This window comes from Panicum hallii, chromosome 4 (assembly GCF_002211085.1).
Source record: "Panicum hallii strain FIL2 chromosome 4, PHallii_v3.1, whole genome shotgun sequence".
Classification (NCBI taxonomy): Eukaryota; Viridiplantae; Streptophyta; class Magnoliopsida; order Poales; family Poaceae; genus Panicum; species Panicum hallii.
The window spans coordinates 21224596-21296407 of NC_038045.1; the positions used below are offsets into that span (position 1 = coordinate 21224596).

The following is a 71812-nucleotide window of genomic DNA, read 5'->3' on the forward strand; positions in this document are numbered from 1 at the left end:
CAAAAGCACATACCAAAATTGTGGTGTTCGTATAGATGTTGTTGACAACAATTTGCAGAAGGCTTCATACTATGGAAAAAATAGAGGAGATATGGGAGCTCACCTATCCGGGCTTTAAGGTGCCAAATTTTAGATGTCGTTGGGTTCAGGGCACAAAGGGTGTCACGAAAGACATGTATGGGTTCACCACAGTAGATCTAGAACAAGTTGGATACAAGGAAGAGCCATTTATACTTGCTGATCAAGTTTCCAAGTCTTCTATGTGATCGACACGAGGAATGAGAAACGACACATGGTTCTTTCAGGAAAAAGATGAGTTGTCAGAGTCGAAAATGTCATGATTGAGGAGGGGTTGAATCCGATGAAATCCCTCCTTTTGGTCCCTGCATCATTCCCATGATCCTGGAAAGTGAGAAAACTCCCTATACTTACGATCCGACCATAAAGAAGGGTCACTGTGGCAAAAGGTCAGAAAAAAGGGCCAAAACAACAAGACAAGTAAAGATGAGGCATGTGTAAGATAAATTTTGTAGAATATGTGAAATTTGTAAGATGGTGTAAGATAAATTTTGTAGAATATGTGAGATTCGTAAGATGGTGTAAGATAAATTTTGTAGAATATGTGAGATTTGTAAGATGGTGTAAGGTAAATTTTGTTGAATATGTGAAATCTGTAAGATGGTCATGCCTTTAGATTTGATTTGTTTTTTCCTTTTTTTCTCCTTAGTTTCAGGAACCTCATGGATTTTGTTCAGTTGTAGATTAAATTTTGTGTAGAATTGTAATTAAATTTTCAGATGCAGTTCAATTGCTGTGAAAATCTGTAGGAGAGATTCAGTTTTAGGAACTTTATTTAGATTTTCAGTTTCAGTTTCACACAAAGCTGTGAAAAGCTGGGATCAGATGTCATTTGCTTGAGAGATTGCAGTTTAGATTCAGAAACAGATTTCATGACCACAGATTTCAGAAACAGATTCATGACCAGATTTCACAAACAGATTCATGGCAGCTTGACACACCCAGTACATCATTCAGATCATCACACAACATAAACCTACTTATTTACAAAAAGAAAGGTCTTCATCCTCATTTCTTCATCGTCCTTGCATTAATTCTTCTTTTCTTCAAGTGAAGCCACCTTTGGTTCTAATTTTGCAAGTGCATCAGTTATGGCATTCCATTTCTGTTTGGAAGTTCCAATCTCAGAGGCAAGGGCACACCTTGACTTTTCAACTGCAGACACCTTGACTTCTAATTTTGCCATTGCATCTTACAAGGCACACACCCTCTATCCTACTTTGGCCAGGTCCTTCTTGTCTTGTGCTTCTCAAGTGCACCCACCTTTATTTCCAATTCTTGAAGTCCAACTTCTAGGGCACTCATAGTATGTTCTGCATGGGCAAACCTAGCCACCATCTGCTTCTTCCTCTTCTTTTGTACTTGTTCACTTTTTTATCAAGCTTTGCCATTTCTCCCCAAATTTTCTCAATGTCCTTGTGTGATACAACATTTCCTTGGAACAAAAGTTAAATAGATGAGTAAAATTCGATATGAGGAAATGAGCAAATGCAGTTTTGAACATTAACTGTTGATACATATGAGGAAATGAACTTTCTGTATGGACACAGTATGGCTGGTTGTTCATATGGCTAATTTGATTAACAGAGCAATTGTTCATATTGCTAATTTGATTAATAGAGCAATTGTTCATATGGCTAATTTGATTAATAGAGCAATTGTTCATATGGCTAATTTGATTAACAGATCAATTTTTAGCTAGGTTAGAGGCTAAAATTGAGTAGCTAGGTTAGTTCGTGTTGGGCAAGGTTTCAATAGCAATTGAGTAGCAAGTCATGGTGTCCGGAAATTCAGTAGCAAATTTAGTAGCAATTCAGTATCAAATTCGCCACAAAAAAGGGGAACACTTGCCTTAGAGTCGTCTCCGGAGTCGTCGCCGCCATGGTCTCTGGAGTCCTCACCACCATGCTGTACGGAGTTGATGCCACCGTGTTGTCCTGAGTCGACACCGTCGTTGCCTCCGGATTCATCGCCGGAGTCGACGAGGTCGATGAACACGCCCGGAGGTGGAGGGGCCTCGATCGGCAAGCGTGGCGTCGCGGAGTTCGCCGGACTATGGCGAGGCTACGCCGATGAGGAAGCAAAGAACAACCTCCCGCTGGAGTCCTGCTTGTAGGACGTCTGGTCAAGCTTCTTGTCGCCGCGCCTCTTGACAACGGGCTACTTGTCCCCATGGCAGCACTTCATCTCCCCGGCAATGGCTTCGTCCCCCCGGCACTGTGGCTCGCTGGCGCAGAACCTCCCATTTTGCTCGCGCATGTAGCACCTCCCACAGGCCATATTCCCCAGCCTGCTGTTTCGCCTCCTGATTCGCTTCCCTCTCCAGTGGCGCAACAGCTCGATCTAATTTGGTAGGTGAGGAGAGGAGAGGAGAGGTGAGACTCCCTCAGGCGGTGCTGCTGTTTAATGATGAGCGCATGTAGTAGAAGATAGATAGAAACATAGATAGAGTTCATGCTGAAAATCTATAGCAGCTCAATTGTTTGGCGAGAGAGATTGAAGTGTGACGTCGCGAGTTCAAAGTGCGAGGTCGCACTATTTTTGTTGTTTTTTGGGGTCGGAGAAAGAGGCCCAAAAGGACCAAGAGGACCTCCCACTAGGGTTCCTCACCCACCTCTCACCCTCACTTCATTGTGCCCCTACTCCCCACAGTTGCCGCCGCCCCTCCTCCCTGCCGCGGCTACTTCTACCACTTGACGACTTCGCCGTGTTCTCTCCCGCCTCTCCGTCAGCGGCCCCTGCAGCTTGCCGTGCGTGTGCACCGTCATCTCTGCCCACCATCAAGAACCGCGAATCCCACTTGGTAAGCCCCACGCTGATCCCTCGTGCAGGATTAGTTAGGGTTGATGCTGAAATGCTTAGTGTTCATGCTGGATTAGTTAGGGTTGATGCTAAAATAGTTAGGATTCATCTTGATTAGTAAGGGTTCATGCTGGATTACTCCAATTTGATGCTCGAATAGTTAGTGCTAACACTTTGGAACCTACTGCACTATCATATTGGATTCATTAGCAACTTTTCGATTGGGCATATTAGATGTATGTATCCTTATTGATAATGCTAACACGCTTGTTGCAATTGATAATACTACATTCTAGGCATGTATTGTATTGGCCATATTAGATGTGTTTTCTACAATATTTTTATTTCTTTCCTTTTCCCACCCTTCATTTCTCGATTCTCTATGTGCAGGAAAAGAAGATCCCTTTATATAACCATTGCTTCGCTTCATCAAAATGGTTAGAGTACTATTGCTATGCATGATTTGAATTTTTATGCATCTGCAAGTCAATAATATTACTTTTCTGCATGATTTGAATTTTTATGCAACTCTCTCATCATCCCATGATTGCTAGGTGACTTTCGATGGTGAGGAGAGTTGGGAATTTGAAGCTGAGGTTAGGGTGCCTAGTGTTGACGGCCAGTAAATCACACATTGTCCATCAACTTCTCGAAAATAAAGGCTGAGCTCAGGGCTGAGGTGGCAGCGGATGTAATTAACATGCTTGCTGCATAGGGATTGCAGATGCAACCATTTTCCAGGAATGCAAGCCCTGCACCCGAAAGGAGGAGCATCTGTGCGTCCGTTTCTGAAACTGTAAATCAGGGTGTAGAGCACGAAGATGCTTCTGCTGATGATATGGATTTGATGCTAGATCCGGACCCTGATTCTATATCTAATCTGACTAAGCCCACACTTTGTTCGCTTCTAATCTACCTTGGAGGTTATCAAATTGAGGTTGCAAAGGGTATGGTTTATTCACAACAAATAGAACAACACACAGTCCCAATTCTCGATGGGTATGCAGTGGTGAAGGTTGAGTATGTACACCCTAACTTTGGAGATCATGTGCTTGAACCTGCTCCAAATGATGAGATCAGAACTCTTGGACAAGTTCTTTTGCAGAGGATACAGTGGAGGAGGCATCATATTTTAGTGAACCCTAGATCAATGGATGCTTCTTCTCAAAGTGTGCCAAGAGGACTTTTAGCCCAACAACCCCATCCTACGCAAAATGACAGTCCAAATAGTGCATCTGGTGCTAAGAGTGCAGCCTTAATTCCTTCAAATGACCCAAGCAAGGACAATGAAAAGAGTGTGCAGAAGAAGGAAAAGATCAATTCTAAAAAAGCTTAGCAGCACCACCTGTCAGACCCGGGGCCACGGGGCTGCGTACATTAGGGAGTCCGTATTGGACTAGGGGATAGGATATATCCTACACCTTATCTATAATGTATTCTACCCGCATGTGGAGTAGAACTAGTCGATACAGAAGGAAGTTACTCGAGTTGTATCCGAGTACAATTCCTAAGCTAGTATCAGGCTAGGATTCATGTAACCCTGTCCTCCCGGATATATAAGGGCGGGCAGGGACCCCCTCAAAACAGAGGAACACCAAGGCAATACAAACCATCATACAGGATGTAGGGCATCACGCATATTGCGGCTCGAACCTGACTAAATCTTGTGTTGCTTGCACCTTCGAGTTCCTGATTTCGGCGCATCCCAACCTAAAATCTACCACCTTGGGGATACCCCTCGGTGGGCAGCCGGATAAACCCCGACAGCTGGCGCGCCAGATAGGGGAGCGCATCGAAGATCCACTGGAGAACTCGATGGCTCTTTTCAAGTTCCCCAACCCTGTGCTCCTTGAGGGCACAACTTTCGTCTTTGGCTCATGGGCCTGCGTCACTGATGGCGCAGGAAATTTTCGTCAGCACATCATTGACAACGCCATCAAGCTGAAGGCATCTACCGCAAGGCTCGACAACTTCGTGGATAATCTCGACGAGTTGCCATTTTTTTATTCTGCCAGGGAAACCGAGGCAGAGTCTGTCACTACTGTCTCTCTCTCCACATTGGAGAAGGACTTGGACTCTTTGCTCCAGGCTAGGAGCTCCGATGCCACCGTATGTCGAGCGGCTGAGGACCACCTGGCCACTTGTGGGCTGATGATCACCACCACCTCCGTGGGACGAATTGTTCATTGGCGGGGGATGGATTTGTCCGATCTACTCGGGCACGAAGACCGCTTGGTAGCCCATCTTGACCCTTTACCTGTTCAGGAAGGCAGGCGTTGGCTACCATCACCGAAGGCTCAACTGAACTAGTCAAAGCCTCCTCTGAAGAACTTGCAACTCGCCAGGTGCTGATGGCGGAGGAGGGGGACGACGATGCACTCATCCCCATCGGTGCACTTGACGGAATTTCCGAAGATGAAGACACAGCCGATGCTGTCGACGAGAACGACGCCGAACGCAACGCGCGACGTGCCAGGAACAGAGCTCGTGCAGTCCACAGGAGAAGGGCCGACGAGCGCATACGTTCTGCACAACGCGAACTCGACGCCGAATTCGCCGCCGCAAGTGAACGAGGTTTCAGGACTCCTGTGGCCAATATTGCTCAGGTAACGGCACTACTCGAGCGAAGCAACGACCCCAATGTTCGACAGGCGCTCCGCTACGCTCAACGAGCATGGATCCAGTTGGACCAGCAGGCCCCGGCATCACTCGTCAGGGACGAGCGCGTAGGCGAAAGCCGAAGCCAAGCCCCTAGTCGAACAACAGGTGGTCATCTACGACCCCAACGGAGCCATGATGACGGTGCTGGTGGGAGCCAGGCCACCAAAGGGAGGCAGCAGCCACCTCTGGGGCACAATCCGAGGCAATCCAGCCGCCCACATCAACAACCGGACCTCCGCCAGAAGATCAATAAGGGGCGTGATGTCCGGGCCCGCTCCTGCATTAGCTCGTCAATTCGCTTGGCGGACTCTTCCAGCTTCACGGCCTGCTCATCGGTGTTCTGGCTCATATCCTGCACGTTTTCGGACGTTAGAGACAGACAACTCGAGCATACAGCTACCAGCGATTTAGTCAAGATTTACCAGGGCAAACTTATCGATCGCCTTGATCATTTGCCGCACGCGGCTTAGGTCATCCCTTGGGAAGTGCATCACTTGGAGTGCGTTGCTGATCTCTCCTCCAGGGGTTGGCAGCACGGTTGCTTTGCCAGAAGTACCCACATCCTCCTAGTCTGACAGCTGCGTGGTCTCTGCAAAGGACAAGTGTTTAACACAGCGACGACTACGGCAGAAGGCAGCTGGATCATCTACCTGCAACCTCGGCGGGCATGGTAACGGCGGCCTCGATTTGCTCATCGCCACCAGCTTCGAGCTCCGCGTGCTGGAGCTCGGGCAGCAGTGAGTTAGGCAAGGCCACATCTGCCTCCTCTGCTGGTACCGGTGCGTCGGCTTGCTCGGGCGAGGGCTCGGGAGCTGGAGGAGCCAACTCGAGTTCTGGCTCGTCCAGCATCACCGCTGCTGCTGATCTGTTAAAGACAACAGTAAAGCATCATTACTGTGATTACCATACATGGCTAAGGGCAGGATCCAAAGCATTACTTACACTTGGGATCGGATTATCGCTGGTTTCCTCAACAACAGTTTCAATGGCCTCTTCACCACGACGCTTGCGGCCGGAGGTGCAGGCGTACCAGTCGAGGGCGCTAGTGGCCCGGGCGTGGCGCTCGCTGCGGCGATGGCCACGGCACTCATCGCCGGTAGCAGGGCTGTCCTAGCCGAGGGTGCGAGCTGCCCCGGTGCGGCACCCGCCACGGCGATGGTTACGTCGTTCGCAGGGGAGGACGATGGGTCCACCCCAGCAGCTCCCGCAGACACAGCCGCTGGTGCATCATCCCCGGTTGAGGGTGTTTCGACTACCTTCCGTCTCTGGGGGCTGGGCAAAGAAGACGAAGGACTACAAAACAGAGTTGTTATCAGTATTTAGCAGAACAACTCGATAACTTCACAGCTTGACAGGTACTTACCCGGCGAGGTCAGCGGCGCTGTCTTTGCATTTCTGCATCTCCCGACGCCGCCTGGGGATCAGAGGTGCGTCGTCGGACAACTCCATGGATGATCCGGAGGAGTTGTTTGCTTGCGCCCTCTTCCCGTTCGGTCTGCTGCTCTCGGTCGACTCTTTGCTAGCGGTTTTCACTTTTTCTGCTGAGGCCGCGGCGCTGGGCAACAAGTGATAAGGTCGGGGCAGATCGGGTTGCATCGGGTAATTCCGGTATAACGCCGTTCGATCCTGTGGCAAGTTTATCAGTCAGTTATACTTCACAATATCAAAGAAGAAGTCGAGAAGTTGACTACTTACTGATGGTGGCCGGTTCTGGGTTGAAAATCCTGCTGGAATGTATGGGACGGTTTCCATGTCCAGTAGAATTCGCTTGACGCGAACAAGCACTGCGTTGTCTCCGAGTTCCTCTGCGCACATACGAGATGGGTCTTCAGTACCCATGTACTCGAATCCTAATGTGTGGCGCTGTTGGATGGGTTGGATTCGGCGTTTGAAGAATGACATCATTACGGATGCCCCAGTTACCCCCGCCTCCTTGTGCGCGGTGATCAACTCTAGCAGCTCCTTCACCTGGTCCATCTCTGCCTCAGCAGGCTCCAGGGTCCATTCGGGGCGCTGAACGGGAGATCTGCCTGAACGCGCAGGGAGTTGGGGGGTGTGGTTCGCAATGTAGAACCATTACTGTTTCCATCCGGGGACATTGAACGGGAATTTGTAAGATATATATTTATCACTAGCATGTTGCCTAAGCTGGATGCCAGCGCCCCCTATCACAGATGGATTTTTTGAGGTGGGCTGGGGCTTCATGCGGAAAAGATAGCGGAAAAGGGCCCAGTGGGGCTCAATTCCGAGGAAGGCTTCACATAGGTGGATGAAAATAGAGATGTGGCAGATTGAGTTCGGGTTGAGGTGTTGAAGCTCAATCCCGTAATAATATAGAAGACCACGCAAGAAAGAACAAGTGGGGAGGGCCAATCCCCATTTAGAAAAAGAGCAAAAAGAGACGATCTCGTCGACATTTTCCATGGGGAAAGGGTCGCGAAGGGAAAGGCGCCAATTGACGAGATCCCTTTCCTGAAGCAGGCCTCCCAACACCAAATTTGCGAGATTGTGGCGAGAACACTTACTAATTGACCACTCGCTGGTTGCCGTTTGCGCTTCTTTCAAGTCCTTCTGGTTGGTTTTCTTCGGCGCCATTTCGAATCTGTTAAGCCACAAGTTGTTCGCACAATGCTCGGGGGCTACGGTCGCAGGCTCGAAGGATTTTGACTACGCAGGGCGGTGGAGGGGTGACGACAGGGTGAGATCTAGTTGGGGTTTTGTTTTTTTTCTCTGGCGGCGGTGTAAGATCTGAAGGCACGGAAAGAATCCTAACTGACTGCGGTGTTAAATAACCGGCGGTCAGGCAGCGGTTCACTATGCAAAAGGCGAAGCGTCGCCAAGGGGAATATTTGGAATACGAGCGGTTTTTTCAGCGGATTATTGGGCAGTTATTTGATTAACCATTTTTTCAGGGTTAATTGTTGAAGCGTCCCCCCATCAGGGAAGACTTAAAAGTGTTACTTTATCAGTCCCAGGAGGCTGATAACACTTTTATTACATCAGATGGTACATCACCGTACAACTCTTCGCGGTAATGGGCAGTGAAGCGCCACTATCGCGAGGATTACAACAAAAACCCATACTACTACACTAACTACGAACAGGGGATCATCAGAGTCTTGCGCCATGCGAAGCTCCAACGGTGACCTCACCCACAGGCAAGACTGGGTGCAGGACGGGACCCTACTCGTCGTTCTCGGGGATGTAGTCGGGATCCTCCACTGTAAAGTAAGAACGGGGTGAGTACAAACGTACTCAGCAAGTCCAATCACACCGCGAGGGGGGTTATAACAGAATTTAAATGCACAGGATAATCCAAGGATAAAGTTACGGTTCTTTTGCGGAGACACAATTATATGCAAGGGTTCGTTTCAAAAGCACTTTTCAAAATAAGTTTTCAAGTATCAAAGAACACACGATGTTGATCCACACGGATCCAAGTTTCAAACCGCTACCGGACTCCCCGTCCGCCGTAGCGCACGGCACAACCGTCGGGTACTTTCCAAACAACTCACACCAGCTCAACCATTCCCAGAGAGAAACACTAGTTATGTGACCACACCGTAACTTGCCCAATACCGTGGGCACGGCTATTCGAATAGATTTTAACTCTGCAGAGGTGTGCAACTTTACCCACAGGTGGGGTACCACAGCACGAACACCTTAGTGCCGGTGCAGATCCCATCGAAGCCCTTACCCACCTTAGCTAGACCTGACTAGCCACCACGGGATCTATCAAGGGGTCATTCGACCTAACACCGAGGTTTGACCGGGGCATAAGTCACACAGGGCTTATCCCGTTTCCTTGATCACCCGTTGCTCCCAGCTCTCCTGATGGCTATCAGACTAACTAGTGGGGTTAGGCCAAGCCGTTGCCCATACAACGGTCAAGTGGTTTGCACGTCAGGAAGCTAGGTGAGACGACACATCAACTCGGTCCTTAGGGGTGACAAGATGGATATCTCCCTTCCACGCTCAACCACTCAGGTACGAGCACACCAACGGCATTTCACACAGAAATGCCATCCATCCCGTCTGACTCACTTTTCAAAACCATATTTTATCCCTTCCCACACACACGCGTTTTCTTTATAAAATCAGGTGGTCAAGGTATGGTTATCATGACAGGGGTGGCTATCCTACCATGTTTACGGCACGCAAAACCATGCAATTTTATAAAACAGGCCACTGGGTTGTATTTATAAAAACTAGGACAAAAATATGCATCAAAGGGCGGAATTGAACTTGCCATCGTCAAGTCCTTGCGGGAAGTCCTGATCGAAGCACTGTCCTTCGGGTTCGGGGTCGCAGAACTGGTCCTCAGTTGCTCGGTCGCAGTCGGAAACCTCGTCGTTGACTCCGTGTCCTACGACGCAAACAAACAGACACACGATCAAGCGAAAGAACTAAAAGCTTTTATCGTTGAGCTTGAATCGGAAATAATTTAGTTACGGAGTTAGGGATGATATTTTTGGGTGGTTTCTTAATGGCATGACTAAAACTATACTAGAAAGGGCGTGGTAAAGTTTCGGGTCGATCGGAGGTCGTTTCGCACATAAAATGACGCGCTAAAGGAGGGGTTTAGGATTTAAACAGGGTCCAGGGGCTCATTTGTAAGTTTCTCTAAAAAGGAGAGGGCTTATTTGTAAATCCTAGAAATATTAGGGGCAGTGAAAAGTGTGGGGGACCTATTTGAAAATAAGTTTACATGGTGGAGGGGTTTGGTTTGAAAGGGAATAGCAACCATGGGCTTTTCTGCAAAATTTACAAAGGTGGGAGGGTTCTTAACCGAATGGGGAAAAGAGGAGGGGGCTAAGGGCAAACTGCCCTTCTTCTTCCTCCCCTCACCACGTGAAACAGAGGAGGGATGGGGAGGGCTCGGCCGGCCCCCAAATCCGGCGGCCCTAGGGCCTAATCGGCTCGGGCGTGTGGGGGAAAAGGGAGAGGAGGAAGAGGGGGTTCCATTTTGGGGCTCACCTCGGGCGGGGGCTGCGCGAGGCGGCGGGCCGGCGTGGGGCAGGCGGCGGCGGCCGTGCGGCTCGGGTGGCGGTGGTCTGGGCGCGGGAGAGGAGGTAGGCAGGGGCGGCACGGCTTGTGGGGAGCGAGGGGCTGCGGCCGGGCCTATTTATAGGCGGCCGGCGGTGGGGGAAAGGGGTGGCCGGCGGAGCGGCTCCACGGGCGGCCATTAATGGCGCCCGTGGCTTGCGGCGGGGGCGCGGCGAGGCCGGGCGTGCACGTGGGGGGGGGGCCGGGCTGGCACTGCGCAGCACAGGGGGCGGCGCGGGCGGCAAGGCGGGGCGCGGCAGCGGCACAGCGGCGGGGGCGCGGCGAGGCCGGGGCGCCAGCGGCGGTGGCGTGCGCGAGTGCGTCGCGGCCGTGCGCGTGCGCGTGGAGCGCGTGCGCGCGCGGTCTGGCGGCGCGGCCGTGTACGGCGGCGTGCGCGCACAGGGGGCGGGTGGCGTGCGTGCACAGGAGGGAGGTGGCGTGCGGGTGGCCGGGCGGTGGTGGGGCTCGGGAGCAGGGGAACAGGGAGGAAGAAAGGAGAAGGGAGGAGGAAAAAGGAAAAGAATAGAGGAAAAGGAAAAAGGAAAAAAAAAGAAAAAGAATAGGAAAAGGAGAGAAAGAGGGAGAGAAAAACAATGGGGAGAAAAGAAAGGAAAAAGGGAAAGAAAAGACGCGCGCGCCGGCGGAATTCACGGCGGCGACCGCGCGGCGAAACTCGCGGCGGTGACCGCGGCCGGTCGGCCACGCGCGCGCGGCGCTCGCGCGCGGAACGAGGGAAAAGATGGCGTGACTACGGTTGGATTCGGTTGCCGGTTTCGGGTCTCGGAAAGGTTAGGGTTTCGGGGAGTTAAGGGTTTCGGCGAAACGAAGAATTTAGCGCGAAATTTTCGGGCGAAAATTTTCAGGGTGTTACAAACCTACCCCACTTAAAATGAATCTCGTCCTCGAGATTCGGCTGGCTTCTAAACAGGTGGGGAAACTCCTTCTTCAGAGCATCTTCGAGTTCCCAAGTTGCTTCTTCCACTCCATGCCTGCTCCACTGAACTCTGCAAATCCGCACTTCGGAGTTCCTTGTCCTTCTGGTGACAGTGTCCAAAATTTTTACCAGTATTTCCTGGTATCGCAGATCCGGCTGTAGGTCTATTGCTTCTATTGGCACGTGTTCCTCCTCGGGTACTCTCAAACACCTTCTTAATTGCGAGACATGAAATACCGGGTGCACGTCCGACATCTCTTCCGGCAGTTGCAACCGATATGCTACGGCTCCGACTTTCTTTAGGACTTGGTACGGCCCGATGTATCGAGGGGCTAATTTTCCTTGCACTTGAAATCTTCGCGTCCCTCGAATAGGCGAGACCTTGAGATAAACAAACTCGCCTGGGTTAAAACTTATTTCTTGCCTTTTCTTGTCCGCGTAGTTCCTTTGCCGGGACTGAGCTGCTTTCAGTTTCTCGCGGATCTCCGCTACTTTTTCTTCTGCCTCTTTTATAAAGTCGGGTCCTTCTAGGGCACGCTCTCCTACCTCCGACCACATTAGGGGAGTTTTGCACTTCCTACCATAGAGGGCTTCGAACGGGGACATGCCTAGGCTGGCTTGGTAACCGTTGTTATACGAGAATTCCGCATACGACAGACTTTGTTCCCAATCTTTCCCGTAGGTTAGGACACACGCTCTCAGCATATCTTCCAGAATCTGATTCACCCTTTCGGTTTGACCATCCGTCTGTGGGTGGTATGCGGAGCTAAAATCTAACTTCGTGCCCATGGCTTTATGCAGGCTTTTCCAAAACCTAGATGTAAATTAGGTCCCTCTATCCGAGACGATTCTGCTAGGCACTCCATGTAACTTCACTATATTTTCCACGTAAAGTTTTGCCAGCTTTTCTCCGCCATAAGTGGTCCTCACGGGTATGAAATGTGCCGATTTAGTGAGTCGATCCACAATTACCCATATGGAATCGTGTCCCTTCTGTGTTCGGGGTAATCCCACTACAAAGTCCATCCCTATCTCATCCCACTTCCATACCGGAATAGGCAAGGGTTGCAATAATCCTGCCGGCTTTTGATGCTCGGCCTTTATCCTTTGACAAATGTCACAATGAGCCACGAATCTTGCAATATCCGCCTTCATTCCGTTCCACCAATATTTTTGCTTTATGTCCATATACATTTTGGTGGATCCTGGGTGGATAGAGTAGGCCGAGTTATGGGCTTCGTCCATGATCAATTGCCGGAAATCTCCATTCTGGGGTACACAAATTCTATCCTCGTACCATAATGTTCCCTTATCGTCTACTCGGAAGCCCGGCGCTTTGTTTTCTCCAGTTTGCTTACGGACCTTCATTAACTCCTGATCCGAGCTTTGGGCTTCTCTAATCTTATCCTCTAATGTCGATTGGACGTTTAGCACCTGGCTGGAACCTCGAGGAACGATGTGCACATTTAATCGTGCTATTTCCTCGCATAGGTGGTCATCCTTGGGTCCATAGGTTTTTCGGCTTAAGGCATCGGCTACCACGTTCGCCTTTCCGGGGTGATACTGAATTTCCAAATTATAGTCCTTGACCAACTCCAACCATCTTCTCTGCCTTAAATTTAAATCCGGCTGGGTAAAGATATACTTCAGACTCTTGTGGTCGGTGTAAACCTCACACTTATTTACGATCAGGTAATGTCTCCAAATCTTAAGGGCATGCACTACGGCTGCTAGTTCCAAATCATGGGTCGGATAATTCTGCTCATGAGTCCTGAGTTGGCGGGACGCATATGCAACAACCTTTCCATCTTGCATCAGTACACACCCTAATCCTTGTCGGGATGCATCACAATAAATGACAAAGTCCCGATGAATGTCCGGTAGGGTCAGCACTGGGGCGGTTGTCAGTCTTCGCTTCAATTCTTGAAAACTTCTTTCACAGGATTCTGTCCAAGCGAACTTTTTCTCCTTCTTAAGAAGTTCCGTCATGGGTCGGGCTATCTTAGAGAATCCCTCGATAAATCTCTGATAGTACCCGGCTAACCCTAGGAAGCTCCTGATTTCACTGACGTTAGTTGGTCGCTGCCAGTTGGAGACTGCTTCGACCTTTTCTGGGTCCACAGCTACGCCTTCCGTGGTCAGGATGTGACCAAGGAAAGCTACTCTTTCCAGCCAGAATTCGCACTTGCTAAACTTAGCATAGAGCCTATGTGTCCTCAGCTTCTCCAATACTACCCGCAGATGTTGCTCATGTTCCTGAATACTCTTGGAGTAGATAAGTATGTCGTCGATAAAGACTACGACAAACTTATCCAGCTCGTCCATAAATACCTTGTTCATGAGATTCATAAAATAGGCAGGGGCATTGGTTAGTCCGAAGGACATTACGGTGAACTCAAACTGCCCGTAGCGGGTGACGAAAGCTGTCTTAGGGATGTCACTTTTCTTAATCTTAAGCTGAAAATATCCTGACCTTAGATCGATCTTGGAAAAGTACTTGGCTCCTTTTAGCTGATTGAAAAGGTCATCAATCCTGGGGAGGGGGTACTTGTTCTTAATGGTAACCTCGTTCAGTGCCCGGTAATCTACGCACAACCTCATACTCCCATCCTTCTTTTTGACAAACAGAACTGGGGCTCCCCACGGCGACGAGCTTGGTCTAATGAAGCCAATTCGTTGCAGTTCTTCTAGTTGTTTCTTTAATTCTGTCAACTCGGATGCCGCCATCCTATAGGGTCTTTTGGCTATAGGGGAGGTTCCAGGGATAAGGTCAATGACGAACTCTATATCCCTATCCGGTGGCATACCGGGTAGTTCTTCGGGGAAGACATCGGGGTATTCGTTTACTACCGGGACTCCTTCTAAGGGCTTGGCTTCCATGCTAAACACCATTGGGTCAAACTTACTGTCCCGGGTATGGCAGATCACTTGTACTCCTTCAGGGTTTGTTAGGTGTACCACTTTGTCAGTACAGCCTATGAGACCATTGTGTCGGCTTAACCAATCCATCCCAAGGATCACGTCTATTCCCCCATGCTTAAGTACTACCAAATCTGCTAGAAAGTCTACCCCACTTAAATTGATCCTTGCCCGTGGACAACCCAACTGACAATTAATGTCGCCTCCAGGCGTCCGGGTTAATAGGGGTGTTTTTAGTAATACTGTAGGTATTTTGTGTTTCTCCACATAGCTCGAGGATATAAACGAGTGCGATGCTCCAGAATCAAATAGTATCGTTGCCAGAGCTGAGTTGACTAGGTACTCACCGAGCACTACGCCCTGAGCTTCTTGAGCCTCCTGCGCGTCGATGTGGTTGACGCGGGCTCGTCCAAATGATTGCTGCTTCACCTGCTGGCTGCCGTCGTTGTTGCGGACGGGCACTCGGTTGGCACCGGTCAGGGCCGGTCTGGGCCCATTCACCGTGTTGGAGAAGGCCGACGTGGCCGGCTTATTCTTGGCGTAGGGGCAATTGGCGATGAAGTGCCCCGTCTCACGGCAGTTGAAACAGGCCCTAACATTGTTGTTGTCGGAGGCGGCCAGACTTGTGTTGCTCTGCGGGGCCCTCATGGTATTCTGACTCTTGGGCTGTGCTTCAGAGGCTCGTGATCCAGTCACTTGGGACTGAGTCCTATACTGCATTGGGGCCTGGGATCTTGGTGTAGTGTAGTTGGAGTTCCTCGACTTTTGGAAGCGGTCCTGCTGGCGAGCCTTATTTTCCAAGAATTTGCGTTTATTGTCCTTTCTTTCTTCGGCCTTGGCCCTTTCTGTGAGGATGGCCTTGTTCATCAGGGTGTTGAAGTCCGGATAGATCTGGGGAGTAAGCAAGGTCCGGAGCTCTGGGCTTAACCCTTTCTTGAACATGTCTTGCTTTTTATCGTCGTCGTTCACCTCTTCCGGCGCATATCGGGCCAATTCTATGAACCGGTGGGTGTATTCTTCCACCGTCATATTCCCTTGTTGTAGTGCGCGGAATTCATCCGCCTTGCGCTTCATAGTGGCCGAAGGGATGTGGTAGCGGCGGAACTCCCTTACAAATTCTCCCCAGGTGATGGTAGAGGCATCTTCGGCTGCAGCACAATAGTTTTCCCACCAGGATAATGCCGTTCCGGTGAGCTGGTGGGCTGCCAGAAGGACTTTATCCCGGTCCTGGCATTCGAATGGTTCGAGCTTCCTCTGAATTACTCGCAACCAGTCGTCAGCATCCAACGGGTTGCAGGATCCGGCGAAGGTTGGTGGCTTGGTCCTTAGAAAGGCCGTCAGCTTGTCGTTCATATTCTGCCCTCGCGGCTGCCGGTTAATGAGGGCATTCGCCAGAGTTTCCAGTATGAGGGTTTGGTTATGGATGATCTGCGCCAGGTCTCCGAGGGGTGGGGGTGGCGGTAGTTGTTCTCCTTCTTGACTTCCCCCTCGGTTCTGGCTTACTTCTTGCTCTTCTTGGGGAAGATCTTGTTCAACGGGCTGTGCTCCGACACTAGCGGCTACGGGGTTCCGGCCACGGGAGGCCCTCGCGACGTTCCGGGGGGTCACCTGTTGATTGGGTAAATCGAGGTTACGATTTTGTGATGTTTAGGTTGTTTAATTCGTATATATAAGGCAGAATCTACCTTCTGCCGGCACCCATATATACAAGCAGCACACAACAAACCAGCACACAATCACCACAAACAGCAAGCACAAACCCTTTTTATTATTGCAAAGGGGGTACAACTTGGGGGTACGACTAGGTCTCGAGCTATTCGGCCAGGGTCTTGCAAAAGGGCACGTCTTAAACAGAAAGGCTGGGAAGGGCATCACTGGGATGGCGTCGGTCACTCTACTTGCGTGGTGTGTCTTCTTCCGGGGCGGACAGGGTGAGAGGTTCTCGCTCGCCGTCTTCTGGGTTCCCATCGGTCAGGGGTTGCTTTGCAGCATCCCCTTCGTTGGCGGCGGCAGAACTTTCAGGATTCTCGGGTGGGGCTCGTGTGCTCCCTTAGAAGGTTGGCTTGCTCATCAAAGAGTTGGTCCAGGGCGGCTAGGTAAGTAGCCACTTGGTACAGGGGGCCTTCTTCGTGGCGACGTCGTTCCAGGTTCCTCATGCGTGCTTCCCAGACTGGGGTTTTGATGGCCGGCGGAAAGAACTTTGCTGGTGTAGGGGCGAGGTGTTCTTCAAAAATCCGGCACAAATAACGGAGTGCTTTTCTGATGGCCAAGGGGTAGGTGTCTTGGTGTCTATACCCTGTGGCGGTCGCCCACCAGGGCTGGATGTCGGGGTAGCGATTGCTCCTGACGATGACCAGGATCACCCTGCAGCGGAGGGTACCATGGTGCTCGTACTCTCGGCTGTAGTACCTTGGGCGCTCTGTAACGCCAAGGCCTTCCAGGGTGTCGATCAAGAGGCTGGGGAATCCAGGTGCAGCTTGGCAATCGCCCTGGGTCCATCCTTCCTCAGCCATCTGAAACAGAAACAGGGTAAACAATCTGGTACAGGTGCAACGGAATGATATTTATTATTACAACAAGGGTGGTACAGTTTTTATGGATGCGTAGTCATTAGGTAGGGTTTTAGCTAGGGGTGCTAATCCTATCATGGGGATTCTTCCTCGGTCTTGATAGAGTGCTTCTTTATTGGAAGGAACCGATCCATCTCGTTTTCGGTCTGAGTACCCTTGTCCCAATGGGTTTCCATGGGTTCTTCTTCTTCTCGTCCAAGTCCCCTCATTCGGGCAATCCAAGTGCGCCCTCTTCCCTCAGCGGGTGGGAAAAATCCCATAGGAGTCCGCTGAAGGTGGTGCCTGTAGAGCACACGCAGTCGTCGCAAGGCTTTACGAGCGGCCTTTCGATAGGTGTCGGGGAAGCGGAAACCAGTGGTGGAGATGAACCAAGGGTCCACATCAGGGTAGCGGGTGCTTTTCTCCACAAAAACCATTACGTCGCACCGAAGGGTGCCTCCGGCGATGTACTCACGGTAGGCATACTCCGGTGGTTCCATAATCCCGACGCGTTCCAGGCTGAGCAATAGCAACTTGGGGAGGCCGGGCTCTGCGTGGCAGATTCCGCTAAATCATCCATTGCCAGCCATCTGGAACAAGGCAAAGACCAGTGGTGAGTGTTTGTGCAGAAAATTTCTGAATCGGGACAAGTTCTAGGGCCTAAAAAGGGGTCTCGCTCCTAGGGTCACGTCCTACGGCCAACCTACGGCTCTGATACCACCTGAAGCGTCCCCCCATCAGGGAAGACTTAAAAGTGTTACTTTATCAGTCCCAGGAGGCTGATAACACTTTTATTACATCAGATGGTACATCACCGTAAAACTCTTCGCGGTAATGGGCAGTGAAGCGCCACTATCGCGAGGATTACAACAAAAACCCATACTACTACACTAACTACGAACAGGGGATCATCAGAGTCTTGCGCCATGCGGAGCTCCAACGGTGACCTCACCCACAGGCAAGACTGGGTGCAGGACGGGACCCTACTCGTCGTTCTCGGGGATGTAGTTGGGATCCTCCACTGTAAAGTAAGAACGGGGTGAGTACAAACGTACTCAGCAAGTCCAATCACACCGCGAGGGGGGTTATAACAGAATTTAAATGCACAGGATAATCCAAGGATAAAGTTACGGTTCTTTTGCGGAGACACAATTATATGCAAGGGTTCGTTTCAAAAGCACTTTTCAAAATAAGTTTTCAAGTATCAAAGAACACACGATGTTGATCCACACGGATCCAAGTTTCAAACCGCTACCGGACTCCCCGTCCGCCGTAGCGCACGGCACAACCGCCGGGTACTTTCCAAACAACTCACACCAGCTCAACCATTCCCAGAGAGAAACACTAGTTATGTGACCACACCGTAACTTGCCCAATACCGTGGGCACGGCTATTCGAATAGATTTTAACTCTGCAGAGGTGTGCAACTTTACCCACAGGTGGGGTACCACAGCACGAACACCTTAGTGCCGGTGCAGATCCCATCGAAGCCCTTACCCACCTTAGCTAGACCTGACTAGCCACCACGGGATCTATCAAGGGGTCATTCGACCTAACACCGAGGTTTGACCGGGGCATAAGTCACACAGGGCTTATCCCATTTCCTTGATCACCCGTTGCTCCCAGCTCTCCTGATGGCTATCAGACTAACTAGTGGGGTTAGGCCAAGCCGTTGCCCATACAACGGTCAAGTGGTTTGCACGTCAGGAAGCTAGGTGAGACGACACATCAACTCGGTCCTTAGGGGTGACAAGATGGATATCTCCCTTCCACGCTCAACCACTCAGGTACGAGCACACCAACGGCATTTCACACAGAAATGCCATCCATCCCGTCTGACTCACTTTTCAAAACCATATTTTATCCCTTCCCACACACACGCGTTTTCTTTATAAAATCAGGTGGTCAAGGTATGGTTATCACGACAGGGGTGGCTATCCTACCATGTTTACGGCACGCAAAACCATGCAATTTTATAAAACAGGCCACTGGGTTGTATTTATAAAAACTAGGACAAAAATATGCATCAAAGGGCGGAATTGAACTTGCCATCGTCAAGTCCTTGCGGGAAGTCCTGATCGAAGCACTGTCCTTCGGGTTCGGGGTCGCAGAACTGGTCCTCAGTTGCTCGGTCGCAGTCGGAAACCTCGTCGTTGACTCCGTGTCCTACGACGCAAACAAACAGACACACGATCAAGCGAAAGAACTAAAAGCTTTTATCGTTGAGCTTGAATCGGAAATAATTTAGTTACGGAGTTAGGGATGATATTTTTGGGTGGTTTCTTAATGGCATGACTAAAACTATACTAGAAAGGGCGTGGTAAAGTTTCGGGTCGATCGGAGGTCGTTTCGCACATAAAATGACGCGCTAAAGGAGGGGTTTAGGATTTAAACAGGGTCCAGGGGCTCATTTGTAAGTTTCTCTAAAAAGGAGAGGGCTTATTTGTAAATCCTAGAAATATTAGGGGCAGTGAAAAGTGTGGGGGACCTATTTGAAAATAAGTTTACATGGTGGAGGGGTTTGGTTTGAAAGGGAATAGCAACCATGGGCTTTTCTGCAAAATTTACAAAGGTGGGAGGGTTCTTAACCGAATGGGGAAAAGAGGAGGGGGCTAAGGGCAAACTGCCCTTCTTCTTCCTCCCCTCACCACGTGAAACAGAGGAGGGATGGGGAGGGCTCGGCCGGCCCCCAAATCCGGCGGCCCTAGGGCCTAATCGGCTCGGGCGTGTGGGGGAAAAGGGAGAGGAGGAAGAGGGGGTTCCATTTTGGGGCTCACCTCGGGCGGGGGCTGCGCGAGGCGGCGGGCCGGCGTGGGGCAGGCGGCGGCGGCCGTGCGGCTCGGGTGGCGGTGGTCTGGGCGCGGGAGAGGAGGTAGGCAGGGGCGGCACGGCTTGTGGGGAGCGAGGGGCTGCGGCCGGGCCTATTTATAGGCGGCCGGCGGTGGGGGAAAGGGGTGGCCGGCGGAGCGGCTCCACGGGCGGCCATTAATGGCGCCCGTGGCTTGCGGCGGGGGCGCGGCGAGGCCGGGCGTGCACGTGGGGGGGGGGCCGGGCTGGCACTGCGCAGCACAGGGGGCGGCGCGGGCGGCAAGGCGGGGCGCGGCAGCGGCACAGCGGCGGGGGCGCGGTGAGGCCGGGGCGCCAGCGGCGGTGGCGTGCGCGAGCGCGTCGCGGCCGTGCGCGTGCGCGTGGAGCGCGTGCGCGCGCGGTCCGGCGGCGCGGCCGTGTACGGCGGCGTGCGCGCACAGGGGGCGGGTGGCGTGCGTGCACAGGAGGGAGGTGGCGTGCGGGTGGCCGGGCGGTGGTGGGGCTCGGGAGCAGGGGAACAGGGAGGAAGAAAGGAGAAGGGAGGAGGAAAAAGGAAAAGAATAGAGGAAAAGGAAAAAGGAAAAAAAAGAAAAAGAATAGGAAAAGGAGAGAAAGAGGGAGAGAAAAACAATGGGGAGAAAAGAAAGGAAAAAGGGAAAGAAAAGACGCGCGCGCCGGCGGAATTCACGGCGGCGACCGCGCGGCGAAACTCGCGGCGGTGACCGCGGCCGGTCGGCCACGCGCGCGCGGCGCTCGCGCGCGGAACGAGGGAAAAGATGGCGTGACTACGGTTGGATTCGGTTGCCGGTTTCGGGTCTCGGAAAGGTTAGGGTTTCGGGGAGTTAAGGGTTTCGGCGAAACGAAGAATTTAGCGCGAAATTTTCGGGCGAAAATTTTCAGGGTGTTACAATTGTCCCGAAAAAAGGGGGTTTTCGAATTTTGAGTTCAATTTCTACTGATTATACCATCACACCATATATTTTCCATGGGAACATTTTTTCACTGCATGCCACGATTCTTGGATCTTTTTTTCCAAAGTTTGAGAGATTTGGATTCAAGGCTCGGGGGCTGCGGGATACGTGGCATCGACTACTTATTTTTTTGAAAGTACTCGAAAGATAAGAAAAGAAGACTCAAGACTAATTTGACCCTCAGCCTGATTCTTCAATTCAACCTAAGGCTCGGGGGCTACTCCATATGGAGTGCGATTATTCATCGCACCCCATGTAAAAGAAGGAATTCGGGGCATGAGCACCTCATAGCTTCGATGCAGCCAAAGGAGTACTCGAAGAAGGATTTCAACATAGAGCCTCGAAAGAAGTCGAAGATTACTTCAGAAGTACTCGAAGAGCCTGCAGTACTCAGCTACGAAGAGCTCGGGGGCTTGTCAGACCCGGGGCCACGGGGCTGCGTACATTAGGGAGTTCGTACTGGACTAGGGGATAGGATATGTCCTACACCTTATCTATAATGTATTCTACCCGCATGTGGAGTAGAACTAGTCGATACAGAAGGAAGTTACTCGAGTTGTATTCGAGTACGATTCCTAAGCTAGTATCAGGCTAGGATTCATGTAACCCTGTCCTCCCGGATATATAAGGGCGGGCAGGGACCCCCTCAAAACAGAGGAACACCAAGGCAATACAAACCATCATACAGGATGTAGGGCATCACGCATATTGCGGCCCGAACCTGACTAAATCTTGTGTTGCTTGCACCTTCGAGTTCCTGATTTCGGCGCATCCCAACCCAAAATCTACCACCTTGGGGATACCCCTCGGTGGGCAGCTGGATAAACCCCGACACCACCCATCAAAAAACTCTCAGAAGGCTACTGCTAAGAATTCTCAGCAGCACCAGCCAGCCAAAAACTCTCATAAGGCTGATGCTGAGAACTCACAAAAGCATCAGCCAACCAAAAGCTCCCAGAAGTCATCTGCTGCTGAGAAGCCAGCCAAAAGCAGCCAGCGTAAGCAAAAAGATGTTGTTGGTGTTGGTGCTGCTGACAAGAAGGCTGCTGTTGAGAAGAATGCTGCTGCTAAGAAGAAGGCTGGTGGTGTTGCTGCAGAGAAGAAGGCTTCTGCTGCCCTTGCTGAGAAGGCTGTTGCTAGTGCTGTGAAGAAGGCTGCTGCTGGTGCTGTGAAGAAGGCTGCTGCTGCCATGGCATCCAAGAAACAACATAAGAAAGGTGCATAAAAAATGACATGGACTGAGGCACGCCGTAAATTCAAATATGGACAACCTATGTTCACAGAAACAGAACTGGACCTGCAACAGTTAGTCTTCATACTCACTACTTGAAAGGTTGTGTGGGAAATCAGAAAAAATAGCATTGTGGTCAAGTACAAGCGTAGCCATTTTTTGTGTTCGCTGGACACGGAGTGTTTCCTTGTTGGATTCAATGATTTATATGACCTCTTCAAACTTGATGGATTGGATGTGTCACTTCTGCGCTACTTCACATTGTAAGTTGCAATTCCTCGTCCATGTGTGCCACCAACATGTAGCACTAGTTAGGTAATGTAGTTTACTTCATTCCATAAGTTTGCTTGACATTGTTTTTTTTTATTCTTAGATGGATAATTGTTGAAACTAAGACAAAGGCCTTGCCAATGGGCTTCCTTGATCCTGAGCTAATGTCCTTGTCCACCATACAATCTGACAAATCTTATAGGGTGAATTATGTGATAAAGGCCTTCCGTCACTTTGCTAAGAAGGAGTTAATCATGTTTGCACATAATCCAGGTGACCACTGGATTTTAGTGGTAATTATTCCAAAGTGGAGCAAGGTTTTGTGCTTCGATTCTCTTAGGTCCAAGCCACGTGATCATAGCTTGTTGAAAGAAGTCATTGATGAGTAAGTATACTTTCCTATACTTCACCTTATTTCATAAATAAACTATGAATAGTGAATAACTGAGCATAAACAATGTTCAATTTCCATACTTGTAAGGCTTTTCATGCATACCCAGTCAAGGAGAAGGCAAATAAGAGCTTGGTACATGTCTCCAAGTTCCCGGTAAGTGCATGTTAAGTACAAACATCTATAAGGGATTAAGTATCTTGGTGATTTCTGCATTGACCTATTCATTCTCCACTAAATTATATTTAAATTTCTCAGTCTAATTTTATGGCAGTGCCACCAGCAATCTTCTAGTAATACCTATGGTTTCTACACAGCACATCACATGATGGTAGCTATGGAAATACTAAAAGTGGAGAATCCTTTGGTACAGATCTATTCTCACTGATTTTTTTCCTGCATGTAGATAGTTTGGATTGAGTCTTATTTGTTCCATGGTGTTAGTGATCTGCATGTTGCTGACTCTAATTTGTTATATTTTACTAAACAACTACATAGGAATTTGAAGTGATTACACATCCGATCGACCAAGATGCATTAGACAACATTTGAGAATTGATTGCCTCCTTCATAGTGTCCTAGGTGATCAATAAGAAAGGAGAGTTTCATTGCAACAGCCTAGGGGTTTCCTTTTGAACCAATAATGTTACAATGCAAGATGAACCTATGTTGCTGTGATGTGATGTTGTGCCTGATTAACCCTGCCTGTGTTATTATGAAAGATGAACCTATGCATGTCTACCTGTGCCAGATACCGTGAAAAAAAAAGAAAAGACACATATCACACACGCGTCTCAAGATCACCCGCCTGTGCTTTTATCAGCTATAGGAGACGTGGTTTAAGTACCCCATCTCTGATACTCACATTAAAGGAGACGCGTTTTAAGAACCCCATCTCTAATGTTAAGTTATCGGAGACGCGTGTATAAAGAAACGCGTCTCCGATATAGTTCTTCACAGTCGCGGTTCAGTTAAACCGCGTCTCCATTGATGGTTATTTGAGACTTATAAAACCACGTCTCGAATATGCGTCACATCAGTGACACAAATTTGGAGATGAAAAAATTTTCAGCACTGCTAGTGCTCGAACGTCCGATATCAAATTTCATATCGGACGGTCCGTTGCAACAAGAAGAAACACAGTCTGCAACATTCAACCATACCTTTTGCAACATCAAATACTTATTGGCATCTGATTTTCCCATATTAAGAGAATCAAATTCCCGCCGCAACAAAGGCATGCAACATCAGATCCGGATCTTTCATTTTTCCTCTAAGAAGTACAACTTTGCAAAATCAGTTGTTGAAACATCGGAAAACATCTTATGCAACATGAAAAAATGACTACAGCAAAAAATAATATCTATTGTTTGTTGGTGTTTTACCGCCACGCCCACCAAGAGATACCCCGAGGTGGTGAGTTTGTAGGTAGGGTGTCGCCGAGATTAGGAACTTAAAGGTGTAAGGAACATAAAGTTTAGACAGGTTCGGGCCGCCGAGAGCGTATTACCCTACGTCCTGCATGGTTTGTGTTGCCTTAGGAGGTGATCGGGTGATCCGTTGTTTGGAGGGGGTCCCTGCCCCACCCTTATATAGTTTGGGGGAACAGGGTTATATGGAAGTTTTAGTCGGATACAAGCCTAGGAGTCCTACCCGAGTACTTTTCGGGTAGTTTCCTTCTATTCCGACTAGTTCTACTACCGTTCGAGTGGTCCTGCTACGGTATGAGTAGTTACAATAGATGTAGGGCGTGGACCATGTACCATCCCTTATCCTAGGATACGTACGCTATATGCACAGTCCCGTGGATCTTGGTTTGACATTGCTGCAACGTCAAGAAAACTTTATAGCATCTTAATTTGCTTTTGCTGCAACATGCAAAATCACCAATCGTGACATGCGAGATGATATACTGCAAGAAAAAAATGATCAGAACATCATCTCTACATACCAGACACACCGTCATTGCGGCCTGCTCCTCTAATCATCAATGACTCTGTTCTCCAGTCCCACCGAGGCCGATATCTTTTGATGAGAAGCAGTCCCTCCTTTGTTGCTATGCATCTAGGCGAGAGAAAGAAGATCGCCAGTGGAATAGCTCGCCACCAACATCCTCTCGTCGCTTCCCTAGCGCCAGCTCCATCCCAACCAGTACATCGACCAAACTGGCAGCCTCATCCTTGATTTGGGATGGGGACAGGTTGGGGCGCCACCGCTGTCTGCGATGAGGGCAACGCGGCATAGGGGAAGGCACGACCCTGCAGCCTAGGGAGGTGATCCAATGTGCAGGGAGCCGGGGAGCTAAAGGGGACGCAGAGCGGTGGAGCTACCATCCGAGAAAAGAAAATGAATGGACATGTGATGAGCAGGCCGTCCGACCGTCCGATATTTTAATTCCGTCGGACATCTTACTACTAGCATTTCTGAAATTTTTTTGTCTCCAATGAGTAAGGACTGCAATGGGGTGGGTTCGGATCAGGTGGAATGTTTGGGCATCCAAAACCGAAACACGAACACAGATTCGGGTGAAAATCCATCCCCAAAACCAAAACCCGTGGATACCCAAAACCCGATTGGATACCCAAAACCCGCTACGTATGGCAATGTAGTAAGAGCAATAAGTACTTTCTATAAATATATACACAATATATATAACATTCACATGTATAAACAAGAGGTAGTAAATAGTAAATAATTTCTTGAGTCAACTTAGAATAAAACTAATAGTCTAAGTAAACAAAGTTATTATTAGTATACTATAAAATATGAGTTTTTATTCCAAAAGGATATCCATTGGGTATCCACGGGTAAAAAACCAAACCCGATAGATTTCGGGGCCCAAACCCTAAAACCGTGGGTGAGAAATCATCCCCAAACCAAACCTGCTAGACCCAAAATCCACGGATATCCGATCCGAAACCAAACCATTGCCATCCTTACCAATGAGCTTTGAGCTACGTCTCCAAAAGAATTTATGACATAGTGGGTGTGAAGTAAACGCCCCACAATTGAAGATATGGAGCATTTGCTCCAAGTTGGAGAGTCCTCTCCAACGGATTTCCTGGAATGTTAGGTAGCATTAATTGCATGCATTGGTGGTGGGAAAATTATCGAACTACATGGAAGGGGCAGTATAGCAGCCGCTATGGATTTCCAACAGTCATCCTTGAAGTAGTGGCATCATATGACCTCCATATTTGGCATGCATTCTTTGGTGTAGCTGGGTTTGCATTCTTTGGTGTAGCTGGGTCGAACAACGATATAAATATGCTGAATCAGTCCCCTTTGTTTATTGAAGTGATAAAGGGTGAAGCTCCCCGTGTTCAGTTTTCTATCAGTGGCAGTCAATATAACACTAGATATTATGTTGCTGATGAAATTTACCCTGAATATGGGCAGCGTTTGTGAAGTCTATAAATTCACCTCAACTAGAGAAACACAAGGTGTATGCATAGGCAACAAGAAGCTAAAAGGAAAGATGTGGAGCGTGCTTTTGGGGTGCTGCAAGCTTGTTTCAACATCGTGCGTGGTCCAGCACGATCTTGGAGCAGGACTATTCTTCAAAAAATTATGAAAGCTTGTGTTATTCTCCATCACATGATAGTGGAAGATGAGGGAGAAATAGCTAAGGAGCCTTTAGAATTGAATGTTGTCCCAAGAGCATCAATTGTTCTTCCACCTGAAGTGCAAAAGGCCAATAATAGTAACCCATGCTTTGATGACATTCTGCGTAGAAATTCTGTTATATATGCTCACTCAGTCTATAGCCAACTTAAAAATGATCTAATTGAGCATATTTGGCAACGTTATGGAAGTAGGGGAAATAACTAATGATTTTTTATGTAAGCTCTTGTAGTTATTTATTGTTCTTGTTACAGTACAGATGGTTATATTGAGTACATTAACTTACAACTCTATTCTTTGTTTTAACAGGTTTTGAAGGAGATTGCTGTCAGATAGCTTTGGACGTTGCTTTTGTTCGAACTCCCTCCAGAAAAGCATCTTCTATCTATTTTGTGGTCTGGATGAAGCTAGTACTCTTGAATGTAGTGATATGAAGATCATTTTACTTATCGGTTAGTTGCTATGGTTGTACTGTATTTGCACAGCACCTGTTAAATGTTGAGATGTTTCAATTATCTATTTTCAATTTGCCCATTAATTGGTATTGTGGCATTTGCAAAGTTTCTTCTTTCAAAGTGTTTAGCTTTGGTTTCTTGTGTTTATTTTTCTGAAGCCACATATAAAGCTACAGTGATGGTGTTCATAATAGATTGTTGTCATTCATGTGGATGTGCATATATTAAAAGCAGTTATAGACATATTTGTAGATACCCATTGAGGTGGTTTACTATAATATATATAATATAGTCTATAGATAACATGAAATTTGATATAGAGAGGTGCTCTCTGTAAACTTTTCGGGTGCCCTTAGGGTTAGGGGTGCCCTTATCGGCCAGCCACGCCTCCCACCCCGTATTTTTTTTTTAAGTCCCGGAGCCGGACCGCACCGGATGGAGCTCGCAGCGGCAGAGCAGACAGGCGGACAACATACCTACGACCTAACAAAATCCCAGAGCCGGCGCCGCTGACGCGGCGGCGCCCACAGGAGCCGTCGCTTTCCCGGTCGTGCACGTCAACCGGTCCGGCGCGTATCTCTGGGGGCCGGGGGCGGCACCGCACGCCGGCCCTCGAGGCGCGTTTTCCTGCAGCTCCCGTCGCCGTCCCGCCCTCCACGGACGCCGGTGCATGTCGCGCGCGCCGCCCGTCCTGTTCTCCTCCAGCCACCTGCCCTGCCCTCTTGACGGGTTCTCAACAGCAGCAGTCACCAGCAAGTAACCCTTGGGGAGCGACGCCTGTTCTGGCGGGTGACGTCGATCCCGGAAAACCTCTGGTTCCCTTTTTCTTCCCCCCGTCGACTTCTGGTACGCCCAGGAAGTTACCGGGAATGTTACCGTGGTGACTTTTTATTAGTTTTTACAGACCGATGATTTCGGTCTCCGGTCTCCCACCTTCCCTTTCCAGAAACTCAGATCACATTCCGGTTGGAAAACCAACCATCCAGAAAGCAAGTGTTTGGAAGAAAGGCAGCTTATCTTTTGGCGGTGATAGTCACAGCCGGAGATCCATCCCCCACGGCGGCAGAGGCATAAAAGGTGGAACCGCAGATCAGCCTGGCTCCCTGATACGGCCATACCTGAATGAGAACCTGCTGGTTTGCTGGCTGATAACTCACCCACTTCCCCGGCAAACTTTTTCCATGTCCATGGGCACCCATCCTTGTCTCCACCTTCTGACCTCTGCGCCTATAAGTAGTAGCGGCGCAGGCCACAAACAATTGTAAAAAAAAAAAGATTGAGAAGGGAACCGGGCATGGAGTAGGATTGTTGTTGCAGTAGAAGCCAGTTTTTGCCTTTCCAATCCCTGTTCTGTTCTTGCTTGTCGTCCTTCTCCCTAAGTCATCGTCCTTGCCTGCTTCTTGGATTTGGATTCCCACTGCAAATTCTTTGCTTGCTTCGGTGGCGTTGCGTTCGGCTGCGACGGCGAGGGCGGAATTGAAGATAGCGAGGGCGAGATCTGCTGGTAGTTGTGGTGCAGTTGGTGCGGGAAGCCGCTGCCTGTCCTGCTCGTCCTCTCACAAGGCAAGTCCAAGCAAGGAGAAATCTTCGCCCGAGTACTCGCCTTTCTCCGCTCTCGATTCGGCAGCGCCGCGGCGAGCCTCCGTGCATGGGCGCGGCACGGTGAGACGCGCGCGCGAGAGGGGGTCCCATGGATGCGGAGGGCGGCCGCGGCGCCGCGGGTGCGCTCAAGAAGGTGCGTGAGCCCGGCTTCCTTTTTTTTTTCTCTCTCTCCCCCTCGGATTGCGCCTCAGAGATTTGATTTCCTTTTGTTTTCGTGGTGACGGAGGTTTCTTGGTGTTGGTGGGGTTGCAGTCATGGCGGTCGGAGCTGGTGCTGGCCTACCAGAGCCTCGGCGTCGTGTACGGCGAGGTGGTCACGTCGCCGCTCTACGTGTACAAGAGCGCCTTCGCCGGCGGCGACATCGAGCACTCGGAGGGCAACGAGGAGATCTACGGCGTGCTCTCGCTCGTCTTCTGGACGGTCACCCTCATCACGCTCCTCAAGTACGTGCTCGTCGTTCTGCCCGCCGACGACGACGGCGAGGGCGGCACCTTCGCGCTCTACTCCCTCATATGCCGCCGGGTCGGCGCGGGGCTCCTCCCTGGCGCCGGCGCCGGCGACGACCTCAAGGAGCAGCGCGACGGACGCGTGCGCACGGCGCTGCAGCAGCGCAGGGAGCTGCAGTGGCTGCTGCGGCTGTTCGCTCTGCTCGGGACGTCCATGGTCATCGGCGACGGCGTGCTCACCCCAGCTGTCTCCGGTCGCACATCCCCTCCTAGCATGAACTGAAACCGTTCATTGTTCAACGGTTCCCGTCAAGTCTGACCTGCTCCTCTTGCTCCCTTTTCAGTGCTCTCGGCTGTTTCAGGGCTCAAGCTGTCAATGGTCGATGAACATCACCAATGTAGGTCGATTTGTTGTTCAAATTTAGTTTATATGGTTGCTCGATGGGGATGTGCCAGCTGCTTATGCTAATTTTGCAGATTCTAGTTGCTGCATGGATTGATTATGATGTATGTTTCTGAATAGTGTTTTCTGTTGTGCCTTGTTGATTTGCAGATGTTCTGCTTCCAGTAACATGTGCGATACTGGTAGGCTTGTTCGCCTTGCAACACTATGGCACACACAGGGTCGGGTTTCTCTTTGCGCCTATTATTTGCCTGTGGCTCCTCTGCATCAGCATCATAGGGGTCTACAACATCATCTATTGGAATCCCCATGTCTATAAAGCCCTTTCACCGTACTACATGTACAGATTTCTGCAGAAGACGCAATTTGGAGGCTGGATGTCACTGGGTGGGATCCTGTTATGTGTAACTGGTAAGAAAAGAAGATGATCCATCGCACGCGCTGTTCGACTCTGCCACTTTGCATAAACGATGACGATAAGTTGATCCTTGCAAAACTGTTGAAATTCATAGGTTCTGAAGCTATGTGTGCAGACCTTGGACATTTCTCACAGTCGTCAATCAAGGTATGCCATGTGTCCTATAACAGGATAACATCAATCATACTACAAGAGTATCTCTGCACATTTGAATTAGCGTCTTTCAATTTCTATGCTGTATTACATTTTTGAACCAGATATAGAGTTAATGCATTGTAGACTCAGAGTTCCCAACTTTTCCTGTCCACATTTCGTAATAAATGGAAAATAGTCAGTAAGCCCATGGAACTTGTGTTGGACAAAGTAGATGAATTCAGAGCAGGAACAAAAGAATATGTATACTGGATAATGTATTGTGTCCAGGACTCCTTGGCATATTTAGGTAGCCTTTGACTCGAAACTTACAAGAAACGATGTTAGAGTTCACTACTTCACTGGAATTAATTACATGACTTATATTCAAAGGAGATAGAGAGTGTTGCATCTGATCTGTCTCAGGCTCTCAGCTGAACAGCTTTTATGCTTATATTATGAGTCACAATTCTTTGTATTCCCAATCTAAAATCCTGGAAACTGCATTATCAACTTAGGCTGCTTTAAACAGGTTTAAACCAAAGCATGGCATGTAGGTTCTAATCCAAAACTTCTATATGAAGACAACCAACTTTGTGGAGGGAGAATGTGCTGGATGCAACCCTACAGGATATGCTACAGTTTCTTGGCATGTTGGATTAGGAATAGTGCACTGCTCAACTAAGAGATTAGAATATTAGATGGAACCGCACTGATGTTAACCACTGGTTTAAATTGTTTCAAACTCACATATAGTGCCTTACTTGTACCTAGATGGTTACATATACATACAGTAAATATAGGGATTTGTTTGTGCTGTGCACATATTCTTCAAAATATATTCTGCCTGATTATTCTACAATGCTAGACAATAATACAGCTACTTAGGTGTTGCTTTTTAAGAAACCAAATAGCATTGCAAAAAAAAAATGTATGAAATGGTACTTAACTGGAAGAGTCTGTGAAACCAAGATTCAACACAAGTGATTACTCAGCTGTACCAAAAAGTTTGATTTAACACCTCTTAATAGAAAAGAAAAAAAAAACTTTGCTTCAACCATGTTCAACCTGATTTTCTTTGTCAATTATTTTATGATGTTCACCTGTTACCATCATGTAGGTGTCAGAATATTGGAGGTTCTCTGGCATTTATATTTTATATATTTGCACAGTCATCTTTACACTGAGATTTGCTACAACTTGCATGATCTTCCAGTTTGGAATTATTCGGTGCATGACATTATAATTGTTTGTTTTGTTCATTGTTATAGTATCAGTGCATGTGACATGCCACCTACCATTTCTGGCCACCACTCGCCCAAGTTTTATTAAGTCTAAATTCCATAACACTCTCTTTCTTTCAACAGTTAGCTTTCACAATGGTGGTTTATCCATCACTCATACTAGCCTATATGGGACAAGCTGCTTACATTTCACGGCATCACAGTTTTGAGAAGAACCATCATATTGGATTTTATGTATCAGTTCCGGGTATACTATCGTTTTGCCTTGTTACCTCATGGATCAATATTTGGTGGAAGAGTTCTCCCCTTCCTTAGTTTTTACTGATGCAATAATTACTTTCTTTCTAGAAAAAATCAGATGGCCTGTTCTGGGGATTGCAATACTTGCAGCTGTAGTTGGGAGCCAAGCAGTTATTACTGGCACATTCTCAGTTATCAAGCAATGTTGTTCCTTAAATTGCTTTCCAAGGGTGAAGATTGTGCATACATCCTCCACAGTACATGGCCAAATATATATTCCAGAGATCAATTGGATCTTAATGCTACTGTGCTTGGCTCTTACTATAGGCTTCAGAGATACAAAGCACATGGCAAACGCACAAGGTAAGAGTACAAAATTTCGTTAGCAAATATGAAATAACGAAGTCATGATACATGAGCACCAACAGTTATTTATTTAACTTCAAATGTATTGAATATTAACTCCATTACAAATCTTTTTTTTCAGGGTTGGCTGTTATAACAGTTATGATCGTCACAACTTGCTTGATGTCACTCGTCATTATCCTTTGCTGGAATAAGAATATTGTATTTGCTCTTGCTTTCCTTCTTTTTTTCGGTGCAATTGAAGCCATCTACTTCTCAGCATCCCTTGTGAAGTTCCATGAAGGAGCTTGGGTACCTATAATTCTTTCCTTCATTTTCTTGATGGTGATGTGCGTGTGGCATTACGGCACTGCAAAGAAGTACGAGTTTGATGTAGACAATAAGGTGTCAATAAGTTGGCTCTTGAATCTAGGTCCTTCATTGGGTATTGTTCGTGTCCGAGGCATTGGCCTGATACATACAGAGCTTATATCTGGGATTCCTGCTATTTTCTCCCATTTTGTCACCAACCTTCCTGCATTTCATCAGGTATCTTATCATACTGTTTGTGTTGTTCTTATCAGCACTTTCTAGAATCCAAGCTATAGAATTCTTTTATGCTCTCTCTAGACACGCTGCTGAATAATTTCGTACTGAACCAATGCATGCATATCTCTATTTAATTACTGTAATAAACTAATAATCAAACATGTTTCTCTTTTGTCAGGTTCTGGTCTTCCTATGCATTAAATCAGTGTCTGTACCACATGTCCAACCCGAGGAGCGATTTTTGGTGGGCCGCATTGGCCTGAAACAATACAGGCTATACAGGGTAGTTGTTCGATACGGGTACCGGGATGTACAGCTGGACAGCCTAGAGTTTGAGAAGGCCCTGGTGAGCAGCATTGCAGAGTTCATCCGCTCTGGGGATTCTGACCAAAATTGTTATCTGGATGGTTCAGACAGTCCCTATGAGAAGTTATCTGTCATCAGCAAAGGTCTACCATTTCAGGAGGAGGACGGAGAGCCTGAAGGGTCACCCAAATCATCCACTTTTAAGGAGACAAACCCGAAATTAGTATCATCCAAGACAAGAAGAGTGAGGTTTGTGCTCCCAGAAAATGCGCAGATGAACAGCGAGGTGCGTAGCGAGCTGCAGGAGCTGACTGAGGCAAGGGAGGCAGGCATGTCCTTCATTATGGGGCGCTCGTATATGAAGGCAAAGAGCGGATCAAGCCTTATCAAGCGGATCGCCATAAACTTCATCTACCAGTTCCTGATGAGGAATAGCCGAGGCCCTGCTTACGCGGCTAATGTGCCTCATGTTTCCACCCTTGAGGTAGGGATGGTTTGCCAAGTCTGATGGTAGTGACTATCACCATGCCAAGTTGTTATAGAGGTAGAAATAGTTTATTTCATATACCTGTATATATACATCCTAACAAAAGTGATAGATGGTAGGTGAAGCAGAGCACCATTGGGGCCTGCAGGTGCAGATCTTGGATACATGAAGTGTGCATAGTTTTTTCTTTGCATTCTTGACTTCGTGTGTAGAGTTCGTCCCTTCTCTGGCTTTTTTCAACTGCCGTGGTCGTTGTTGCTGTGAGTTATGGTGACAGAGCACAGTGCAGGACGGAGAGAATTTTTGTGTACGTGAATTGGTGTGTGACCAATTAATTGTACTAGATCAGAATCTGAATAAGTTTAAACTGGAATAGTTTTATCAGACTTCAGAGAGGAGACTGAAAATTTCTATTGGACACCATGACAATGATTTACCAAATCTGATGGGTAGGCATACTGTACTCTGGCTAGCTCAATACATGATCTGGAGATGAATCAGTTTCGCTATAGTATAACTAGAGAACAAAAAAGTGAGGAAAAACAGATGTCGTGGTTGAAGTTGTGCACTCTAGTTTGCTTTCTAAAGTGCCTCTATGCTCTTTTCAGAAAGCACGCAGAGCTCGATTACTGATAGAGATAAGTAAGTTTTGTGCCTACTACTGTTCACCTTCTCCTTACATTTATGCAGCATAAATTTGTTGCTGGCTTGTATTAATCCGCTCACTGGTAGATCTTCAAGAGGCAGTATCTTGTACTGTACACTTGAATTCTCCCTCTAATTGCAAATATGATTAAATCCTAGAAACGTTCTAATCAAAAACCACCTTTAAGGTTTTAGTTTTACTTTAGGACTACTGTTTTTTTTTGCATTGAGTTTGCCAATCAAATGCCTTTTGTGCACTGAGTTTGAAACATGAAAATAGCATGGTTAGATTTGTTTCAGAAGCTGTTGTATGGGATTTTTGGTATATTTCTTTTACATTGTAAAGTAACAGTTAAAGCTAAAAGACCGTTAACATTCAAAATAATTTATATCTTTTGACAAGAGGGGGTATCAATTTTGTACGAACGAAGCAAGTTTTTCTTACCCTTAACATACGGCCGTTGATGGGCCCTTGCCTGTTCATTCCAATCCCAAAGTGGGTAGCTTCCTGATTTGGGCCCGGTGAAGAGCACCGTGCAACACAAACGCATCCTCCGGAAGAGTTTCATCATGCAGGAGGCCCACTCACTCAATAGCACGCATGCCGAGAAGGCGGCACCGATCACCAAACCAGTCACATCTCTCCACAGTTCACGCCTTTGCTAATGACTGATGTGAGTGTGATCTGATCCTCTACACCGTGTGCTCCTCGAGCTCCCCCTATCATTGCATAGCTAGGACACCAGAAAGGCAAAGAAAACGAGGTCTAGCAAGTAGGTTCACTCAAGCACCCGATCCATCAGTGAGATCCTCCTTATTCAAGATATTTTCTCCTTCCAAATTACCTAGAAACTCTTGCATTACCTTTAAAAGAACAGAAACTCCTACATTCACCGAAGAAGAAAATTATCATTAGATTTGGTTTTACTCTTCTAAAACTTGAAATTTAACTGCTGGGAATTGTGCGGTTTCAAGTTTAATTCGTGTGGTTCCTGTTGTTTTGTGCTCATTCAATCAAGTTAAACTATATAAGCCTTTAGAAAGGAAAAAAAAAGAAGCAAAGACTTTGAAGGGTCTCAGGTTCTCCAAAAATTCAAAACAAAGGATAATAGGGTATCTCAAACACTTTGACAAAAGGAGGAGCGTCATTGGCCCGTCAAGCCTTGAACGAATTAAGAATGCACTAGCCAAACAGTAGAAGCATGGAGACATCAATGGCCCTTTGATATTTGAACTTGCAGATTTCGTAATCTAGCGATGATCAGTTGGCGTGCTAGTGAAGACATGAGAAAAGGAGTTAAGGAGAGCAATAAATCAGCTTCTTTACTCATGGATCCTAGAAAGAAGAATCTAGATGCATCTCACATGTGATGAATGCTATAGGAAAAGTGACGAAGAAGAGAATTAATAAAGGGTTCATGCATTCATAGAGACATGGTGTCGTCATGGATGTGATAGATGAATCTTGAGATGTTGTGAACTTTCTCTTCTAATGGTACTTATTCATCACAAACTCTGTACGGTGTTATCAATTTCTTGGGTGAGATCCTTGTGCACACTCCTACTATATGATCCTCATCATTCCGCTAGGGTGTATTTCTTTATGTTGTTGTTGTCGTCATCTAGAAATAAGATCCAAATTGGAGACTGAAAGAGAGTATGGTTCGGGATAATTGATTGATTAGGGTGCAAAGCACATATACAAGATATATGGTAAGGATGTCCCAGGGTTTATGGAAACAATACCAATTAGGGAGATCCTTGCCTAATCTAGATACTTGACCTAGAAGCTATCTCGGGAGGGGGCTGGCGCACGGCACACATGCCTGTGAGGCCAGCAACCCTACAGCCCAAAGGGTCATCCTAACCAGCCCACCATATTATCTAACACGCCCCTGCAATCTGATCGTTGGCAACGCGGATATTTAGACTCGACCTGAACTCCATAAACCCTGGGACATCCTTGCCTATATATCTTGTACATGTGCTTTGCACCCTAATCAATCAATTATCCGGAACCATACTCTCTTTCATGATATTAGAGCCAGAGGTCTCGAGTTCGAATCCTAACCGGCACAATTAAAAAAAATAATTGCAGCCGACTCCTATTTCCACGTTTGAGGTCTAGCAGAGCCTGCATGTGAGAGGGAGTTGCATGCACTAACCAATTCAACTCAAAAGCTTAAGCTTAGGGGGAGCGGTGGGCAATTCAATTATACCTCAACAGAGACAATGTGTTATTCTTACCTTTGGTGTGATATTCTTACCTTTTATGTGCAATGAGTTAGAAACTACCAATCTTCTAGACAACTTTGGTGTGATATCTCTTAATTCTAAAATCTGTGGTAGGAGTATCGTCAATAGTTTTGAATCTGTTGGTAGTTGTGGGTTCAGTAACAAAAAGTTTCAGGTGCTGAATATGCTGAGTTGTGTATCTGTGTGGGGGCTGTGGAAACTAAGAAAGAACATCTGTTTTCAAGGTAGGAGATGGAAGAATATATGAATACTCTAGACGAAAGTTGCTGGAATGATCTTTCACCTTTGGGATTTGGTGCCTCTTGGTGTTCCCTCATTACCAACTTACTGAATTCTGCATCCACTCAAGTGGTTTTAAATGGTGAACCGGGCGAGTTCATTTACCATCAACGGGGGCTGCGGCAGGGTGATCCCTTATCCCCCATGCTTTTTATCTTGGTGATGGGTGTCCTTAACAGCTTGTTTGCCAAAGCTAAATTGGAAGGTCTGCTACGACCTCTTCATTCCACTGGACGGCGCCTCTCGCTTTATGCTGATGATGTGGCCCTTTTTATCCGACCTGAGCATGATGATCTTTGGTTGACCAAATCACTGCTATAGATTTTTGGGGAAGCCTCTGGCCTTCAAACCAACCTACAGAAAAGTTGTGTCATTACGATTCATTATGAGGCTGATTATGTTGAGGTGGTCAACAACACGTTGAGTTGCACAACATCCTCTTTTCCCTCCACATATCTGGGCCTACCGATCTTTGATAACAAACTAAGGAGTGATCTTCTGGTTTGGATTGACAAAATTGCCAATATACTACCAGGATGGAAGGCTTCTCTAATGAGCCTAGCTTGTCAGGCCATGTTGGTATGTTTTGTGCTCAGTGCAATCCCAATTTACTTGCTGTTGCTCTCAAAGTTCCTAAATGGTTTATGCGAGCAACTGATAAAATTAGAAGAGGCTTTTTGTGGAAAGGGAGAAAAGAGATAAATGGAGGCTACTGCTTGGTGGCTTGGGAGAAAGTTATGCGACCACTTGAGTTGGGTGGGCTGAGCATTATCAACCTAGAAACCATGGGTAGGGCACTTGAGATGCGATGGCTTTGGATTGAGAAAACAAAGCCGGATTGCCCTTGGGCCGGTCTAGAAATTCTTGTGCATCTCCACTCCTCAGAGCACTAGGCTGGCATGGTCTCATAGAGTACCTAGAACTATAGGACACACTCTCAGGTTTTGTTCTTAGCCCAACTTCAATCGTCAGGCCTATTCTCCACAAAATCTACCTATCGTGCCTTCTTCATTGGTTCCATCACTTTCAAACCTTGGAAACGTCTCTGGAAGTCTTAGGCTTTAGGGAAATGCAAAACTTTTATTTGGTTGGCTGTTCACAGTCGTTGTTATATGGCCGACCGGCTGGAGAAAAGAGTTCTTCCTCATCCTGATCAGTGTTCCCCTCTGCAGCTAGGAGGATGAGATGATATAGCACATCTTCACTACATATGTCTTTGCCCGGCAATTTTGGTTTCAAATTCTACAACCGTTGAACATGGGCAATTTAGTCCCAAACTGGAGGTCGACTTCATTTGCTGATTGGTGGAAGAGGTCCTGGAGGAGGATACCAAAACAACATAAAAAGAGTTTCAATACTCTAGTTATACTCAGAGCATGGATCCTATGGAAGCACCGAAATAGTTGCATTTTTTATGGATCTGCCCCTAACCTCCAAGGTGCCCTGCAGGCCTTTCAAGATGAAGCACAACTTTGGCAGTTTGCAGGAGCAAAAGGGCTTGCCGCCCTAGGCCTAGGCCGTGTAGGACAATAGTGCCAATGGTGTGCTTTGGCTATGGTCCTTATTGTGGATTCCTACTCCACCCTCATTCTGGTCCAAGGTGGTGTGGTTTTCTTGTAATTGGATTCTTTCCTCTTCTTAGTACAAAGATATGCAGCTCTCCTGCGTGTTTGAGAAAAAAAACGTTGCTGGGATGATGAGAAACTGGAGGGTGCTGCTTTGCCCTTCAAGCAAGCAAACCCTCATAGACTGCTATTTGGAGAGGCTAGATCGAAAGGCAAGACAACTTAGAAGAATCATTAGGTGAGGAGAGGTACAGATGAGGAGTCTTTTTTGAAGGAGAACAACTACAACTGAAGCCTAGATCAAGTTCCTGACAAGATCACGAAGACATGAAAGAATAAGTTTGGAACGATCTTGATAGCTTCTTAGCTTGATGTAATGTTATTGGCTCAGTTTGATGCAAAGTTCTGGGGTTTGACTTGGCTCGAAGATTCTCTAATAGGTAGGTCATCAAGTGGCATGTTTTAGTTGCTGTCTGCCGTTGCTGTGTGCCCAACATCCTGGCGCTGTAGATCTAAAAGTGTGTCTTAGCTTTGGCAATAAGACAGAGGCGTGGCCCCTAGGATTCTAAAAAGAAAAAAAGTCTTCAGATGCTCTGGTCAGCATGTTCACTGATGTACATCCGTCGTATTGTCTGTCTCTCTGCGCATATGTTCACTTGTGTTGACACCATTGTTTGGCATGTGTCAGGCCGGCGCTGAGGCAAGAGAAGGAGCCAATGATGATGGTAGCAAGTTGGCCGATATGGCGTCGCCGCCGATGCAGCGAGAATTGGTGCTAATGTTTTACGTCAGCAAGTTATCATGTAGAGTCCAAGTCTTTTGTGAGTCGCTTTTGTTATAGAAAGGTTTATTTTCTTTTCAGTCAAGTTATATGGTGTCGTGATCGACTAGGGTTTGTTAGTTTAGACTATAAATATTTGCCAACGGGCTTGTAATCAAGGTAACGCACAATCAATACAACAAGCCCTTCTTTTTGTCGGCGACTTCGCCAAAACCCTAGTTTCATAGCTTTTTTATTTTTTTCAACGAGTTCTTCTGGTCGGCAGGACTGCATCGCTTTGATCTCCAGCTTGCTAGTAAGTTCCACGTTTATCGAGTAAATTAGGTCTTTGATTAATGGTGCATCGCTTCTTTATCGATCTATTTATTCATCAGTTATCGATATTTGTTATACTTAGAAAGGTTGATTCACTTAACCTTGTGTAGTTTAGCTTTTATCGCGTTTATCCAACTTAGATTCAGAACATCTGTCAGCTTTTATCACAATTGTCATAATTTAATCTATTAAACATAGTCGATCAGATCTATATCTAGGTGTTGTTTTGTAAAGCGTTATTAAGAAAAGTTAATATTGCTTTAACAATAGAATCGACTGACCCTAGCCAATTGCTTTTTGGTTTGTATCGGACCTCTAGCTGATACCTGTCGGTGTTTTACCGCCTGCCCACCGAGGGGTATACCCGAGGTGGTGAGTTTTAGGTAGGGTGTCGCCGAGATCAGGAACTCGAAGGTGCAAGCAACACAAGGTTTAGACAGGTTCGGGCCGCAATGTGCGTAATACCCTACGTCCTATTTGGTGGTTTGTATTGCCTTGGATGTTTATGTGTTTTATCTAAAAATCCACCAAATAACCCCTCATCTTCCGAATATTCCCTGTGATGACTATTCAACTTCGAAACAGTAAACCTGTATCCGACCGTTGGTTATTTAACCCCGCGGTAACTTAGGGTAAAACCCGTGCTTCCAATATTCAATCCGCCGAGTAATTTCCGAGTCCCTAATCAGATCCGTGCTCCGCCTTCACCTCCTTTGACAAGCCCCAAGCTAGCCGAATCTCTCCACCCCTTCTCTGCAGCCCCCGAGCGCATGCGAGTAAAGCGGCTCGTGACAAATAGATCTGAAATGGCGCCCAAGAGATCCAACAAGGAGGATGATAAGGGGAAGGAATCGCAGCCACCTTCCGGGGAGTGGACTTACAGTAAGTGCTCCAATAACGACCTCCTGAATCTTGTTTCTGAGGGCTTGCTTCAGGGGAAAGATCTTGTCAACTAGCGCCCTTCTTTTCGCCAATATCTTTCCATGGAGAATGTAGACGAAATCGTCTCATTCTACCATTTCGCTGAACGGGGTTTGGCTCTCCCCACCTGTTCCTTCTTCCGTGGCCTTCTTTATTTCTACGGGCTTGAGCTCCATCATCTCAACCCGAACTTGATCTACCACATTGCTATTTTCATCCACTTTTGTGAAGCTTTCCTTGGAATTGAACCCCATTGGGATCTTTTCCGCTATCTCTTCCGTGTAAAACCGCAACCTACCTCCAAAAATCCATCCATTGTATGGGGGCGCCGGCATTCAACTTAGGCAACATGTCGGTGACAAATATCTTTCCTACAAATTCCCCTCCAACATCCCTGGATGGAAAAACCATTGGTTCTACATCGGAAACCATGCCCCCCAACTCCCTGAAAGATCGGGTAAGCCCCCGGTCCTGCGGCTGGAGTGGAACGCCGAGCCCTCCAAGGGGGACATGGACCAAGTCGATGAGCTACCAGCTCTCATAGCAGCCCATAAGGAAATGGGGGTGACCAGCGCGTCTGTAATGTTGTCATTTTTCAAACGCCGAATCCAACCCATCCAGCAACGCCATACGTTAGGCTTCAAGTACATGGGTGCTGAAGACCCATCTCGGATATGCGCAGAGGAATTGACCGATGATGCCGCGCTCATCCAGGTCAAGCGGGTGCTGCTGGATGTGAACATGGTTCCCTACATCTCGGAGTTGTTCTCCGCACAAAATCCTCCAGAGCCGGTAAGCTTTCGACTACTTGGAATACTTTCTGTTGTTCTGGAACTTCCGCTAACTGAAAATCCTCTGCAAGGACACACGGCATTGTATTGGAGTTATCCACCACAATCCGACATCTCCCGACCGTACCACCTTCTCCCCAGCGCTGCAGCTGAAGCGAAATGGGCTCAATCGTCTGATGATCTGCCCAGCGGCGACACAACCGAGAGCGAGATCCCCCTGGCGGAGAAGGCAGCTGAAGAGAAGGTAGACAAGAACAACTCTTCCGGATCATCCGTGGAGTTGGTAGAAGTCTTGCCATCGGTCCCTCGGGGTCGTCAGGTGGTACGCAAGCGCGTAGTCAAATCCATCAGGTACGGGACCGCCGTCTTGTGGAATTGTCAAGCCTTGTGGTTGTTGGATGCTTACTTTGTCTGTGTTGCAGTCCTTCTTCTTCTCCTCCTGACCCCAAGCGCCGAAAGGTGGTCGTGACCGCATTTGCTGGGGATGATGTTCCAGCAGGTGGTTCTGCAGAAACTGCTGGGACGGACCTGTCGACTACTTCTGCAGGGGTCGTGACCATTGCCATGGCGAGTACCTCGCCGGGACATCTCGCGCCCTCGGTTGGTGTGACCCCACCACCGGTAATGAGTACGGTGGTTGTAAAACCACGAGTACTGAGACTTAAGAAGCCCGCCATGAAGAAATCCTCTCTGTGAGTGCAGCTCCTTGTTCATAATGTATCTTCTGCTCTTTCGACTTGTTTGATGTTATATCTGATTCTGCTTTGTTAGGACTTCGTCTGCTTTGGGGTTGGATGAGCCAGAGCCTATCTCGGCTACTCCAGCCCCCGAGCCGCCAGTCGGACAACCTGAAGCAGAAAGCGCACAACTACTGCCGCCCAGGAATGAGGACGTAACTCTGCCCGACCTACCACCTCCCGAGCCCCAACAAATCGAATCCAGTGCTGGTGGTGGTGAGCAAGTCGAGGCCACCGATGCCGCTCCTGCGGAAGGCACAGGTAAGTGTCTGACCCCCTGCGGCTAACTGAACGCTTTTCGACTTGCAGGTGCCCCGCAGCCATCAACTGAAGAGGTTGCGGGTACTTCTGGCAACTCTGGAACTCTGTTGATGCCTGGAAGAGGACTCAAGAATATTGTCACCAATGATCTGTTGGATGATCCTCTCCTCTCGGTCGACAACATGAGGTATTTCCAGAAGATCTCCAAGGAGATGTACAGGTTTACCCTGGTAAGGCATGACTGCTCTTCTGCTATTAGGCTTTGTCGAGTTGTTTTGTCTTCTCAGTCTTCCCCCTTATACAGGATGTGGCCACACGCTCTCAAGAAAAATCTGAGAAGCTGAAGGCAGTCGAGAGTGGCCTCCGGGAGCTCCAAGTGAAGGATCGACGCATCGAGGAAGAACTCCGAAAGAACATCGATCTTCGCAAAGAGCTCGACAAGCTGAAGCAGGAGCGGACACAAGAAACATGGCTGCTCAAGAATGACATCCGTAATCTTGAGAAATCAGACTCCGAGCTCCAAGAACAGCTCAAGGAGCAGAAAAAACACATCAAGGCAAGTCCTATCCTCGCTCGAGTACTTTCTCTAGCAGTTGGTCTTGTGTTCTGAAACACTATCTTCACCGCAGAAGTTAAGAAACTCTTAGCTTATAAAGAAGAGTTACTTACTGATGTGAAGAATATGCTGTATCGTTGCACAGATGACGTCGAGAAGCTGCAGAAGGTGATTGCCGATACTGAGCAGCAGTTCGTCGATTGCCTTCAGCAGATCAAGACGCTGGGCGAAGAGAAGGAACAGCGCCAGAAAGAGCTGGAGGACCTAAGGGTGGCCACCCGATAGCTGGTTGAAGTGGTGGATCCGCTGGAAGACAGCGCAGCAGATGGGCGATCCCTGCTGGAGCGACTTCACGGAGCTCCGCAGAAAGTCCTCAGCTTCGTCACCGAGGCCTCCACAACATATGTTAGCCATGCCTTAGGTCTTGTAAAGTCGTTTTGGCCTAAGGCTCGACTAGAGGTACTCGCACAGGGTGTAGCTACGGACTGCTCTTAAGAGCAGTTCAGCGGGTACCTTCTAGAGGCCAGGCCTGTAGCTGAAAAAATAGTAGAGAGTATAGAACAGGATTGAGTTATTGTAAAGACAAGTACTCTTCTCCTTGTAATATATCTGTCAGTGCTGTCTATACTATCATTGCTTTGTGATTTCTGGATTGCCATCCACGTTCATAGGCTAAGTAGTAGACACTACTCCGGGTGCAGCGACTCCGGGAGTACTCGATATAGCTCCTCAAGTGAGCCCTTCAAACAAGTTAGATTGAATCCGATCGAGCGGATCTAACCTGTTCGGAGTACGCAATCCTCATCACGACGACTATCATGCTCGTAGCAAGTAGTCAATACTACCCCGAGTGCAGCGACTCCGGGAGTAGTCGATATAGCTCCTCAAGTGAGCCCGTCAAATAAGTTAGATTGAATCCGATCGAGCGGATCTAGCCTGTTTGGAATACGCAATCCTCATCGCAATGACTATCAATGCTCATAGCAAGTAGTCAATACTACCCCGAGTGTAGCGACTCTGGGAGTAGTCGGTATAGCTCCTCAAGTGAGTCCGTCAAACAAGTTAGATTGAATCCGATCGAGTGGATCTAACCTGTTTGGAGTACGCGATCCTCATCGTGACGACTATCATGCTCGTAGCAAGTAGTCAGTACTACCCTGAGTGCGGCAACTCTGGGAGTAGTCGATATAGCTCCTCAAGTGAGCCTGTCAAACAAGTTAGATTGAATCCGATCGAGCGGATCTAGCCTGTTTGGAAAAACGTGATCATCATCGCAACGACTATCATGCTCGTAGCAAGAAGTCGATTTATATGAAACTTGAACGTGGCTATAGCCTCCGAATTTTAATAGAGAATTTACATTCCTAATTCTGTGGCACATGGCCTCCAAATTGAATCAGAATGAAACCGCCTTGTTGCAGTCCCACTCTTTGTTGACTTGCTGAACGACTAGAAGTGAATCGCCGTATACAAGTAGTTGCTTGATGCCTAGTGATATCGCCAAACATAGCCCGTGAAGCAAGGCTTCATACTCGGCTTCGTTATTGGATACCTCCCAAAGGATCTGGAGGACATACTTCATTTGTTCACCTTTTGGGGAGATAAATAGGACTCCAGCACCTCCGCCATCGAGCTTAAGAGATCCATCGATATACATGGTCCAGTGCTCTGGCTTGTCGACTGGAGTTGGAATTTGGTTCTCTCTCCATTCGGCCATAAAATCGACTAGAGCTTGAGACTTAATTGCAGTGCGTGGCTTGAAGTCGATTGACAGAGCCCCCAGTTCCACTACCCACTTTGATATACGTCCCATGGCGTCCTTAGATTCAGAGAGTACCTCACTGACGAATTACACGGGCCTCTGCACTCCAAATGCATGGCCCTCCTCTCTGCACTCGACGATGATGGCACTGCTGATGACATGAGTTGTCGCCGCAATATAGAGTAGTAGATTTTCTCCCGGCAGTGGTGCTGTGAGGACCGAGGGTGACTGTAGGTGTTGTTTCAGATCCAGCAGGGCCTGCTCGGCCACTTCCGTCCACTGGAACTTGTCTTGGCGCTTCAGGAGTTTGAAGAAGGGTAGTCCTCTCTCCCCGAGTCCGGAGATGAACCTGTTCAGGGCTGGCATACATCTTGTTAGTTTCTGCACATCCTTGATTGTGGCCGGAGCCTCCATGTCAGTGATGGCCGTGATCTTTTCAGGATTGGCTTCAATTCCTCAGTTGCTGATGATGAACCCGAGCAATTTCCCTAATAGTACTCTGAATACGCACTTTGTTGGGTTGAGCTTCCATCAGAACTTTCGTAAGCTGTTGAACATTTCTTCCAAGTCTGCGATCAGGTCCTCAGGATTCCTGGTCTTGATGACCACGTCATCAATGTAGGCCTCAACATTCCGGTGCAGCTGATCGGCGAAGCACATTTCAATTGCGCGTTGATAATTTGCACCTGCGTTTTTCAACCCGAAAGACATAGATTTGTAGGAATATGTCCCGAACGGGGTGATAAATGTGGTCTTTATTTGATCTTCTTCCTTGAGCGCTATCTGGTGGTACCCCAAATAGCAGTCAAGGAAACAGAGGAGTACACAACCCGCCTTTCGAGTTGACAACTTGATCGATGCGCGGTAGCCCGAAGTGGTCCTTTGGGCAATGCTTATTGAGGTTGGTGTAGTCAACGCACATTCTCCATTCATTGTTCTTGTTCTTTACAAGGATAGGATTAGCTACCCACTCTGGATGGATTACTTCTTTAATGAAGCCAGCCGCAAGGAGTTTAGCTATTTCCCTTTTCTTTGCCTCTCATTTGTCTTGAGCAAACCTACGAAGGCGTTGCTTTTTGGGCACAGCTTGTGCGTGTACATTTAGGCTATGCTCGATCAGTTCCTTGGGCATCCATGGCATATCCGCTAGTTACCATGTGAATATGTCTTGGTTAGCCCAAAGGAAACTGACGAGCGCGATTTTCTATTTCTCACCTAAGCCTGCACCGATGATAGCGGTCTTAGATGAGTCGCCCTCCTGGAGCTGGATCGTCTTGAGGGCCACTTCGTCCTGGCATCTTGAGAAGTAGATAAACATAGTGCGGTACTACCATAAATTTGGCCAGTGCCGGCCTGCCCAATATGGCATGATATGAAGATTTGAAGTTGGCAACTTCGAAGTTGATGAACTTGGTACGGTAGTTCTCCCTCATGCCGAAGGTGACTGGACACCACCGTGCCAAGTGGGTGCACCGTGTTACCTAGGACAATGCCGTGGAAGGGAGACTTGCTTGGGACAATCATGTCCGTTAAGTCTAAGCCCATCTTTCTCAACATGCTGGCGATGATGAGGTTGAGACTGCTTCCACCGTCGATGAGTACTCTGGTGAGCTTGGCCTGTGCCACCACCGGGTCTAGGAGCAGGGGGAATTTGCCGGGCTCCGAGAAGCTGGTCCATTGATCATCTCGTGAGAATGAGATGAGGACCTCCGACCATCGGAGTGGTCGTGGTACCGCTGTCTTGACGGACATGATTTCTCGGAGTCGTAGTTTCTGTTCCCTCCAGGAACTGAACTCTTCGTCATCTCCGAAGATGACGTTGATTATTTTTGAGGCATCTTGGAACTTTGCGTTGCGCGATTTGTCCCCTTGGTTGTCCTCTTTGGGCTCTTTATCCATTGACTTGTTCTTCTTGTCATTGTTGGGATTGCTGAATGTCCTCCGAAGGTTGTAGCAATCGATTGCCGCATGATTGGCACCTGGGTGCCATGGGCATTTCTTCTGCAAGAGCTTTTCGAATTGCTCGTGCATCATTGTCTTCCTGCCTCGCGGAGGACGATCCACAGCCGCGATGAGGTCATCTGGCTTGCGCTTTCGGGATGAGCCTGAGTAGTCTCGCTGGCTCTTGTCGATACGGTTGTCATTTGTGCGCCTCGAGTTGTTGTTGTTGCGCCTCGGGAACCGTTCACGCATCTTCTCCTCTTGCTCGGACCAATCGTGCATCATGTCATGAAGTCCTGCAATAATTTTTGGTCTGTTCCACCCAAAGTCTCTATAGATTCCTGGGTCGGTGAGGCTATTGTAGAAGCAGTCGATGATGTCCTCTTTCGAGATGTTCTTAATGGTGGCTCGTACATCGAAGAAATGGAATGTGTATGATCGTAGGAGCTTGTTGCGTTCCTGTTTACACTAAGCAAGGTCATGATGAGTACCTGCGCGGGTGACCGCCCCCTGGAAGTTGTCGAAGAAGACTTTCTTGAGCCCCTCCTAGGAGTCGATCGAGTTGTTGCTGAGGCTCTCCAGCCATGTGAGCGGTGCAGTGTCCAAAGCCATCGGGAAGTAGACGACCTTGGTGGTGTTGGAGCCTCTTGCGACTTCAGTGGCGGTAGAATAACATCGTAGCCATTGCCGAGGAGCTTGTTTCCCGTTGTACTTGGTGATCCCAATTGGCTTGAAGCCCTCAGGGTACTTGTAACTGTTGAACCGTGCTGTGAACGCTGGAAAGCGATCACTGCAGTCAGTACCTTTTGGATCGGCTACTTCACGCTCTCTGCATCCGAAATCAATTATGGATCGCGCATCGCGTCCTTCATTGATTTTCTGGCACAGGTCTTCAATGGGTAAGTCTTGAGGATTCCGATGGTTGGGATGATTAGGTTGTCGCAGGTTGCCTCTTGGAGGTGGCTGCTGCCTCCCGCCAGTGGCCTGACTTCCATGAGCATTGTCGTTGTTATTGCTTCGTTGAGGTCGAGGACGGTCGCCTGTCATTCGACTGTTAGCCTGGCTGCGGCTTTCGCCCATGTGTTCTGCTCCGATTGATGACGCCGGGTTTTGTCGATCGAGCTGGATCCATGCTCTCTGCGCGTAGCGAAGTGCTTGGTGCAGGTTTGGATCATTGCTGTGTTCGAGTATGGCGGTTACCCTGGCGATGTTAGCCACGGGGGTTCTGAAGCCCCGCTCGCTCATGACAGCGAATTCAGCGTCCAGTTCACGATGCATAGATCGTATGCGCTCGTTGACCCTCCTTCGCCGGGCTGCGCGGGCTCTGTTCCTGGCCCTTCGTGCCTCACACTCGGTGTCATTTCATCGCCGGTGTTGGCTATGGCCTCGTCTTTGGATATCATGTCAAGTATTTCGTTGGGTGAGAGGCCATCATCCTCCCCCTCTTCGGCCATCAACACTTGGCGTGATATGAGTTTGTCGAGCTCGCTTCGACTAGCTCGGTCGATTCTTCTGCTGTGGTGGCTAATGGCTTGCCCTCCTAAAAAGGCAAGGGCTCAAGGTGTGCCACGAGTCGGTCTTCATCTTCGAGTAGATTGGAGAGTTTCATGCCCTTCCAATGCACAAAACGACCTTCTGGTGCGGAGGTGATCATCAGACCATCATCACCAAGGCGACCCGCAGCCCCCCGATGTGCCGTGGCTTCGAGTTTCCCGATTTGGAGTAAAAAGTCCAAGTCCTTTTCCAATGCGGAGAGGGACTTGGAATTGTTGGCCTCCTGAGGTTCAGTGGCCGAATTGCATGGACCAAGTTGTGATCGGCTACGCAAGTCCTCAGATTGGAGTGAGACTGATCCGAGCGTGGTTGTTGTAGCATGGGGTGGAGTCACGTTGAAAATGGACTCCTCCTCAATCTTCCTAGCGGAGCCATGGGTCAACAAGTCATCGAGATTGTCGACAAACTTATTGAGCTCGCTGTGAAAACTTGCTGCGAGAGTTTTTGGCTTCATGACGTCGATGGTGAGTCAACAGAAATCGCCCGCGCCGTCTGCGACGCAGACCCATGAGCCAAAAACGAGCGTCGTGCCCTCGGGGAGCATGGCACCGGTGAACTTGAATGATGCCATCGAGTTCACCGGTGGATCTTCGATGCGCACCCCTACCTGGCGCGCCAGCTGTCGGTGTTTTACCACCTGCCCACCGAGGGGTATACCCGAGGTGGTGAGTTTTAGGTAAGGTGTCGCTGAGATCAGGAACTTGAAGGTGCATGCAACACAAGGTTTAGACAGGTTCGGGCCGCGATGTGCGTAATACCCTACGTCCTATTTGCTGGTTTGTATTGCCATGAGTGTTGATGTGTTTTGAGGGGGTCCCTGCCCGCCTTTATATATCCGGGAGGATAGGGTTACATGAATCCTAGTCTAACACTAGCTTAGAAATCTTACTCGAGTACAACTCGAGTAGCTTCCTTCTGTATTGACTAGTTCTACTTCGCATGCGAGTAGAGTACAACACAGCAAAGGTATAGGACATGTCCTATCCTCTATTCTTGTATAAACTACGTTATGTACATAGTCCCGTAGTCCCGGGTCTGACAATACCCTCTATGGAGCGATATCTCATCCCTTGTCAATTATAGGTCAAATTGACTGGCACGCCTCGCACCTATGCAAAGCTATTTGGAGCTGCGCTGGAATAAAGCAAATCTCCTAGGTCCTCGTGTGGGGTCACGCGGGAAGCCGATCGCCTGTTTTTTGCGTCAACACACTTTTGGCACACCTAGTGGGACAAGAACAACAACCTCGTCATGAGCAATCCCCAAGCCAAGCGATGTGGATAGGGACAACATCATCAACATCACCATGGAAGACCTTGATGAAAACTAGAAGCAGCTGCTGGAAAAGGCATTGGATGAGTACAAGCATGGCCTCAAAACTTTCAGCTCTACAAGGAAAGGAGAGGTTACTCAGAAGGCCGCTTTCCCAAAGCCGTGAGAGATCACGGTTACTGAAGACACAACCAAGTTCCAAGAGATGTTCAAACAAGCTATGCATCATGCAATGATCAATCAGTCGAACGTCTTGATGAATTCGATTCAGAATGCTGTCAGGGATACTATGGTCGGCAGCTTGCAGATGCGTTACAAAGGGTCGTGCTACTTCCAACCTGAGTCATCGGCTGCAGCAAGAGCTAGAGCTAGAAGAGCTGCTATGGCAGGCATCGGCACCCAGCCGCCACAGCCCAATATAGTACCTTCAGGCACTGGGGTATCCAATGCCTCCTTATCTGCTCCAGACACAGACATATCAGCCGATGGGGACTCCAATCCGAACAGGTCTAGTGTTCACCCCCAGCTCATGTCACACCCGGTTTTTAAAGACAAAACCGAATGCATAACTATATGTATGCCAGGATCAAGTTCCATACATATAGTGACTTCATCAGTGAATAATCAGCAACAGTATCACGAAAAGAGAATTAAAAGACTATAAAGATTATCAGAGTTATACTGCTTATCCTGGAAACGAAGACTCCAAACTTCACAGGCAATCGACCGGGGGTTGCGCAGGCCTAGAACTCAGCATCATCTTCAAAAGACTTCACATCACTTTCTCATCTGAGCAACAATCATAACAAGCGTGAGTACATTTATGGTTGATACTCAGCGAGTGTTGGGAAATATATGATATGAAGGCTAAAATCAAGGAAAGGCTGACTGGCTTACTGCGATAAGCAATTTTAGTTGGTCAAGTTTTATTAGCACCTGATTACTAAGGTATAAGTTCATACCAAAACCCACATTAAAAGAGAGAGAAGAGATATAGCATAAGCATAACCACAACCATAAACATGGTCCACGATAACCATAACCATAACCATGGTCCACGATTTAATTCATCTTCAAGTTTATTAATCATGTGAGGGTCCAAGCCGCTCTTAACCGTGAGTACGGCTGATATATCAGTTTTCACTCTGCAGAGGCTGTACACTTTACCCACAATTCGTGTCTCCCGATTCGCCCGGGGTAGCTAGCCTCTTAAATACTTTCGAGGTGAGTGGCAAGGGATTCACTACGAGGCCTTTACAAAGATTCCCTAACTTATGACAGTCTGCTAAGGTTTCAAGTCAAAGCGGTCATAACTCTCCCTAATGAGGCAGACGCCTTACCTAGGACCATATCATACCCTCAAGAGGACCGAGCTATACCCCGACGATGCAACCCCTCTTGCCCTTTCAGTAAGATTATCATAAGCTAGAGTCTCTAATTAATTAGCTAAGACCAGAGCCATATAGTATTGTGGTTGCACTGTTTTCCTGGGTGGTTCTCCATGTTCCAATTTAAATCATATGATCTTGTGATCAGCAACACAAAGAGCATGAACATGGATAAAACAGGTATGACATCATCATTGTTGTCATCATGGTTATAAATTATTCCCAAACCGGAACCAGTTATAGCAACTAAGCAATAGCTACCCATCGTAAAGATAAAACCTAGGTTGACAAGAAATGATCATAAAGACTAGGCATATCCTTAATTAGGATCCATCAATATTAGGACACATGCATGCATATAAAGAAAAGTTATATTTATTGTGATTATTAGGATAAAAGAATGATCAAGGAAACACTTGCCTTTCTTTTAGAGAATAGCTGCTCAGAGTTTTCAACTCTTGTTCTTGAAACTCTAGATCTTCAAAGCTCTTGGATCGCGCTTCTTCTAACGTCACACAAGCATCCGACCGAAGCATACAAGCAAGCAAACAAACAAGAACAACTAAGAACAGATACAACAAACAAAAGGAAACCTTTAAAAGAGCAAACTAAAGGATAAGGCTCGTTGCTACGGTCACGAGAGCGCAAGAAACGAGGAAAACGGAGCTAGGGTTGAAAAGAAACGGCTATCGGAAGACTTATGTTATGAAATAAATAAAAGAGCTATAGGCTTTCATTTATTTTAATCCAGAAAACTAATGTAAAAGATATTCAAAAGAGAATATCCCTAATTATAATTAACTCATATTATATTTGCATTTATAAAGACGAAGTAGAACTTAGTCAAATTTTATATACAATTCTCTATGTATAAATTACACTAATTAAATAATTAATTAGAAAAGAAAACTTGTGATAACATCTAAATGCATAACTTTATGATTCGAGTTGAACTAAACAAATTAAATTACAAACGCATTTGAGTTGATATTAATCAAATTAACATTAATTATGAAAACTGGAGAAAAGACTTAATTGGATTTTATTTCAGAAAACTAGATGAGAGGATATTATTCAAATTAAATTGATATTTAATTTTAAAAATAGGAATTACGGCACAACAACGCTACTAAACGATATCTTAGGATTTTAGAAGACTAACGCAATAAGAACGGATCAAAACGGATCTAAAATGCGGAAACTACGCATAAAACAGGGCTGCAAGGATCTATACGCAATTAACTATAGACTTTAGGGGTTAGCAGAAAAGAAATACAAGACACAGAAAATAGTGCTTGCAAAATAGGAAAAGTTCAGGGTTAAATCTGAAAAATTCCATGGTGGGGCTAGATTGAAAAGGTGGAAGATCTAGGGGGTTTTCTGCAAATTTTGCAAGACACAGAAATTTACACGATAATTACAGAATCTTCCAAGGACTAAATCGCGAAAAGCTTGGAATCACGCAGCAATGGTGGCGGTGGGTACTGTAGCTCAAATTCCCATCGATTTTGGGCATGGGAGATCGCGGGAAGCGGGGCAAACGAAAGAGGACGATGAGGTGATTCCATTCCATACCTTACTTACCGCGGGGACGCATCGAGGTGATCGAATTTTGTGGAGGAAAAATCACGGTGGCTGTTCTGTTCCGTTCTGTTCCTGGGCTGATGGGTGGCAGCGCTCCTGCTGTTTGTTCTGGCGGTGCCACTGTAGGCTCGGTAGGGGGGCGCAGGGTGCTGGGCAAGGTAGCGGCTGTACAAGAGGGAGGAGCGGAGCTGGGCAGCGCTGGCAGGGCCGGCCTGCTGGCTGCGCAGGGGGAGGCACGGCGTTGGGTAGGGCCAGGACGTGCAGGGACTCGGGCCGGCGGCTGCTCTGCAGGTGGCGCACACGGCAAGGGGAAGAGCAGACGCAGGAAGCGCAGGGGGAAAGGCAGGGCAGGCAAGGCACGCACGGGAGAGAAAGAAGGGCGACGCTCCTGGCGGCGGTGCAGCATCAGGAGACGTGATGCAGCGCTCGGGGAGGCTAGGGCCAGCATCGTGGGCAGCAACAGGGGCACCCGTAGGGGGGAGAGAGGTAACAGCAAAGAAAAAGGTCGCGGATTTATAGGAGCGTGGAGACCTGAGATTTGGCAGGCAGCGTCGAGGAGGCGCATCGGGACGGGACTCGTTCCTGAGTCCGGATTGCCCACGGAATGCGAGATTAGGTTGACCAACAGGTTCCACAATTTAGCGAGCAAATAGAAAAGGTAACGGAAAGAGAAAACGAGATTGACCGAGTGGGTTCGTTTATGGGCCAAAATAGGATCGGGTGAGGGCTGAACACGAAAACGAGCTGATAGAGCTAGTTGAACGTGAACGATTTATTCGGGAGCGCGAAAAGACAAGGAAAGGATCAGGCCGAGTCATTGGAGCTGACGACGATCGAACATCATCAGAAAAATACCGAAGACGAGCCACGAGGCATCATTTTCAAGCATGACTTGATCGGAGGAAACGGTTAAAGGATCAGGAGCTCGATGGAACCTCTTAATGATTCGGAGAGGATAAGGTTAAAAGGATATACAACAAAGATACGGCTCGGTCCGACTGCAATAAAAATCAAAATAGAAATATTTTCCAGAACACATTTTCAAGTTCAAAATAAATCTAGAAAAGTCTAGATAAATATTTCAAACCACGAAAATTATGTCCGGAAGAATCCCAAAATTTTCCGAGGAAAAACTCAGGAGTTAACTTGGGTCACGAGGATTCCAAATAAAATATTTGGAGCTGATGAAAAGGAATTTTAGAGCTTTCCAAGTAAAAAAATTGGATCTAGCTCTTGGAAAAATAAAATAATTGCTAGAAAAATCTTTAAAATTCTCGAAAAATCCTATTGATAGATGAACATATTGTAAGAGATAGTCACATCCTAAAATTAAATATTTTAGGGTGTGACAGCTCAGCATTGATGGCACCATCCGCACACAACGGCGCTTTCAATGTACTAGCAGGGTTCATCCCCAACACTTCTCTGGGGATGCTTCCCGAGTACATGGTCCCGACCAACATGGAGGTGCTCACACAGACCCAAGATGCTATAGGTACAGGAGGATCGGCTCAGGGCGCATATGCGGTGTCCTGGGGAACGCAACTTTTGGTGTTGTGCACGCAGCCGCCGGTCTCTTCGCAATAGCCCAGCGGTCCCCGGCCCCAAACATCGGCTTCTCAGCCGATGCGTCAGTATCAGCCTTAGGCTGATGGCTATCAACAGGGTGCACCAGCTTCTCAGCCGATGGTGAACCATGCAATGCAACAGGGCCATCAACCGCAGGCATTGGCCCATCAGCCTATGGCTTATCAGCCTCAACACCCAGTGCAACAACCACAATCAGCTCTCCAGCAGGAAAATGACAATCTTCAGAATATCGACTGGGCCAGCCGGATAGCAGATGTACTGAGAAATCAGTTTAGCTTGAAACCCAAGGAGCCAACGTACAGGTATCAGAGGTCCTATCCTGAAGCTTATGATCAAATTTCCATGCCTCACCGATATAACCGATATAGGGTACCGGACTTACCAAGTTCTCTGGACAAGATAACATGACAACAATTAAGCATATCAGTCGATTCTTGGTCCGGTGTGGGGAAGCTTCTAGGAATGATGTCTTGAAATTCATTTGTTCCAATTATCTTTGTCCGTATCGGCTTTTGCCTGGTTCTCTTCATTGTCAGCCAATTGCATCGTTACATGGGCCGATCTGGAAAAGCAATTCTACAAGTACTTCTTCACCGGGGTTCACGAGATGAAGCTTACCGATTTGATAGAGATCAAACTGAGGAACGATGAGCCAGTTCCTGATTTTATTCAAAAATTCAGGGATGTCAGAAGCCGATGCTATAGCTTGTCTCTGAGTGATAGCCAAATGGCTGAATTGGCTTCCAAGGACTGTTGCCTCACATTAAGGAGAGGTTCTCTGCACAAGAGTTTGAAAGCCTCAGTCATCTTATTCAGAGGCAGTCAAACATTGATGTCCGTACCCAGGACTTCTGGAGGAACACGTTTCAGAAAAAGGTCTCATTTGTTGTGGATTCCGATGATTCTAAAGACGAGGTTGAAATCATCTTGGCAGAATGGACCAGAAATAAAAAGCCGGTGTCATGCCCATTTGCCAAGAAGGACACTGAGAAGTATGGGTTCGATGTCACCAAGGCCGATAAAATATTTGATCTATTGTTGCAGGAGGGACAGATCAATTTGTCTCCCAACCATACGATCCCGTCGGTCGAAGAATTGAAGAATCGCAAGTGCTGCAAGTGGCACAATGTTGTGTCCCATAACACCAATGAATGTAAAGTGTTCCATCAGCAGATTCAATTGGCTATAGAGCAAGGGAGGATCAAATTTGAGAATCCAATGAAGCCGATGAAGATAAATGGGCACCCTTTTCCTACAAACATGGTGGAGGTTAACGATCCAGGCAACAAAGGGAAGGCTAAGGTGCTGACTTCTGAGCAAGCTAGGCCGACGGGTGCAGTAATCCCAAGATGCAGATATCGGCTGAAGAGATTGAAAGCCGATACGAGCAGAGGCAAGGTTCCAAGGGACCTCATAGGATTGTCACATCCCAGAAGTTATTGGGCAAGTACCAGCGTTGGCAAGATCGAGAGAAGCATTTTCAGGAAGAAAGGAGCCGACGTGATAAAGATCATTGATGGTGCCCCTTCCTCATTTTCTGTTGGACTGAAGGATTAAGGTTGCCCTCTGCCAATGATTGTCCCGAGTGCAAGGGGCGGAGTGAAGAATACTGCTTGTCTAAGAGGCAGTGCATTGATCATCAGGATCAACGGCCGATTAGCAGGGACAGGCATGAAGAAAAACTCATTCCTGTTCATGATCGGCTAGGGCATAGGTTTGGTGTGCACGATCAGCTAGAAAACATGGCCAACGATCGGGTGCTACATGAAGAGTCCCTAAACCATGAAATTGAGCATCAGCATAATTATTGATATGATCTTGAGACATATCCCCAATGGTGCCCCGAAGGGTTGACTAAGTCTCAAAAGAGGAGAGTTCAGAGGTTGCACCACAGGGAGCAAGAGGAAGAGTGTGCTCAAGAAAAGAAGCAAGCAAAGTCCTAGGAGTGGCGCATCAAGCAAAAAGCTAATGAGACTACTTCGTCAGCATCGGTTAACATGGTTTTAATCTTGCCGATGGAGTTCAAGGCTCCAACCGATGATGAAGAAGTAGAAGAGCAAGCGATAGCCCAGCTGACTTTGGATCCGATGCCAACCACATTTGACAGGCCGGAGGAAAGGGAGCATCGGCACTTTAGGCCTCTGTACATCAAGGGACACGTCGACAGCCGGATGATGACCAAGATGCTAGTTGATGGTGGGGCCACCGTCAATGTGATGCCATACGCCACATATTGGAAGCTTGCGAAAGGCGAGGAAGATATGGTCAAGATCGATATGATGCTCAAGGACTTCGTATAATTTGCTCTTGGAATGGGATTGGGTGCATGCCAACTGTTGTATTCTGTCTACCATGCATCAATGCCTCATCCAATGGTTGGAGGACACCGTCGAGATTGTGCACGCAAATTCATCACTCAGTATCACAACAGCAGATCCTCAAGTGTGGAAGTACGACAGCGTGGAGTGCATATCGGGCAAGGGTTGGGAAGGTGATTTCCTGAAGATGTCCGATTTTGGTTTAAAGCCAATCCAAGCAGTCAGCTCTGACGAATCATCCTAAGGGATGATTTCCTACTAGATGATGAAGGCAAGCTGGGGCATGGATTTACATCGGCTGATAAATTAGAGCAAGTTGATATTGGAGATGGTAGTAAACCTAGGCCGATGTTTATCAGTGCTAAGCTAGATCCTAAGTACAAAAGAGAGTTGGTTGATTTGTTAAAATAGTTTAGAGATTGTTTTGCTTGGGAATATTATGAAATGCTAGGATTTGATCGATCAATTATTGAACATCGGTTACCAATCAAACCAGGGTATAGGCCGTATCAGCAGAGTGCTAGGCGATGCAAGCTAGAAGTATTGCTAGACATAAAAACCGAGATTACTAGATTAATTGAAGCAAAGTTTATTCGACAGTGCCGATATGCTGAGTGGATTTCCAATGTGGTTCCTGTATATAAGAAGAATGGTAAACTGCGAGTATGCATTGACTTAAGGAATTTGAACAAAGCCACACCGATCGATGGATACCCAATGCCAGTGGCTGATTTGTTGATTGATGCTGCTTCGGGACACAAAGTCATTAGCATCATGGATGGAAATGCAGGATATAATCAGATTTTCATGGTAAAAGAAGATATTCCGAAGACCGTGTTTAGATGCCCTGGACATGTCGGGTTATATGAACGGCTTGTCATGACTTTCAGCTTGAAGAATGCTGGTGCCACATATCAAAGAGCGATGAATTATATATTTCATGATCTCATTGGCAAGATTGTGGAAATTTATATTGATGCTGTTGTGGTCAAATCGAAGGGATTCCGGGAGCATTTAGCCGATTCGCGTAGGACCCTAGAGTGCACCAGAAAGCATGGGTTGAAGATGAATCCAAACAAGTGTGCTTTTGGCGTATCGGCTGGACAGTTCTTAGGTTTCATGGTACATGAAAGAGGAACTGAAATTGCGCAGAAGATTATTGGTGCAATCAACAAGGTGCTTGCTCCAGAAAATAAGAAACAACTTCAGTCTTTGATCGGGAAGATTAATTTTATCCGGAGGTTCATATCAAATTTGTCCGGGAAAATACAACCGTTCTGTCTGTTGTTGAAGCTAAAGGCTGATCAGGAGTTTTCTGGGGAGATGAGCAGCAGAAAGCTCTTGATGATATAAAACAGTACTTGGTGACTCCACTAGTATTAGGTCCACGCCAGAAGCACAAGCAGTTCAAGTTATATTTATCGGCTGACGAGCGTGCCATTGGATCGGCCCTTATTCAAGAATTTGAGGGAAAAGAACGTGTGATTTCCTATGTCAGCAGGAGACTCTTGGATGCAGAGACCAGGTATTTATGCTCATATTTTTCATGCACCAAGCTTAGACATTATTTATTATCGGTTGAGTGCATTGTTGTGTGTAAAGACGATGTTGTAAAATACATGTTTTCATTGCTGATTTTAAATGGGAGGATTGGAAAATGGATTTAAACTAAGTCAGAATTTGATTTACATTATGAATCGGCTAAAGCGGTAAAGGGCAAGTTATGGCTGATTTTGTTACCCATCATTGTGGTCTGGATGCTTTGGTTGTGGAGCCTGCTCCATGGACTTTATTTTTAGATGGATCTTCATGTGGAAAAGGTTGTGGTATCGGTATTGTTCTTATACTGCCTTAGGGGGCAAGCTTTGAGTTCTCACTACCGATTCCTGCTACATCAACCAATAATCAGGCAGAGTATGAAGCTGTGCTCAAAGGGATAGAGCAACTAAGAGAGATTAAAGCCGATGTTGTTGAGATATTTGGGGATTCTATGCTTTTTGTCAATCAGCTGAATGGAAAATATGATTGCAACAATGATATTCTAAGGGTTTATCATGAAGAATGTCTTGAGTTGTTGAGGGAATTCAAGATGGTTTCCATCGAGCATATTCGCAAAATGCATAACGAAGAGGCTAACAAGCTCGCGCAGAGTGCTTATAGCTATCAGCCGATGTGCGATGTCTCAATTTTAGAGCTATCAAATGATGACCGGAGAAAGAAATCATTGATTATTTAAGAAATCCTTCACAGAAAGTCTCTAGGCAGCTGAGATTTCGGGCTACTAAGTTTGTTCTGCTTGAAGATGATTTATATTATCGGACGATTCATGGTGTTTTACTCAAATATCTCGGTGTTGAAGAATCTAAAAGTTTAGTAGGTGAAATACATGAGGGCGTGTGTGGAGCACATCAATCGGCCTTCAAGATGAAGTGGATGATAAGAAGAAATGGGTATTTCAGGCCAACAATCTTGGAAGATTGCTTTGAGTATTATAAGGGATGTTAAGATTGCCAAAGATTAGGTAATGTTCAGATAGCTCCCGCATTGGCTATGAAACGTATTATAAAGCCGTGGCCTTTTAGAGGATGGAGCATTGATTTGATCGGCCAGATTTATCCGTCATCAAGTAAGAATGACAAATTTATATTGGTGGCGACTGATTATTTCACCAAATGGGTCGAAGCAATTCCTTTGAAGACTGTTACGTCCAAGAATATGATTGATTTTGTCAAAGAACATATAATCTATCAGTTTGGTATTCCTCAGAACATCACGACCGATCAGGGAACTATGTTCACTTCAGGGGAATTTAAAGAGTTTGCTACTAGTATGGGGGTCAAATTGTTAAATTCTTCTCCTTATTATGCTTAAGCCAACGGGCAGGCAGAGGCGTCTAATAAAGGGATCATCAAACTAACTAAAAGGAAGATTGATGAGCAGACAAGGCGATGGCATACTACTCCAAACGAAGCTTTATGGGCATATCGGATGGCTTGTCATGGGTCTACTAAGGTGTCTCCTTATCAGTTGGTTTATGGGCATGAAGCAGTTATTCCTTGGGAGTTAAAAATTGGCTCGAGGCATACATCCCTGCAAGATGAGCTAATAGCCGATGAATATATAGGCTTGAAGAAAGATGGATTAGAAGGCTTGGCTTGCCATCGGCTTGGGGCTTTGATTAATGTTGAACGGGTGGCCAAATGGTATGACAATAAAGTCAAAGTCAAGGAATTTTCCCAAGGGGATTTGGTGTGGAAATTGATTCTGCCGATAGGATCTTGAAAGGACCTCAAGATGCCTAGAGAGGGGTAAATAGGCCAATCTGCAACTTTAATACACTTTTCAAACAGTCAATAACCCAAATGTCCAGATACTCCGGATATATGTCCAGATACTCCGGACTTGAGGCCCGGAGTTTCTGGATATTATATCCGGAATGTCCGGGTATGAAAGTTCAAAGACAAACACTAAAGTACAGGTGCAGGAAATTTAGATCGAGAAAATTTAAAAGTACCAGGGGTTCCTTTTAAGCATTTCTCACAAGCTGGTTCAAGATAAAATCTTGTAAATAAGTAGATCAAGCTCAAACCCTATAAAGTTAGTCTCACAAGCAAATAGACAAAATATTAAGTAAAGAGCACACGGAGAGATAGAGATTTGTTTCCCGAAGTTCACTCGCAAAGTAGCTATGTCTCTGTTGAGGAAGAGTTCAAGAGACGGTGCTCAAGAACTCCTATGCTCCTCACCCAAGGGCGAGACCAATGCTCAAGCCCAAGGTCACTTACTATGAGTTTCTCCAAGAGGAAAGATGATTACAAACTTCCCGTGATGCTTACAACTTCAGCTGAGCATTCGCAAGCCCGCCTCTCCATCTAGGAGCTCAAAGCTCCAAGAGTAACAAACTTGAATCCATCGGCTTGACGAAGACTAAGTGCTCAAAAGGATGGAATGGCAGCTCACTAGCACGGATTTCTTCTCTTGCAACACTCTGACTTCAATCCATCAATGAAATCTCTCAAGAAAGGAAGAGAGGGAGTGAGAGAGCTCTTGAAAGGCTTGTGAAGCTGTTCAACTCAAAAAATGGGCAAGAGACCCCTGGCTGAAGGGGTATGGGGTGTATTTATACCCTCACTCACAAAAACTAGTTGTTTGTGAAAGAGTACCCGGATACTCTGGGTATATGTCCGGATAATCCGAACATTGTTCCCAGACATTCCGGCCAGAGACCCGGAGACTCCGGTTTTGGCAGAGAACACTCTCAAAATATCATTTTGAAGTGGTTTTTGTGGCTCACAAGTATTTGTATGGGTTCTCTTGACCACTAGTTCTAAGTCAAACCTGTAGATCAAAGTACCTCTTGATAGTACGGGGCTCCTATACTCAAAACTAAAACAAAAGTCTACTCTTCGAGTAAATTTCAACCACCACTTTTTCATTTCCTTTCCTTTTGAGGCGTCGTACTTCATCATATGTCTTGCTTGTCAACTTTAGCACCTGCACACATGCTAGATAAAGAAATTAAACGTACATGTGTTTTGTCATCTAAACGCTAAAACCCACTTAGGGGTCTAGATATCTTTCAATCTCCCTCTTTTTTTGTTATTGATGACAACTTACATATATTTCATTTGGCAATCATAAAGCTGTAAATTTCTAACATATAAAGAGCTCCCCCATAATGTATGCCATGAACTTGAATTTCAATTTGACTTCTCATATGTCAATATTGGCACATTAAGACAAAAACATGGGAACTCCTTATATATTATATAGTGGGGTGAGCAAGTGTGTGACAAGGCAATGTGTGATGCAAATGACAGGATATGCACTCAAAAAGAACAAGTGCCAGCAGCGAGACCCGGAGTATCCAGACATATATCCGGAGTATCTGGGCGTGCTGCATAGCACACAGAAAAACAGCAAGCACCATATTTCATATAAGTCACACACTAACAAAAATGTCATAAAGGAGCTTCAAATAAGACATCTAAGCAGTTTTAAGCACAGAGTAGCACACATTACAAATTGTTCTCACACCACATAGTCCTTACACAAGAGATTGTTCAAGCGAAATGATAAGATTACATTAAGTTTGATACAAGCCACAAATGAGTACCTAAATGACATTTTCACTCCCCCTTTGTCATCAAGTGCCAAAGAGGGAATGAAAAACAATGATAAAGTCTTCTACTCATCATCATCTTAGGTGCCATCATTGGAGGTATCCTCATCCTCATCGGAGTCGGGGTGCTCGTGGTAGTCACGTGGCTCTTATTCTTCGGTCCCCTCATCTTCATCAAAGATTTCTTGACCACCGGGAGGAGAGTGATGTGAGCGAGTAGGAGGATGAGTACAATGATGTGGGCAAGGAAGAGGAGCATGAGCAGCAGTAACAGCAGCCTCATCCGCAGCATCCCACTCGGGAAAAGGATCATCAAACTGAGGTAGCTCATGGTATGTATTCGCGGGTAGTCCCAAATGACTCTTGATCTCAATGATGTCATGGCGATTCTCATTCACCTCCTGAGCCATAGTCTTGCACATGCAGAAAATGCTTTTGATCACCTTTTTGATGAAGGAATCATGGTGTCCATGGTGAGAGGAAGAGGCTCCCAAAAATGATTGAGTGGGATCAAATATAGGATTCCTTGTAGCACCTGCATGGAGAGGAGGTGCACGTGGTGTATCACCGGAACAACGACAAATGTGTAGAGGCTCATGCTTACAATCCTTGGAAAATGTGATTTTTGTGACCCTTTCAATCATATACATGATATATGGAGCTGATGGCAAAAACTTCTTTGGATTATTCATTGTCCGTCTCAGCTCATTCCAAATAAAGTCCATGATGCAAAAGGGTCTTCCACCGGCATGATACGAGCAAGGAGATTGCATGCAAAGTAGCGGAGTGCTATGGTATCTCCATCCTTAGCATCAATAGTGGCACAGAAAAAGGAATTCATAGTGTAGTAGTAAGGTTGGAGAGTGCTTGCATTACTGGCTTCAGCTAAGATAGGATTGTAGAATAGAGCGGGTAATTGACTAGGCTTCAATTGATTCTCAACATGAATAGGGTTATGCTTCTCATCATTAGAGCCAAGTCCAAGAAGCCTTAAGAAAGTCATGTAGTCCGCTCCATACTTGACTCGCTCGGTTGTCCAAAAGAAAGCAACTTTCCTTGCATCATAGTAGAGAGAAGAGTGGAACTGAGCAAGGATATCCTTATTCCAATCATAATGGAAGCCCATGATGTCATATAGACCAAATCCCTTACACTTTTCAATTGCTTGATTGAAGAAGGGATCATTGATTCTCTCAAACTACTCCTAATCCATATACTTGCAAGGAACAATGGGCGCCTTTCCCTTGCTCAAAACAACTGAGGAATAGAAGTCTTGATGGAGTTGACACCAAAAACGCCTTTCTAGTCCTTCACATTTTTCATACTTGTACACCTCCTCCTTGCGAGCATTTGAGAGAGCAACAACTTGCTTGTAGTAGTTCCTTCCCATTTGAATAGCAAATCCTTGCACAATTTGAGGACGAGCAAGCTTGGGGAAAGTGGGATACTAACGTTGATCTTCCAGAAAAGCCATTTGCAGGCGAGGAGGAGTGCGCGGAAAAATGTCCCATGCAATGCCCCTGCTGGATGGATTACCCCTGGATGGAGGATTTGGCACGCTTGCCATCATGTAGGGGGCTTGACGTGGCCGAGGTGCTTGTGAACTGCTGCCTGCGGGTTCTTTACCAGGACGACGACGGGGTCGCAGTTCTCTTGGAGGAGGACTAGGAAGGGAAACTTCTTCCTCTTGAATTTGCGGATCATGGCGGCGCTTTTGCCAACACTGACCAGATGGTTCTCATGCACCAGCTCTCCCCATTGCCTAGACAAGAGATGTGGTATGATTAAGAACAAGTTGAGGTAGCCTTGGAATGAAACGGGAAGCTCAACTGCTGCCTCCGGGTATAGGTCTGGATACTTCGGCCTAGAGGTTCGGAGTATCCAGGGCTATGTCCGGAGTTTTTGGATGTGGAGCACCCAAACCCTAGGTTCCGAAATTTAGAGATTTGATGATGGAAATTGAATGAAATTTGAACCAAGAGTTGCTAGACAATGGTAGAGAAAGTTCCCTAAAGATTATCCATTTTCTTCAACCACATTGAGAGATAGAGCGATTCAAAGTTTGAATACCTTGAGAGAAGTTGAATGCGCGGGAAACTTCAAATCCAATGCCTCCCTAGAGTTTCCGGAGGGGAGATAGTCCTTCCTTCAAAGATTTGCAAGAGATGTATGGTGGGAAGGTGAAAACTCCCCTAGGGTGAGAGAGAGGGAGAGGAAAAAGAAAGGGCAGCAGCATCGGTGAAAGAAAAAGGGAAAGAACGGTTCTAACTGACCCCCCCCTCCCACGGCAAATATACTCAATATTTACCGACCGGAGTATCCGGACACTAGTCCGGAGTATCCGACTGGTTCAGAGTATCCGGCTCCCTCTGGAACTGAGCAGAAACAACATGAAGGATCTTGATAAGGTTTGATTCCGAGGATAAGGACTAGTGGCATGAGGAAATTACTTCACTTGAGATCAGCCAGCAATCAAGCACCAGAACAATGATCTCAAGCAAGTAATATTAAAATCCAATCTTTTACAAAAGCAAAATTTTCACTTTATTTATTTTGAACCATTTTTATTTTTGCAATAACACCTAGTCTAAGAGCACTCAAATATGCACAAGAGTTCAAGCTAGGTGATGAGAATCCAAGATGTTTAGTTAACTTCTCAAAGCGCAAAACCTTGATTCATCTAGAGGCTTAGTGAAGATATCGGCATGTTGCCCGTCGGTGCTTACATGATCCCGCAGAAAGTGATGTCGAATATCTATGTGCTTTGTTCTGGAGTGTTGTACCAGGTTGTTTGCTAGCTTGATTGCACTCTCATTGTCACACAAGAGAGGAATTGCATCAAAATGACAACCAAAGTCACTCAACGTATGTCTCATCCACAAGAGTTGTGCACAACAAGCACCGGCGGCGACGTATTCGGCCTCCGCCGTGGATAAGGCAACCGAGTTTTGCTTTTTAGAGCTCCAAGCTATAAGGGACCGCCCAAGAAATTGACAAGTCCCCGTAGTGCTCTTTCGGTCTACTTTGCAGCCAGCATAATCCGAATCGGAATAGCCAAGTAAGTCAAAAGATGAGCCCTTAGGATACCATAAGCCAACGTTAGGAGTGAAAACCAAATATCTTAGGATTCTTTTAACTGCCATCAAATGATATTCTTTCGGAGTAGCATAGGCAAGCAAGATACAAATTGATTCAAGCCTAGCTACGGGAGCATGTATCACCAAATCCAAACCTTCGATTTGCGTGAACCCTTGAGCAACCAACCTTGCCTTGTTTCTTGTTACCATGCCATGTTCATCTTGTTTATTTCGAAAGACCCACTTGGTTCTGATGACGTTGTGCTTGGATCTTTCAATTAAGCACCAGACTTCATTCCTTGTGAAGTTGTTCAGTTCTTCTTGCATAGCCATCAACCAATCCGGATCATCCAAAGCTTCATCTACCTTGAGAGGTTCCAAAGGGAAAACAAACAAGTAATGTTCACAAAAAGTAGCTAAACGGGAACGAGTCGTTACCCCTTTAGTAATACTTCCAAGAATATTATCCACAGGATGATTCTTTTGAATGATTTGATGAACTCTTGGATGAGGGATTGGGGCTTGATGTTGAATGAGTTCAACTTCTTTCTCTACTTGAGGTTGATCTTGATGTGGAGTTGAGGGTTCATCGTCAATGGCCTGGATAGTCCGGTCCTCTGTCCGGATATTCCGGACAGGAGATCCGGAGTCTCCAGACATATGTCCCGAGTATCCGGGATGCGCGGTGGAGGTTTTTGTGGATGGCCCATGAAACATCAACTCATCATCATTATCTTGATCAACTTGTTCTTGAGGCTTTATTTCACCAGTGGCTAGCTTCTTGATTGCTTTGCTTGATGGTTCTTCCATGCCTACAATAGTATCAACTTGCTCCCCTTGAGAGCTATTAGATTCATCAAATGTCACATCACATGTAACTTCAACACAACCAAAGGTTTTGCTAAAGACACGACAACCATGAGCATTTGAGGCATAACCAAAAAGAAAACCTTCATCAACTTTAGAAGCAAACTTAGAGTTTTTGGGCTTCTTGTTAAGAATGAAGCACTTACTTCCAAAAACTCTAAAATAAGACACGTTAGATTTTTTACCAAGTAGAAGCTCGTATGCGTCTTGTTCAAGATCTTTTGTAGGTAGAGGTGGTTGATGGCATGACATGATGTGTTGATTGCATCTGCCCAAAAATGATCCGGGATTTCGTATTCATCAAGCATTGTTCTTGCAGCTTCAATGAGAGTTCTATTTTTCCTCTCAACAATCCCATTTTGTTGAGGTGTGTATGGAACGGAGAACTCATGACCGATTCTCTCTTCATTGAGAAATTCTTCTATGTTGGTGTTCTTCAATTCGGTGCCATTGTCACTTCTTATTCTTTCGATCTTGATCTCAAATTTATTTTGAGCTCTTTTTGCAAACTTCTTGAATGTATCTTGAACTATGCTTTTATCATGCAAAAAGAACACCCAAGTGAAAGAGAATAATCATCAACAATAACAAAGGCATATTTGTTACCACCAATGCTTATGTAAGCCACTGGGCCAAACAAATCCATGTGTAGTAGTTCAAATGGCTTAACGGTGGTAACGATGCTCTTTGATGGATGAGGAACTCCAACTTGCTTTCCGGCTTGGCACACACTACAAACATGATCTTTCTCAAAAGAAATATTAGTTGGTCCTAGGATGTGATCCCCCTTTAGAAGCTTGTTGAGATTTTCCATCCCAACATGGGCTAGTCGGCGATGCCATAACCAACCCAAGCTCGACTTTGCCACCAAATATGTGTCAAGTTGAGCCTTCTCTTGTGAAAAATCCACTAGATAGAGCTTTCCCTTGAGTACACCCTTGAAAGCAACAGAGTCATCGCTTCCCCTAATGATGGTCACACCCTCGTTAGTGAACAAACAATTGAAGCCCGAGTCACAAAGTTGTGAAATGGACAACAAATTGTAACCAAGTGACTCAACCAAAATAACTTTTGAGAGAGAAAATTTTGAGTTTAGAATGATGTTACCGGTGCCAAGTACTTTCCCTTTTTCATTTCCAGCAAATGTTATATAATGATCTCCATTTGATACTTTTAATGTGTTGAACATATTTCCTTCTCCGGTCATATGATTTGTACATCCACTACCGATCACCCATGTTGACCCACCAGAGAAGTATCCTTACAAAGCAAGATCGCTCTTTCCTTTTAGGTACCCAACAATACTTAGCTCCTAGAGTGTTAGTTATAAGCACCTTGGGCACCCACACATGGCTCTTCACCCTAGTGTTCCATGTGCGGTGACCCACAAACTTTGCAATCACTTTACCATGGTGGTTCCTTGTTAGCACATAATCTGCATAAAAGGATACATGAGAGGATAATTCTTGTGTCTTGGAGTTGATTGTACTTGAGGCTTGGAATTTGTCTTGCCTTGATGATGATTCAACAATTTTGGCACCCTCATCACATGTAGTGCCTCCCTTGACAAACTTGACATGACTTGTTCCTTGGGTCTTACAATTTCCCTTGCGGATGGGAGTAGTCATGTTCACTAGACCTCCATTTGTTCCTAAGGTGGTCGTCTTGTTGTTCTTGACAAATGGGATAGTTTGAAGAGCACCTTGCTCATTCTTCCCAAGTCTCTTGCCTTTCTCAAATACATACTTATTCATGTATTTTGAACCAAACCCCTTGGTATGTCTCTCAAACTCACCTACCCTTGATGAGGGATTTGCCTTGGGGACTTGCTTATGAAGAGGTGCTTTTTCTTGAAATAGTTGAGTGAGTCTAGTAATCTCTTTCTTCATGGCATTCATTTCAGCATAGTTACTAGCACAAGTTTTAAAATCAATGTTAAAACATCATGCACAACCATTGCTTGTTGATGGACTAGAAGAATACAATATCTCACTAGCTTTGGAGGAGCTTTCCAAAAGAGTGTTAAATTGAACTTTAAGTGCCGTGTGAATGGTTTGCAAGCTTGTTAAGCTTTCTTGAAGTTTCTTATTATCACTCTTCAAGTTGGCGTTAGTGCCTCTGACCAAGGAAAATTTCTTAGTCAAATCATTCACTTTCTCTTTTTCACTAGTGAGTGACTCTTCTACCTCAAGAAGTATGCCATCCTTGGTTTTGAGTGAGTCCTCAAGTTTCTTGTTTTCCTTCCTTTCATTGGTAAGGTTCTTTTCAAGAGCTTCTAATAGGAGGATGAGTCCCGATCTTCTGAGAGGTACAGTAAACTTGATTGGTGGAGAACTCGACGTTGATGAACAAGGGCTCCAAACGAACAGAACCTCGCAATCACTACACCACTGCTCCGTTGGTTATCACCCGTGTCACATGAATGACCCCACCACGAAGGCTTACCCCTGCAAGCGCAATCAAGAACACAAGCAAGAACAGGAGATGCAATCAAACAAATTTGATTACGAGATGGGGTCTCACAAACCGATGAACGGCGACATTGTTCGATGACAGATTGCTTCTAAGCAAAATCCAAACCCTAATGTAGCGATGGCTACTAAATAAAAAGGAGTTAGGGGCGTGCAAGTCCCCTGGACGCAACCCTAATGGGTTCCAACACGGTACACGGTCCAACGGCCCAACAGATGATGACACAACACCCTGACAGATTCTGGACGCCCACTTATTTCGACGATTCCCGTCGACTCAGAAGGAATTTTGAGGTGGGACCAGTGCCATTGGATGCTCTATGAAATTTTGGTTCCAATCATATATAGAACGTCCAAATCCAACTATGTATGTGACCAGGGCGTCAATTTTGGTGAAGTCAGGTTCTGGAATCCGAGGTGGAGTCGAAGTCGAGTTGGACCTAGACTCCTCCTTGGTGTGGACGTCCTAGCTCCTCCTCCTTGACTCCTCGGCCTTCTCCAAATCCTTGCTGGTCCTTTCCATTGTTCCTAATCAATAAAACATGCATGGAACCAAGCGTAAGTTCTGAAAAACAATTGACAAGGTTAGAACGTGCCTGGAGATCCAACTATCGCGCACATGCTCTAGTGATCGGTCCTTGCATTGTATGCAAAGGAGAGATGTCCTCATTAGCTTCGGATTTTTCTCTCTCAAGTCTAAGCAATTCTTCTTGTGGTTCAAGAGTCTCATCTAATTCATCTAGTTTCATTATTCTAGTTGCAACTGCTTTGCCATATTGTTTAATAAGGTTAGCAATTTCATTTTCCTCATCTAGTTCATCATCCGATGAGTTTGGAGATATTACCTTTATGTTCTTTGCCATGAGGCACAAGATTGGGCTTTGATCTTCGTCATTGGTAAGATCTTCAAATAAGCTTGTAGAATGAGACGAAGATGTCTTGAATGCCATGGTTGCAACATCTTCATTGTCGGAGTTACTCTCTTCATTTGTATCCTATTATTGGCCAAGGTGAGCTTCACCGGAGTGCTTCTTGTATCTTGGCTTTTCTTTCTTGGATGAGCCCTCCTTGGTGTCCTTGTTTTTCTTTTTATCTTCTGGACAATCCGCAATGAAATGCCCAACTTTCTTGCAACCAAAATAAAGCTTGTTTGATCTTCTTCTTGGTTCATACTTGTTCTTATTCTTGCCATAGCTTTGGAAGTTGCTCTTCTTTAGAACCCTTCTAAAGTTTTTGATGAAGAAAGCCATTCGCTCATCATCAAGCTCATCATCTTTATTATCACTAGAGTCATCATTCTTTGAGGATTAGGTAGCCTTTTCTTTACCCTTTTATTTTGCTTGAAGAGCCAATCCATTGTTTTTTGCTGCTTGCTCTTGGAGATTGGCCAAATCTTGATTGATCTTAACCCTCTTCAATTGATCATGGTGAGCTCCTATTCTTTCAAGAACATTCTCGGTGGTGAAGTGTTTGAAACCCCTTTCAGCTCTTATCAAGCTAGGTAGTGTGACATCCCTAACCATGTAGACGGTCAAGAGCTTATCCATAATCTCATGATCACCCCACTTGTTACCACCAAGTGATTTGATTTGATTTGTGATCTTCTTCATATGGTTGTACATTTCCTTCACTATTTCATCTTTCCTCATGGAGAAAAAACTAATCTTATCCTCCAAGGTCTTGATTCTTGATTCCTGAACCTTTCTTGATCCTTGATGATTTACTTGGAGTGTACCCCAAGCATCCTTTGCGGTGGGAGCATCTTCAATCTTGTCAAATTCTTCGGGACTCACGGAAGAGTGAAGAATGTTCAATGCTTGGTAGTTGCGTTGCAAAACATATGCTTGAACAGGGGTTGTAGTTTCATCTTCATCCGGAATCTCACAACCTACTTCTACAATCTTCCAAAGATCTTTGTGTATTGCACTCAAGTAACCAAACATCTTCATCTTCCATTGATTGTAGCCCGTCCCATCAAAATATGGGGGCTTTCCCATATAAATTGAAGCACTGTGATCACTAGAAATTTAAAAGGTATAGTCATGAGAGACCCGATGATACTCAGCTTTTCTTTTTTCTTTTGAGGAGCTTCCTTTGTTTGAGGAGCGCGAAGGTCTTCTCTTATAATCGGTGTCGGAGTCCTCACTTGACTCCATCACAACTTTGGTGTTGGACTTCTTCTTGTTGTTTTTCAATTTCTGTTTCTTCCGCCATGCCTTCCACTCAAGGTAAAACATTTCATCATCGATTGTCTCCAATTCATCTTCTTCTTCCTCCAGATGTGAGTTGTTATTTTTCTTCCCTTTGAAGCCACATGTGGAGACCTTGTTATCTTCTGGCTTTCCTTCTGAGGTGTTGGACTTCTCTTTTTCATCCATCGGATTTGTGGGATCCTTTGATGAAGTGTCACCGACATCTTGACTCTTCGAGCGGTTAAGCCCTAAGATGGACAACATCGCTCTGACACCAATCGAAAGGACCTCAAGATTCCTAGAGAGGGGTGAACAGGCTAATCTGCAACTTTAATACACTTTTCAAACAGTCACAAGCTGGTTCAAGCTAGAAGCTTGTAAATAAGTAGGTTAAGCTCAAACCTAGAAAGTTAGTCTCACAAGCAAATAGACAAAAGCTTAAGTAAAGAGCACACGGAGAGATAGAGATTTATTTCCCGAAGTTCACTCTCAAAGTAGCTACGTCTCTGTTGAGGAAGAGTTCAAGAGACGATGCTCAAAACCTCCAATGCTCCTCACCCAAGGGCGAGACCAACGCTCAAGCCGAAGGTCACTTACTATGAGTTCCTCCAAGAGAAAAGATGATTACAAACTTCCCGTGATGCTCACAACTTCAGCTAAGCATTCGTGAGCACGCCTACCCGTCTAGGAGCTCAAAACTCCAAGAGTAACAAACTTGAATCCAACGGCTTGATGAAGACTAAGTGCTCAAAAGGATGGAGTGGTAGCTCAGTAGCACGGATTTCTTCTCTTGCAACACTCTCACTTGAATCCCTCAAGAAAATCTCTCAAGAAAGGAAGCGAGGGAGTGAGAGAGCTCTTGAAAGGCTTGTGAAGCTGTTCAGCTCAAAAAAGAGGCAAGAGATCCCTGGCTGAAGGGGTATAGGGGGTATTTATACCCTCACTCACAAAAACTAGCCGTTGGTGAAAGAATACCCGGATACTCCTTGTATATGTATGGATACTTCGGATATTGTTCCCGAACATTCCGGATAGAGACCCGGAGACTCCGATCTTGGCAGAGACACTCTCAAAATATCAGTCTAAATTGGTTTTTGTGGCTCATAAGTATTTGTATGGGTTCTCTTGACCACTAGTTCTAAGTCAAAACCTGCAGATCAAAGTCTCTCTTGATAGTACGGAGTTCCTATACTCAAAAATAAAATAAAAGTCTACTCTTTGAGTAAATTTCAACAACTGCTTTTTCATTTCTTTTTGAGGGGTCGTACTTCATCATATGTCTTGCTTGTTCAACTTTAGCACCTGCACATATGCTAGATAACGAGATTAAATGTACATGTGTTTTGTCATCTAAACGCCAAAACCCACTTAGAGGCCTAGATATCTTTCAGATGTAGAGATCGAAAGTATGGCAAGCGGTCTCCTACATGGGAGGGTCCTTATCGAATAAATCGGTTTGTTTCTGGCAATGCTTATATTTTGGAAACACTTGAAGGAGAAGAATTTCCCCGAGCTTTGAATGGCAAATATCTGAAGAAATACTATCATAGAATATGGATAGATGCGTGAGATGCAAGCCGATGGTTCAAAAGAGAGATCGGTTGAGGGTTAATTCATGATAGCCGATGGTTAGACGAAAGGCATCGACTAAGAAATAGCAGACACGATACGTGTCGCCTTGAGGGAAAAAAATTACGCAAAGATTACACCATCATTCGATTAAGGCATCATTTTGGATATCAGAGCGGTGTGGGTAAAGAGGTATTGATCATCCTAATAGCCAATATAGTCAGAAAAGAACAGAGGTTGATGCAAGACACATAAGTATGAGAGTTCTGGAAGACAAGTACATTCATATAGGCAAAAGATTGTACATTCATTGTCTTTCAAATGTAATCTAATCATCAAGGAAGACCTATTAACTACACGCTCGATGTCGATTTCATCATCGATGGCCCAGGTAGCTTCATCAAGCTCGTCAACGAGCTCTTCAAAGTCAGCTTGGTCTTCTCCTTTAAGGAAGTTGGGGTGCAGTGTCCGGAGCTCCTAACTGAGTTGAGTCTGCACTATGGCTAGAGCAGTTCCGGCTCCCTAGCGGACTCCATGGCTGGCAATCTCCCTGGCGCAGTTGGGCATGTCTTGCAGGCGGTCAGTGAGCAGGGCGCCCCTAGCGTTCACCGTGGTGGTGTCATGGTTCGCTGCTTGGTGCAGAACCTGGAGTTGGTCCTCCAGAGCTTCCAGATAAAAGAAGAAAGTGATCAAGACATGGAGATTGTCAAGGGGGAAGAAATTCTGTTCGAAGAAACCCTACCTACAACTCTGGCATCAGCATCAGCCAGCATTGCACGGACGGCGGAAGTTTCTCCCTCAGCGTCCGACAATGCCGCCTGAGTAGCCTCCAGATAGAACTCTAGGTGCCTGGTCTCGCGAGTCGCCTTGGGGTAGAGGTCGCGGGCCTCATTCCTCTAACGGAGGAAGCACCGGGCATCATCCCCGTCGTATGAGTCCGCAGAGCCGGTGGAGGAGCTCGCTGGGGCTATGGATGGTGGGCCGTGGATGGCGCTGGAAGCTTTGCCAGCCATGGAGATTGCCCTGCACAGTTGAGAAGGTCAGCGGCTTGAACATGAGGATATGCGAAGACAACGATCCTTTCACC

General features: G+C 46.6%; 2 protein-coding genes across 3 annotated transcripts; both read left to right on the forward strand.

Moving 5' to 3' along the window:
- The first annotated feature begins 6724 nt into the window (after nucleotides 1–6724).
- Nucleotides 6725–21993, forward strand: LOC112890397 (axoneme-associated protein mst101(3)-like). Its single transcript, XM_025957293.1, has 2 exons — nucleotides 6725–6763; nucleotides 21625–21993. Exons 1-2 carry the CDS (start codon nucleotides 6725–6727, stop codon nucleotides 21991–21993), a joined length of 408 nt encoding a protein of 135 aa, XP_025813078.1.
- Nucleotides 21994–27771: 5778 nt separating this feature from the next.
- Nucleotides 27772–33313, forward strand: LOC112890273 (potassium transporter 24-like). 2 transcript variants are annotated; one of them, XM_025957178.1, is made up of 10 exons: nucleotides 27772–28474; nucleotides 28594–29041; nucleotides 29132–29185; nucleotides 29341–29601; nucleotides 29703–29755; nucleotides 31108–31231; nucleotides 31333–31587; nucleotides 31712–32118; nucleotides 32297–32908; nucleotides 33024–33313. In XM_025957178.1, the coding sequence occupies exons 1-10, from the start codon at nucleotides 28430–28432 to the stop codon at nucleotides 33078–33080; spliced, it is 2316 nt and encodes a 771-aa protein (XP_025812963.1). In that variant the 5' UTR covers nucleotides 27772–28429; the 3' UTR covers nucleotides 33081–33313. The 2 variants fall into 2 exon arrangements, with proteins under 2 accessions (XP_025812963.1, XP_025812964.1); XM_025957179.1 differs by having other exon boundaries at nucleotides 28430–28474; nucleotides 32297–33313.
- The last annotated feature ends 38499 nt before the right edge of the window (nucleotides 33314–71812 follow it).

Coding starts and splice junctions, on each gene's coding strand:
- LOC112890397 (XM_025957293.1), top strand. CDS start 6,725: ATGGGTCCACCCCAGCAGCTCCCGCAGACACAGCCGCTG. Junction 6,764..21,624: donor TCCCGCAGACACAGCCGCTG/GTGCATCATCCC, acceptor AAAAACTCTCAG/AAGGCTACTGCTAAGAATTC.
- LOC112890273 (XM_025957178.1), top strand. CDS start 28,430: ATGGATGCGGAGGGCGGCCGCGGCGCCGCGGGTGCGCTCAAGAAG. Junction 29,756..31,107: donor TCTCACAGTCGTCAATCAAG/GTATGCCATGTG, acceptor TTCTTTCAACAG/TTAGCTTTCACAATGGTGGT. Junction 31,232..31,332: donor ATTTTATGTATCAGTTCCGG/GTATACTATCGT, acceptor CTTTCTTTCTAG/AAAAAATCAGATGGCCTGTT.